Source organism: Podarcis filfolensis, assembly GCF_964270895.1.
Source record: "Podarcis filfolensis genome assembly, chromosome: 13".
In the NCBI taxonomy this organism is placed as follows: Eukaryota; Metazoa; Chordata; class Lepidosauria; order Squamata; family Lacertidae; genus Podarcis; species Podarcis filfolensis.
Window position 1 is genome coordinate 29,133,645 of NC_139615.1, and position 70,147 is coordinate 29,203,791.

A 70,147-nucleotide genomic window follows, 5' to 3' on the forward strand; every position below is an offset into this window, starting at 1 on the left:
ATGTTCCTAGGATATAGGTGATTTTAAGGTGATGTGGCATATTCGCAAGTGACATGACAAAATTATTTAGGGGACTCAAATCTCACTGGGGTAACCTCCCTGAACCCCTTTCAAAAAAATTGGATCGCATTGATACATGGACTAGATGATCCTCTGGGTCTCTTTCAACTCTACAATTCTCTGATTCTGTGTTTGGACACCTCCACCACAAGGCCACTCCAACATCCATCTTAGTTTACGGGGGGCAGCAGCAAGGAAGGTTTGTGGCAACTGCAGTCTTCAAGCATACATGGCCATGCCGACTGGTGCAAGGAAGCAAAGGGACCGCTGTGTGGAACGCTCATCACCTGCAACTTCATATAAGGACAACCCAGCAACGTGCTCCATCTCAAGTTTCTCCAGATATGCATGATGCCATTTTAATTTTGGGTGGGGCTATTGGCGGGGCTGCAAAAGAGATCAGGCTGCCAGTATCCATTGCACCATCAGAGGATTAAGCTACATGGCAATCACCAGCTTCATGACTCAGCAACTCCCACACTGCTTCACTCTAAAAAGGGGGGGGCAATGTTTCCTTGTTGCTGGTGGACCTTACAACTGGATCCTGGACACAATCCTTGGTCAATTAAAAAAGTATTGGAAAGGTTCGAAGGAATTATGTGCATGCTCTTCCTTTTGCTGCTGTGATGTAGGCAACCCTCCCCTATTCCTTAGGGCTAGTCTGTGCTCCTCACACATGACAATTATGGGTGGGGCCAGTGCCGGACTTAGGTATAAGCTAAACAAGCTATAGCTTAGGGCCCCACTCTCTTGGGGGCCCCAAAAAAATGTAAAGAAAAAAACTGGATGTACATTTCCAAAATATAAGATAAAAAACAAATAAAATAAAACCTATATACAGCAACAGTGTTTTGTGTTGTGTAGGCTCCTATGATGTAAGTAATGAACCCCACCTGCTAGCCTGCTCCCTAAAATATCACTGGTTTGCTCCTTTCTATATATATAGGGTGCCTACATTCTGCATGGACTGGATGCATGGCAACATGCGCAAATGGCTTTAGATACCTATTAGGTCCATAAATTACCATATCGCATATATTCAACACAAAAAACTGTGATAATTTGTTGTTGACAAAGGACAGCTGGACATATAAAGGGCCTCATTACCTTCAGTAGCTTAGGGCCTCATCAAACCTAAATCCGGCCCTGGGTGTGACATTTTTAAATGCTTCTGTAAGGGAGGCAGAATGCTCCTAAGCAGAGGACTAGCAGAGCAGGAAATGAGTACTGCTAAAATGGTTCTCCGTATTTTAGCACGAGAAGATATTCTGCCATCTGAAGATGCACAGCCTACAACTTCTTTCAAATCAAATCTAAATCCGGCCCAGGGTGGGGCCAAAGCTAGTGATGGGTGGGGCCAGAGCCCAAAGTGGGAGGAGTCACTCCTTTTCACTCTCTGCCACCCCCTCCCTCAAGCTCTCTCTTTCTGACAAGCCCTGCCAGTTCTGTCACCGTTCCTAAGGATATATCCACCTGATAGGTTTCTGCACCACTGATAGTGTCAGGGCCTGAGCGATCCCAGCTTCTGGTTGGTTGCCCAGGAGCCAAAGATCTGAAACCATTATTCTACCCCTCTACCCCTGTGTGCCTAGGCTTGTTTGTCACAAGGGGGGTGTGGGTGTGGGTGTGGGTGATATCAGCTTGGTGGCAACACCTCCACTCCCAGATGCTGCGAGACTTCGAGAAGGAGCACACTTCTGAAACTGCCTTTCCAACTCTGTACCTCATGGTTACAAAACAGCCAGGCAGCCAGAAGCAACATTTGTGAAACAGAATCACTTTGGAAACCCAGATTCCCGATTGCTTTATGCAGAAGTAAACTTTTATTAGAGGTGCAAGCACAGAGAAGATTGCAGAGAATGGGGAAAGCAGGTGTACATCAGAGGCAGGAAGGGAATCCATCATGTACACACCCTTTATGTCCTTGCCACCTACACAAGAGAGGTTAGACGATGCGGGACTCCAATTTGTTTATGAAAATCCAAATGTATATTCACCTAAATTTCCTGAACTTTCTTGATCACATATGCTGTGATGGCAGATATAGGTTGGGGCAAGTTAATCTACTTAAGGGTTTAGTTTCTTTCTTTTTAAGTGAAATTTCAAAAGTATAATAAATTTTTGAAATGTAAGAAGATTCTAATTCAAAACCTCTGCTTAATTCCGAAGGCGTGTGCCATTTCATTTCAGGTATGTTAAAGCGCACATTTTGTTATGCATATTGGCTTCCGTTGCAGCGCTATTTTGGACAATATTTGGACATAGCCTTGTATATGCCGATTTAACTGGTAGAACGTCCCTTTTCTTGCTTTGCAGCTCAGTCTAAAGATGGTACCCAACAAGGCTGCAGCAACTAAGTACATCTGGAAAATGTTATAGAATCATATAGTTTTGGAAGGGACGCCAAGGGTTGCAGGGGGAGGGGCATGCATTTGGGACCGGCCCCACTGACTTCATGCTATCAGCGGTATCAGTCAAATGGAAGAAGAATTGTTTCTTGCTCTTTGCTCTTGCTTCAATCCGTTCTTTTATTTGGAAGAGGGAGATGTCGTCATGCCTTAATACGTCGGTGAATAGTCTATTGAAAGAGAGAGGAACATGTTTCTGCATTTTAAAGGCTCAGTGGTCACCAATGAACCACTCAGGAACAAGACCGAGATAGAGTCAGAGAAACCATGCATAGCCCGAAACCTTAGCAGACTTTCTGGCCTTTCTGGCTTCTCCCATTTCTTCCATTGTTACTCCTCTTTCTAACATTCTGCCCCACTCAAGTAACTCTAGAAAACAAAGGATGGGAGATCAGGGCTCCCGAGGGTTGCGCAGAGCTTCCTGAAGCCTGGAGAGCGAGAGGGGTCGGTGAGCACCGACCCCTCTCGCTCTCCAGGCTTCAGCGAAAGCCTGTATTCGCCCCATAGGACGCACACACATTTCCCCTTCATTTTTGGATGGGAAAAAGTGCGTCCTATAGGGCGAAAAATACGGTATGTATACACACAGTTGTATACATCCTGTTACAGAAATGCATAGATTGAGAAAGGTTAAATCAATGTTTCCAAGACAAGAAAGACTGGTTACAGGAAGTTCAGAACCTTTAAACACCTATAAACAAAAACTTTTCTTTCTGCAAAGATTATGCAGGCATGAGATTTTTAGTTGATGGTGTCTGGTTTTTAATTTTTTTATTGTTTTTATTATATATAGTTACTATTGTAAACTGCTTTGATCATTTTTGGTTTTTTTTAATTTTTTTAATAAATAAACAATAAACATGGTATGGTTCTTCTTACCTTGCTCTTCGTAAGAGCCAGACTGGGATTGGGTGGATGAATGGCTGTGACATAATGAAGGCCTGCTTTGAGATGAGGGAGAAGATTGATAATGGCCACCACTTCCTCCTCCTCTTCCTCCAGAACTTCCTCCTTGTGAAATTCCACCAGGAGATTGCTGACCTCCACTTCCTCCTCCTCTAGAACTTCCTCCTTGTGAAATTCCACCAGGCGATTGTCCTCCTCCACTTCCTCCTCCTCTAGAACTTCCTCCTTGAGAAATTCCACCAGGAGATTGTCGTCCTCCACTAGAACTTCCTCCATATGACATTCCACCAGGAGATTGCTGGCCTCCACTTCCTCCTCCTCTAGAACTTCCTCCTTGAGAAATTCCACCAGGCGATTGTCCTCCTCCACTTCCTCCTCCTCTAGAACTTCCTCCTTGAGAAATTCCACCAGGAGATTGTCGTCCTCCACTAGAACTTCCTCCTTGAGAAATTCCACCAGGAGATTGCTGGCCTCCACTTCCTCCTCCTCTAGAACTTCCTCCTTGTGAAATTCCACCCGGTGATTGTCCTCCTCCACTTCCTCCTCCTCTAGAACTTCCTCCTTGAGAAATTCCACCAGGAGATTGCTGGCCTCCACTTCCTCCTCCTCTAGAACTTCCTCCTTGAGAAATTCCACCAGGCGATTGTCTTCCTCCACTAGAACTTCCTCCATATGACATTCCACCAGGAGATTGCTGGCCTCCACTTCCTCCTCCTCTAGAACTTCCTCCTTGAGAAATTCCACCAGGCGATTGTCTTCCTCCACTAGAGCTTCCTCCATATGACATTCCACCAGGAGATTGCTGGCCTCCACTTCCTCCTCCTCTAGAACTTCCTCCATATGACATTCCACCAGGAGATTGCTGGCCTCCACTTCCTCCTCCTCTAGAGCTTCCTCCATATGACATTCCCCCAGGAGATTGCTGGCCTCCACTTCCTCCTCCTCTAGAACTTCCTCCATATGACATTCCACCAGATGATCGTCCTCCTCCTGAACTTCCACCAGATGATCCACCTCCTCCTTGCCCTATATCAGCCCTTTGATAAATAAAAAGAGGTGTTATTTTAGATGGGGGAAGAGAGATATCAGCTGCATGATTTGACAGAAGCTACTCTTTTGTATTTATATCATTTTTTTTGCTCTATCATTGTGCCCCAGCCTGAATCAAATAACGTGGGTGATAAAGAGTACAGTGATATTTTGAGCAGATTGCCCAAGTTCATATTTGTTTGCCAAAATTTAAACACACTGGGATGGCTGCGACTAAGTAGGTCAACTTGCCTCTCCTTGATATCAATGTGAAAAGTTAGCCATGGCTTATTTTATTCAAAACTTAACTATGCTTCATCAGAAGATTCCAGGGTAGTCCACAAAAGTGGGGAAACAATTCACACAATATATATACAACTATAAACAAAACAGCAACAAACTTAAGCTTCATTGATTTCGGTGGGATCTAAGCAGAACAGTCTGGATCGAAATCAAATCTTCTAATTTAGAGTTCCCGCTACCCAACATCCCTCATTATGGATGCTGTTGAATGCAGAAGGTTTGTGGTGTGAGGGATGGGAAGTTTAAAAGTAAAATATTTGACAGGTTAATGATATTTAGCGCAGTTGCCTTCTATGACACCAAGAAAACGTACAATTTAACGTCTACCCCACAAAACAGAATCCCAAGGCTACCTGTAATTTATGGCATCAATTTATCTCACCAGGCACAAAAGTGCAGGAAAGTCTCTTATTTGAGGAAGAAGTGTATATTTAGATATTCAAAAGGATTTCAGGAAGCAGAAGAGCAAAAATTGTTCAAGTTTGCCAGCGACTAAAGATTCACTGGATCAAAATTTGGCATGGACCTGGGGTCAAAACTGGGATTGGGTAGAAATTATAGAGCAGGAGAAGTGCCCACCCTCCTCTCTGGCCCTGGAACCAGTAAAGGGCATGTCTACTGGAGCATGGCATTTTTAGCTGGATTTACCACTGAGTACCAACCAGTCTGGGATGCGGGTGGCGCTGTGGTCTAAACCACAGAGCCTAGGGCTTGCCGATCAGAAGGTCGGCGGTTCGAATCCCCGCAACAGGGTGAGCTCCCATTGTTCGGTCCCTGCTCCTACCAACCTAGCAGTTCAAAAGCACATCAAAGTGAAGTAGATAAATAGGTACTGCTCCGGCGGGAAGGTAAACGGTGTTTCTGTGCGCTGCTCTGGTTCACCAGAAGCGGCTTAGTCATGCTGGAAACATGACCCAGAAGCTGTACGCCGGCTCCCTCGGCCAATAAAGCGAGATGAGCGCTGCAACCCGAGAGTCGTCCATGACTGGACCTAACGATCAGGGGCCCCTTTACTTTTACCAACCAGTCTGGTCCAGTGAATAGGGTTGTAGAGTGGGGTCTGAAAATTTCAATTGTCAGTTGCTCTTCCTCAATCTATCATCCAGTTTCAAAGGTTTGTTGTGAAAGTGAATCAAGAGGTCATAAAGAGCCTTGCAGGAGAATAAGCGCTCAAGAGGTTTAATGCGTAAAAAATGCAAGTTTTGGGGAGAGATGTTCTCCAGGAGAAGCTTCTCAGGGGCCATTTCTCCCACAATCCTATAAATAGCAACGGGCGTATTATTTGACTCATTCCTGTGTGAATTCGACATACGCGAGGTGCTTTCCTTCCTCAAGCAGTTGACGGTACTGGTTGATCTCCCCCTCCAGATGGGTCTTGATGCCAAGGAGTGTCTGGTACTCCTGGCTTTGATTCTGGATCTCATACTTAATACTGGCCAGCTCATGTTCCAGGGGCTCAACAAGGCTCACGATCTGCTGCAGCTGCATGTTGTAGCGTCCTTCTGTGTCGTTCAGGTTGTTTTGCAGAGACTGGAGCTGCAAAGCAAATACAAAGCCTTCAAGAGCAGGGGCAAAACATAGGCCTAGCTTTGTTCATTCATTCCTGCATATCAGGTGTGGGGACCATTTGACCCTTCAGATGTTGCTGAACAACTTCCATCAGCCCTAGCAAGCATGGCCAATGGCCAGGGCTGATGGAAGATTTAGAACAGCAACATTGGGGGGGGGGCAAAGTGTCCCCACTCCTGTTCCACATTAGCTGTCAGGTCTAGTGTTATGTACTGAAGTTCTCACCCTGGGCCAGCAGGGGGATACTGTAGATATATTTTACTCAGGTCCACATATGCAAATAAGGCATCAAAAGTGACGTTCAGTGATTGGATAGTTACAGAAAGTTGTTACAGTTATGTTGTACTGGAGGTCTATATAAGCAGGCTGACTGAGCCCTTCAGTTCAGGTCTGTTCTGGCCTGTGAATAAACAAGAGCTGTTTGAAGAATCGCGGTGTCGTCTGATATGTTCACCCACGACTTAACATCTAGCATAGCCTTCTTTCTGGTATGGTGTGAAGCTGCATTGCACCAAAAAATCCCAACGGCTTCAAGCAACTGAGACTAGTTCTACAGAACGATGACACAGAATTGGAAGCTGTGACTCACTAAACTGATCTGCGACTGCAGCTCAATTTCCAGGGTTTGATATTGCTGACTGAGCTCCATCACTTCTTTGCTACCGGTCCCAATCTCCTGGTCGCTCGACTTTTCTTGCTGGCGAGATTCCTCCATCTGGAAAAAACAAACAGAGGGCCATGAATCTGGCCTTCCGAAAGTATATGCATTCCAAAACAAAGTGGGGGGAAATGAGGAGAATGTGTTGTGCAAAACAAAGGAATGGCAACTTTGGTCGATTTTCATAGTTGTTCCTATGCAGACACTTGAAATAATGGACAATTTGTTTATTTCCCCCTGCCCAAACTTAATAAATATCATTAATTTAAAAGATGGGAATATTTGTGTTTTTCACACTTCGGTGACAACAGTAATGATGTATTTTTTTTCAATAATATTTCTAAACATGCAATGCATATGTTACTAGCCTTGTCTCAAATCTTAATGCAGTGGTACCTTGAAAGTCGAACATAATCTGCTTCGGAAGTCCATTCGACTTCCAAAATGTTTGGAAACCAAGGTGCAGGGAAGTTTTTAACATTTGATGAATTATTGTATTTTAATCTTTGATTGGAAGCCACCCAGAGTGGCTGGGGAAACCCAGCTGGATGGGCGGGCTATAATCAATAAATTATTATTATTATTAGTAGTAGTAGTAGTAGTATTACGATTGACTTCAGGAAGCTCCTGCATCCAATTGGAAGCTGTGGAAGCCCCATCGGACATTCGGGTTCCAAAGAACGTTCGCAAACCAGAACACTCACTTCCAGATTTGCGGCATTCGGGAGCCAAAATGTTTGACTTGTAAGGCATTCAGGATTCAAGGTGTATAAGAAGCCTGCCAGGTCAGAACAGAGGCCCATCTAATTCAGGTTCCAATTTCCTACAGTGGCCAAACAGATCCCTATAGGAAGCCCACAAGTAAGCCATGTGCACAACGGCACTCTCCCCTCCTGTGGTTTCAGAGTCATATAGTATTCAGTGTCACATGACCTCCAACAGAGGAAATAGAACCTAGCCATCAGGGTTATTAGCATTCTCCTCTTGCTGATAGCCTCGTCCTCTGTGACTTTGTCAAATCCTCTTTCAAAGCCACCCAAACTGGTTTGGCATCCCTGCCTGCTGTGGGAGCCTGTTCCATAATTCAATTATGCACTGGGTTTTCAACGGGTGAAGTGAGGGCACTTGGGGAAAGCACTGGGAAGGTATTGTTTTATACTCTGAGTGCTAAAGGCATGTTTACACTCTAAAGCTACATTGATTTGATTCAGTTTTCTAAAGAACTTGGGAACTGTAGCTCAGCCAGGGCGCTGAACATCTTCTGATAATGATCCCTAGTGTCAGATGGCTGTTGCGGTTGCTCGAGAGTAACCAGGCAGGACTCCAACCTGTGTTTTACAGGCTTTATTTTGGTGCAAACTATTTACAGTGAAGAGCCCCACAGCTCATGTCTGGCTCAATCGCTAGCAGAATCTAGGAGTGGTCTTTTATTGGACCTCCCCCAACATAAGAGTTTCGTTACCCCCAACCTTCTCCTCCCCTCTTTGCGCCTTAGGCTACTGCGCAGGATGGGTGATGGCAAGGGCGTGTTTCCCTCCTGTCTGGCTTACTCAGGCGTGGTGTTAAGGCTCTTACTAGCATCCTCTGGTCCGTGCACCTCTTCCCCACTGGAGGTGGGGCTTTCCTCCTCCCCGGAAGAGGAACTGCTTCGCAAGATTTTCAGAGGCTCCCTGTAATGCAACTGTCCTTCTATTTCTCGTCTCTGAGCTGACGGCAGTTCCCTGTGACACCTAGCCTCCTGTGTACAATTTGATTTCTCAAGACTTCCAGGGCGGCAAGCTGGGAAATGACGATTGAATCAATTTATGACTGTGCTACAGATTCCAGTGTTTGCTCCCCACACAGCTACCTACAAGTAGGCAAGCAATTGGGTACCTTTTCCTTGTGTCAGACCCCTCATGATTTAAAATTCTTTCTTTCTTTTAGAGCTGGGGTAGGCTGCGAAGAAGCATCGTTTGACCCTGTTCCTTGCTCTCCCGGGGTTACTCACCTTAGCCTCATACCATTGTTCGACCTCTCTGCGGTTTTGCTGAATGATCTGTTCATATTCATGTCTCAGATCATCCAGTCTCTTTTTCAGATCCTCTCCAGGCTTGGAATCAACCTCAACAGTGACATCCCCACCGGACTGGTGTTGCATACTGTTCTTTACCTGCATGTCCAAAACAAATAAAACATTGAGACCCTCCCGGCACACACAGTGGGCGCACTTCCTTAGGCAAACTAATGTGTAAATGGCTTTTTGAGTCGCGGATGGCGGGTGCATTTGTACCCCACCCTTCAGCCAAAAAGACTTCCAGAGTGACTCACATACAGTCAGTTAAAGCAAGAGAGTCCCTGTCCACAGGCTTACAATAAATAAATAAAAGACACACGAGAAAATGGACAGGGAGGGAAGAGGGGGAAACAAAACTCAGGCACCAATTCTCAAACAGCTTTTCTTATAATGACCAGCTGGCACAGTTCTAAATATTAAAGAATATTTAGAAAACTATGGAATAAAAGGAAACAACTTGGCAGAATTAGACTGATTCCGGTATTGTATAAATATAAGTTCGTAGGGAGGTAAAAAGAAACTATATAAGAAATATGTAACTGTGCGGTATAAAGTAATGGATAGAGAAAGTACATTGAGATTAATTAGAAGTCAGTTTTAAATTTCTTCTCTATAAGTTTTATAATTGTGTTCAGTATCAGGAGTATATATGATGATAATTATATTAATTTTCTTATATCTTATAGTGTGGTGGTTTGTTTGATTTTTCTGTTATTTGATTGATTGATTGATTGATTGATTGATAGATTGATTGATTGTATGTTAGTTTACTTGTCTGTACATCTGTTTTCTCATAAATGTATTTATTTTAAATTAATAAAGATTAAAAAAAACAGTTCAGGGGCAAGAGGTATGTGATGCAGCTGGGCTGTTACAGCAGAGGTGATGGACTAAACTCTGCTTCCTATCTCTCCCACTGACATAGTCACATTCAAAGTGATGGAGCGTATCTCATTCAAAGCAATGGAGTGTGCTTAGACTGCATCCTTCTTTGAGCTCATGTTTGACTGGGCATTGAAATGTGCAGCAATTTCACGCCCACAATTCCCAATTCTGCCAAAGCTATGCACACACTATGTGCAAAATTGATGGGTTTCTGGGGAGCTGGGGGGGGATCCTTTGCGGGCAGGATCCTGAACCTTGCCTAGGAGTTAGCAGTTCTCTCCTCCATTTTAAAGTTCCCAAGAGTTACCACCAGGCCAGAGCCGCTGCGTCCTTTATTCCCATACCTAGTGGGAAATAAGCTGCTGGTATATTCTGGGATTTCACAAAAATATTGGAAGATCCCAGCACAGGGAGGAAGAAGATGTAAACTTCCTTTCTGAAATTTAACACATGTCTTCCAAAGGCCTTGGATTTCATTCCAGGCAAGAGGGGGGTGGCTGGCTCTTACTTCACTGTGGTTTTTCTTAAGATGGCTCAGTTCTTCCTGCAGGGATTCATACTCCATCTCCAGGTCTGACTTTTCCAAAGTCAGCTTATCCAAAAGCGGACGTAAACCTTGCAGATCAGCCTCTACGCTTTGGAGAAGACCAGCCTCTGTCTCATACCTAAGAAAGCCAAGGAAGTTAGTCTGTAAGGCAACAATGGCGCAATCTGCAGCGGTCCATTTTGTTTGCAACAAAACTATTTGGTTGCTGTTGTTTTAAACGTCTCTCAGGGACCAAACCTAAATTCCAGGGATGCCAACAGGATTTCCAGAGGCTGGTACACTGGATGTGGATTGAGCTACCTGCGTCTTCTTGCCCCCCCCCCAACCCCACTGCCATCAATTGACAGGAACTTCTGTTTCTGTACATGTAACCAGCTTAGCCTAGCCTACCTTACTGGGTTGTTGTAAAGAGGAAAAGGGAGAGGAAAAGCAAGGCAGGAATGCAAGATTCTTGTCTTAATTTACAAGGCCAGAAATGTTTAAGGTCCAGGATACCTCAAGGACTGCCTAATGCCTTACGTCTCTGCCCAATCACAGAGGTCTTTGGGAAAGTCACTTGAATGGCCGGGAGGGAAAGCAAGATAGAAATATATAACTGCATACAGCAAATACTCAAAGCAAAACACTCACACACATTTTGTCATCCTGATAAAGTATCATTGTGTTGAAGTATAGTCTATGGGAATTTTAATCTGCTGTAGCTGTAAAGATATTTAATGATTTTATGGTTTCATTTGCTGATATTGTTTATGGAACCAGAGCGGTTTAACCATCAATCCCTCTTCCCAGAGATTATACATACAGTGGTACCTCGGGTTAAGTACTTAATTCGTTCTGGAGGTCCATTCTTAACCTGAAACTGTTCTTAACCTGAAGCACCACTTTAGCTAATGGGGCCTCCCGCTGCCGCCGCGCCGCCGGAGCACGATTTCTGTTCTCATCCTGAAGCAAAGTTCTTAACCTGAAGCACTATTTCTGGGTTAGCGGAGTCTGTAACCTGAAGCATATGTAACCTGAAGCATATGTAACCTGAGGTACCACTATACATACATACAAACATACATACCCCGCCCATCTGGCTGTGTTTCCCCAGCCACCCTGGGCAGCTCCCAATAGAATATCAATATTATTAACAACAACAACAACAGTGATAAAAGATCAAACATTAAAAAATTCCCCGAACAGGGCTACCTTCAGATGTCTTCTAAAAGTCAGATAGCTGTTTATTTCCTTGACATCTGATGGGAGGGAATTCCACAGAGTGGGTGCCACTACTGAGAAGGCCCTCTGCCTGGTTCCCTGCAACCTCACTTCTCGTGGTGAGGGAACCGCCAGAAGGCCCTCGGAGCTGGACCTCAGTGTCCAGGGTGAACGATGGGGAGCTCTGGGAATAATAGCTTCATGCAGTGCTTTTTTTTCTATATATAAAAAACGTTTAGGGGTACTCTCATTTTCCTACTCATATGGAAATACTGCCCCTCAATGAGGCCAAACTTAGATTCACAAAATGTTAAGGGGTATGCATGCCTCTGTGTACCCCCAGGAAAAAAATCACTGGCTTTATGAGATGAATAGGGGTCTCCTAAGAGCTCACAGCACCCTTAATAAACTACAGTTCCCAGGATTCTTTGCAAGAAGCCACGGCTGTTTAAAGTGGTATAAGAGCATGGGTGTGGATGTGGCCTAATAGGAAGCATCTCTGTATGGTCTTACTTCATCTTGAAGTCATTAGCAGCCATCCTTGTGTTATCGATGTCCAGGAGCATCTTGTTACTCTCGGCCACCGCATCGACCAGCTGCAAGAAGGGGAAAGGGCACATTTGGTTGCTAAGGATTCGGGACTACCATATTTCCCACAGTGATACAAAAGGGAAGAAATACCTGACGCAAAACATCACTTAAAAAAAAAAAAATCATGTATGGAAAGCTGACATTCTGATTGACATTCTGATTATTGCAGTTAGTGCTTAACTAGATGTTATTTAAAACTTGTGGCTGCCATCGAGCCACAGCTCTTCCCCACATTCCCCACATTTAATTGAAGCAGTCGTGCTTTCCTCTAGGATACTACAAGCTGGTGGGACCTCAAGCAAGCCAATTCATTCTCCTTCTCATTCTGTAGGGTGGCATCCAACAAAGTAGATCTGCAGGCGTAAGAATTTCCACTTTTGCTATGGAGCTTCCCCTCCCTCTCCTCTCCCACGCGCCCCGCACCCTCCCCAAATCTGCTCCAGAGGAAAACTCCAGAACAGATTTAAGGATATACAGGGAGGGGAGAGGTAGAGGAAGTGCTTAGACAGCAGAGGCAATTTTTATCTCTTTTAGTATTTAAACTTTTGTATGTTTCAAAGTAGGGTTGTTATTTTTTCTTAATGTTTTATCTTTTGTAAACCACTCAGAGGTGTGTTCCCCCCAATCAAGCGGTGCATAAATTTTATGGAAAAATACATACAATAAAGTAAAATACTAGTTGCTGGAAACTGCAGAATGGGAGAATGTCATTGCACTCGTTGTTTTTCCACTGGCATCTATGAGAACAGGATGCTGCATGAGGTGAGCCTTTTGCCTCTTCCAGCAAGGCCTTTATTATATTCTTATGTCCCTCCCCATTGTGATCTGAACAAAACAGACATGTCACTAGGGGTGGATCTACACACAGGGGAAAAACCTCTATAAAAAGTAAGAAATTAAATCGTTATAACAAAAGAAAAAAACGCTATGGAAAAGCGCTTAGATTTTTTTTTTTTTTTTGCTCTCCAGCACCATCTGGTGTTGCATGTTTATAACGCATCCAAAACTCTGTTTCTTGACTAATGTAGCTGAGTCCTAGGTTCCTTAAGGAAAAAGTATTCACTGGCACCAGTGAGGGTTGGTATGTGACAATAACCTTCCCAGTGAGGGTTGGTATGTGACAATAACCTTCTTAAAAAAGAACCAATGGAAACTTTTCCCCAAGGCTCTATTCTAGTCATAGATCTGTTCCCTGATTTTTTTCTTTTTGTGAATTGTTTCTAAACACACACACAACTCACATCAAAATTGTGCACATTTTATATGCATTCTACCCCTAAAGTAACACAAGTAAAAAAACACTTTCCCTAAAATACACATTTCTCCATATGTATAAATCTGGAATAAGTTAATCTGGTTTGGTTCTCTTTAAAATATAGACCATCTGGAGTCCTCCTCCATCCTCGCTGTTGAGCAGTTCTCACAATCCATTCATCATAATCCCCATTCTACTGGATTTGAGAAGATGTTGCCTGCTTTTTGCAGCGTTCCACAAACGGCCTTCTTAGTCGGAGCCCAAAGAGAAGCCCCTCTCCAAGATTCAAAACAGATGGGGAAGGGCGAATGAAACTTTATTTGCGTCGGCCATCGGCCATAGCAACCAAAGAACATTGGGATGTACGCAGAACAAAATTAAAAGTCGATTATATAAAACACTTTTAGGGTCCTGAATCAGCAATCAAATAGTGGACCTTACTCGGATTGCCCCAGCTAGAAACTCTGACAGGAAAGGGCGATTACGCTACCTCGTGGGAGAGCTTGTCAATCTCATTGTAGTAAGAGCTGTAGTCTTTCGGTGCGCCGCTCTGCCCATGCTTCCGATGCCACTCTTCAATCAGGTGCTCCAGCTGGTTGTTCTCTGCTTCCAGGTTCCGCACCTGGTCCAGGTAAGAGGCCAGGCGGTCGTTGAGGTTCTGCATGGTGCTCTTCTCGTTGTTGGAGAGGAACCCAGCATCGTCGCCGCCACCAAACCCAAACCCCCCAGAGCTGCCTCCAAAGCCGCCGCCACTAAAGCCACCGCCACCAAAGCCACCGCCACCAAAGCCACTCCCACCACTGAAGCCACTCCCACCCCCATAGCTATGCCCACCACCAAACCCACCACCAAACCCTCCAGGCATGCTATGGCATATCCCCCCTCCAGAACCAGATCTTCCTCCACTATAACTTCCACCAGAAAACCCTTGACTGTTTCTCATGGAGGAAGCGTTTCTCCTAGAGGAGACTGAGGAAGACCCTCCTCCTCCACTGCCACCACCACCACCACCACCACCACCACCACCACCGGTAGAAGTCTGCTTGAAGCTAGAGATGCAGCTCATCATGACGGCTATGTGAGTATTCTGTCCAAAGCGATCTTTATTTATACCTTCTACTCCAGGTGTTTCTCCATCCTATGTGGGTTTGTCTGGCTTTATTTGCTGATCCCCGGCATGATTTGCCAAAGGAGACTGTCATTATTTCGAACAATCCCAGTCTGTGTGAGTTTGTTTGTTTGTTTAAAATTCCAACGGTGTAATTTTCACCTGGGTGGCTCCGTGTTTCGTTCTGATCACTTCCACGATTTTACACCCCAAGTGTCTTCTGCAAGTTTGGGCTTAGCCTCCTTCAGCCCTGCAATAACATGAAAATTGCAGCAAGGATTATTTGAGATCTATGGGTAGAATTGCAATTGCATACAGCCTGCTTGGCCCACATAAGTGACCTCCTAGAGAGGGACTTGAAAGTTGAAACGGAAGAGTCATAGAATTGTACAGGTCAGCCTTCGCCTACCTGTGTTCTTCAGATGCTGTTGGACTCCAACTCCCATCAGCACCAGGTAATCTGGCAACTGTCAGGCATGGTGGTAGTTTTAGTCCAACGACATCCAGAGAAAGAGAGAGAGCTTAATATATTTAATATTTTATTGTTTAATATATTTATGTCCCACCTTTTTCCAAAGCTGGGATTCGGGGTGGCTTACAATATTTTAAAACATCATTATGAAATACAAAGTAATAAACACAAACTAGTTAAAAACAGTAAGTAAACCATACATTCAGAATTTCCTGGACATAGCTGGGACTCATCCATCGAAAATGGCATCTGGGTGGAATTTTTGAAAATGGCAGCCCATAGGATGTGTTTCTCAACAACTTTTGAGTCCAGATTTTCACTTTTCGAAATATGGCAATCCTGAAGGAAGGTAAAGGTAAAGGTAAAAGGTAAAGGGACCCCTGACCATTAGGTCCAGTCGTGACCGACTCTGGGGTTGCGGCGCTCATCTCGCTTTATTGGCCGAGGGAGCCGGCGTACAGCTTCCGGGTCATGTGGCCAGCATGACTAAGCTGCTTCTGGCGAACCAGAGCAGCACACAGAAACGCCGTTTACCTTCCCGCCGGAGCGGTACCTATTTATCTACTTGTACTTTGATGTGCTTTCAAACTGCTAGGTTGGCAGGAGCAGGGACCGAGCAACGAGAGATCACCCCATCGCGAGGATTCGAACCGCCGACCTTCTGATCGACAAGTCCTAGGCTCTGTGGTTTAACCCACAGTAGGAAGCTAAATCAAAGCTTATTTAAAGTGAGCAATTAAAAACAGTTTGCCCTGATAGTGGCCCAGTTGTCAGCATCACCTGCACCTTAATTTTCAAAGGCCTGTTTGAAAAGAAAAGTCTTAGCCGGCTGATGGAAGGACAGCAAAGAGGAGCCATTCTGACTTCTCTTGGGAGGGAGTTCCACAATATGGGAGCAGCCACTGAAAAGACCCTTTCTCTCTCTCTCAAGCAGAGGCGCTGAGTTCCGCCCAACATTGGGTGGGGCTTGTCGCATACGCATGATGCCACACATGTGAGACACACGTATGATGTCACACACAGTGGGAGGAGGCCATGAGACCTGCTGAGGCCCATTACCACCATGAGGAGGTCTGACCCCACCGCCACTGTGGGGTGTCCGCCAAGGCCCGCCACCACCATAGGGAGGCCAGTAGGGCCCGGTTTCCACAGGAAGGCCTGCCAATACCTAGCCCCTCAAGATGGGGGGGAGCTCAGCCCCGCCCCCCAAACTTTGGGGGGTCAGCATGTCCTCAGCCCCAGGGTTGGTACCTATGCTCTCATGCCACCACCAACCATGCCACTAATGTTGATGGGACGGAGAGAAGGTGCTCACTTGAGGATGTTAGTACCAGGGCAGGGTCATATAAGGAGATATGATTTTTCAGGTAGCCTGGGCCCAAGCTATTACAGTGGTACCTTGGTTCTGAAATGCCTTGATATTCTCAAACGCCTTGGTTCTCAAACGCCGAAAACCCAGAAGTAAGTGTTCTGGTTTTTGAATGTTTTTCGGAAGCCGAACATCCGATGTGGCTGTTGGCTATTGTCTGCGGGGCGCCTGCACCAATCAGAAGCTGCACCTTGGTTTTTGAACATTTCAGAAGTCAAACGGACTTCTGGAACAAATTAAGTTTGGCATTTTTGTTTTTGCTATTTATTTTGCATTTTTTGTTTTTAAGGCTTTTTCGGTGAATTTGTTTTTGTGACTGTGTGGAACTCTGTTCAGCTACTGATTGATTGATTGATTGATTGATTGTATGACTGTGGAAATGGATAACCCCCCCCATCCAAACAATGACTATCATCAGTGCAGGTAAGGGGGGGAAATAATTTTAATTTTTATCATCTACAATACTGTCTTATTTATTTCATAGTACAGTACATTGATTATTGATTTCATTTTATGGATCAATGGTCTGGTTAGATAGTAAAATTCATGTTAAATTGCTGTTTTAGGGTTTGTTTTTAAAAGTCTAGAACGGATTAATTTGTTTTGCATTACTTTCTATGGGATAGTGCGCCGTGGTTTTGGAAAGCTTTGGTCTTGGAACGGACTTCCGGAACGGATTAAGTTTGAGAACCAAGGTACCACCGTATACCCAGCTTTTCAGATAAGATTGGCTCCCTGAGTGAGTTACAACTAAAAGTCCCCATGAGATACAATGTAAATAAACAAGTGTGGTTTTGCAAGTGGTGGAGAAAAGAGGAGGGGAGCTGAGGTTTAGATGTTCTCCAAGCCTATTATGCATTGCTGATTGACAGAATGATTGCTAGCTTGGATACTCTTTGGGTGGCCTGTTCCGTAAGGCTGGGGCCATGACAGCAAAACGGAAGCCCTGCTCTAAAGCAACTTCCTTGGCTAATGTGATGCTGAAACTGAGCACCCACATGAAATTCTTGAGGAGGAGGATTCTGGATTCCTGATCATTTCTCCTGTCAGGATTCGTTTCCGAGAGAGCCACGTGGGTGCCTAGTTTCTGCTTGCATAGGAATCACTCCAAAAGCATTCATAGGCAAATTGCATCTTTTGTGAGAAAGAACCCCCCAGCCTCAGTTTCCCCATTTGGAAAATGTGCTTAAAAGTATTTATCTTCTCCTCAGAGCTACTGTGGGTGTGAATGAGCTGAAGCGTGCTCAACATTATATATGAATATAAGAATGGTGTTGTCAAATACAAGGCATGATGGAAAGCCCAAAAAGGGCAATGGGAAAGTTTCATGTTACAGTAGTACCTCAGGTTAAGAACTTAATTTGTTCCGGAGGTCCGTTCTTAAGCTGAAACTGTTCTTAACCTGAAGCACCACTTTAGCTAATGGGGCCTCCTGCTGCCGCTGCGCCACCGGAGCACAATTTCTGTTCTCATCCTGAAGCAAAGTTCTTAACCCAAGGTACTATTTCTGGGTTGGCGGAGTCTGTAACCTGAAGCGTATGTAACCTGAAGCGCCTGTAACCTGAGGTATCACTGTACCGCGCACATGTGAAGCTTTTCCAGTTAAGTGGGCGACATGTGCTTCCTGGAAGTGGCCCACTTTTTCTGCTAGATGAAGACTGGGGGAGAGTGGGAGACTCAGCCTTCCTTAACTTGCTGCCTTTCCAGTGCTGCTGGACTACGACTCCCATCATCCCTGGCCATTGGCCATGTTGACTGTGACTGATAGGAGTTGGGGTCCAATACAACTGAGTCCTCTGCAATGGAGGGATTCTTATTTTGTCTGGGGCTCTCGGGAAGATCAGTGCTCTCCCTCAGGAAGTAGTGATGACTACTAACTTGGATGGCTTTGGATGGAAAATTCATGGAGAAGACTATCAATCGCTAGTTGCCATGACAGCAATCCTCTGCTTCCAAGGTCTGAGGCTGTAATGCTTCTAAAAGCTGGTTGGTGGAAGCTGCAGTAGGGCAGAGTGTTTTGTGATCAAGTCCTGACTGCTGATTTTCTGTGGGTATCTGGTTGGCCACTGGATGCTGGACCAGATGGGCCATTGGCTGATCCACCAGGGGCCTTCTTGTGTTCTTCTGTGGTTCTTCTAACCTTCCCAAGAACAGAGGAATCTATGGAGCAGAGGTGAAACTGAAGGCTGGAGTTGCTGTTGTAGTTGATGATGATCATCTTGCTGTCATTGTAGGTGTTACAGTGGTACCTCGGGTTACATACGCTTCAGGTTACATATGCTTCAGGTTACATACACTTCAGGTTACAGACTCCGCTAACCCAGAAATAGTACCTCGGGTTAAGAACTTTGCTTCAGGATGAGAACAGAAATCGTGCTCCGGCAGCAGGAGGCCCCATTAGCTAAAGTGGTGCTTCAGGTTAAGAACAGTTTCAAGTTAAGAACGGACCTCCGGAACGAATTAAGTACTTAACCCGAGGTACCACTGTACTTGCCTTTCTTCACTGCTCATCAATTTTAGGGATAGGGCAGTCACACTTTTTCTCAATAGCCCTCAAAATCATGGAACTGTCCAGTGATCATAAGGAGAGTCATGATCAGAAGAGTCTTTGAGCTGGTTAGTTGACATGAAATGGTCATTATGGCTTTAAATGACACACAGCAGCCACTGTTTGTCCTCAAGTGGCTGGACACCTACCATCGCTGTGGCTTTCACCTTCAGTTTGTGTATATTTTTAACCTTTGGAATGACAAAAGTAAATCTGCAAATCTGTATATGCTCCACTTGAGATCTTGATCACATTCCTGCAGGACTGCCCCCCTGTTCCCCCATGGGGACACTCAACAACCTGCATTAAGTTTTAGCATTTGGACAGATACCGTATTTTTCACTCTATAAGATGCACCAGACCACAAGACGCACCTTGGTTTTTGGAGGAGGAAAACAAGAAAAAAAAAATTCTGAATCTCAGAAGCCAGGACAGCAAGAGGGATCGCTAAGCAGTGAAAGCAGCAATCCCTCTTGCTGTTCTGGCTTCTAGGATAGCTGCGCAGCCTGCATTCACTCCATAAGACGCACACACATTTCCCCTTACTTTTTAGGAGGGAAAAAGTGAGTCTTATAGAGCAAAAAATACGGTAATAGCCAGGGAATAACAATCGGGCTCTTTTAAAGACTTGTGTTTTGTATACTCCTGTACAGTGCCTCACCTGAAGCAGCTGGTTTTAAATCAATAGATGACTTCAGCAGTGCCTTCACCTGCCTAGGCAGTGTGTTTAGAAAAGCTGTCATAATTATATTTTGGAAGCGTGCTGCAGATGATTTGTGGTCATGCTTCGTTGTCATTGGGTGTCTGCCTGACACTGAGCGGCAAGATTTACCTGTTGCTACTACAGGAAACTTCCTGGCTGCACAAGACTTGGTTTGTGTTTCCAGGCTGTGGTTAGACTAAAATAGTTTGAGAAGTCTTGGTGAGCACATACTTGAAAAGTGCACTCCAGCTAATTGGTCAAAGAAAACCCAGGCAAGTGCTGCAACCTTTCACATCCATGTTTCAAAACGCAAGGGAACGCGGAGATGTTTCCTACTCTAAAGTAAGGTCGCCTCTAGACTGTCAATGCTTTGAAAGAGGGATTCAAGAGGATGCCAGGGTTTTAGGTTTGTGCAATTAAAGTGGATTAAAGAGTCCTTGGTGCAACAAATCAACTTCTCAGGTGTTTTGTTTGCAGTTAGGAAACTGATGAGGACATGTACTGAAATATGTGGGATGAGCGAACAATTAACAAGAAGATGTGCAAACACTTTGCAGGCAAACCAGGAGGGATGTGTGATGGATGTTCATTGCGGTACAACCTCATTGCAAACAGATTGGAACAAATGCTCAGTAAAGACTGGAGAGAGAGAGAGAGAGAGAGAGAGAGAGAGAGAGAGAGAGAGAGAGAGAGGTGGAATAATAGAATCCTTGAGCTGGAAGGAACCCTGAGGATCATTTAGTCCAGTGTTTCCCAAACTTGGGTCTCCAGCTGCTTTTGGACTACAATTCCCATCCCAATGACTTTAAAAAGAATTGGAAACCTTTTAAGATATATATACAGAGGCAATACATTGAAATGAACTCACTTGCAGGATTTGAGTAATACACTTACAATGAACAAATACAAACAGTAAATACAAATAGGGACTAAGAGGTTAAGAACTGATTAGGAAATGAATTTATTTTAGAATAGAAGGTACGCAAAATTATATGCAGAACGGAAATAATATACTCTAAACCAGAAAGGGAAGTTGGGGGGAGTTATGGGGGGGGTTAAACTGAAAATGTAAAATGTAATCTATTTTTTCTGAATATGTTAAAATAGGGGGAGGTGTGAGGAGGTCAAGGAAACAAGCATATGAACTTAAAGATATAAAAAAATGGACTTGTTTTTTAATTTTTTCCTAACTATTTGTTTTTTGTATTTTGTATTTTTTTTCTTGTTTGTTTTTCTATGAATTTTTGTATTTTTCTTTGTTTTCTTTTTTCATTTTTTATCTTTTTCTGTGGTTTTTTCATTCTGTAAATCTCTGTTTTTTGTAAAATCCCAATAAATATTTAAAAAAATATATATACAGTAAAAAAATAAAATAAAATTTGGCGAAAAACCTCAATAAAAAATATTTACACACACACACAAAAAAAACCACAATTCCCACCATCCCTGACTGCTGGTCTTGTCAGCTAGAGATGGTGGGAGTTATAGCCCAAAACCAGCTGGCGACCCGAGTTTGGGAAACACTGATCTACCGTATTTTTCGCTCTATAAGACGCACCAGACCATAAGACACATCTAGTTTTTGGAGGAGGAAAACAAGAAAAAAAATATTCTGAATCCCAGAAGCCAGAACAGCAAGAGGGATCACTGCGCAGCGAAAGCAGCAATCCCTCTTGCTGTTCTGGCTCCTGGGATAGCTGCACAGCCTGCATTCGCTCCACAAGACGCACACACATTTACCCTTACTTTTTAGGAGGGAAAAAGTGAGTCTTATAGAGCAAAAAATACGGTACCTGATTTCCTTCTGTTTGTAAACACAAATGTTCTGTATCTGAGGGGTTGTGTAGGGCTGCTTCTGCCTGTTGTTCCAGGCCATATGGCGTGATTGGCTTTATATGTTTTGGGTATTTCCTTCCATTCTTCTTCTTCTTGTTGTTTTCTTTTCCTAGCGCCGCTTTCATAGCGCTTACTCGTTTTAATTTTTGCAAAAAGTCAAAATTAAGTATTACTGCGATTCACAGCGACATGTCAATGAGTCCTCACTTGCTCTCAGAATGTGTGCTGTAATGATAGGCAGCGATCGGAGCCCTTGTATTGCTTCATAGCTGACTTTACCATTTGATTCTGAGGAGCTTTAAAGCTTCCACGAACTTTACTAAACAGTAAGCTAGCACTTGTGTGACTGTTACACAGTCATAGACATATATGTCACGGGCATCACATTACTGCACAACTGGGCTCTGACAGAAAACTCTGCCTGTTTTCTTAAGAAAAGAAAATGGCAAGAAGCCAAGCCCCGCCCCCGCCAACACATACCTCATTTATGCTCAGCCCATATGTAAATCTGCTGCTGCTGCCAGCCTTAGTATAATAGGGTCTTAAAAGCAGAACCAGCCCCTCACCCAGGAAGTAAGATGAAACGATTGCCGCCTCTATGACCCCACAGCTGCTGTGGCCTGAGCCCCTGAAGCTTTTCCTCCAGCTGTGTTTCCCCTGCCTCGGGGTGGAGAGAGATGAGCAAGCAAAGTCTTGCATGCACTTCCCTTTTACTAAGAATCCCAGCAAAAGGCAGGGCTTCCTCTCCAGCCTTGCTTCCTGGTTTCCCCTCCCCGACTCCACTCCTTACGGCAAGGAGAAACCAGCAAGCAAAGTCTTCCATTCCCACGTGTGTTTAAACGGTGGGGCTAACTTACAAGTAAGTCTCCTGCTTCCCTCTACTCTCCTGCTCTTGACTCCTTCCACCCTTCGTATATAAACCTCCTGCGTTTCAGTTGATCTGCTTTTAAGTGCAACGTGTGCTTCTCTCCCAGATGTTGAGCGTTCACAGCTCCCTGGGTCTGCTGCTGATGTTGGCTGCTTTCCCTCCCCTGCAAAAACAAAAAACAAAAACCCTTAGTTTTCTGGGGGTTTTTTTGGGGGGTTGTTTGTTTGTTTTTGCTGCCACTGCTGTGCAAAATACAGAAAACTAAGTTGGAGGGCAGCCAATACTCCCTCCTGTCCCCTTCCTGAACTGTATTTTGTTTTAAATTGTATATTGAGTGAGAGAAGTCCCATATGCAACAGCAATGCAGTTTATGCAAGTCCGCTCACCCCTCTTGGTGCGGCGGCGTTGCGGGACGGCAGAAGCTTCCCTAGGGCCCCGATGTTAGAATTGGAACTGCCATGCCCTTCCTGATAGGCAGTGGGCAGCAGAAGCCCTCACCGCCTATCAGGAATCAGATTCTAGCCTGCACCCTGCTTTGGCCAATGGGGGTGCAGGCTGGGACTTGGGCTGTGACAGGGCGAAGCTGACAGAGCTGATGTTGGGCTTCCCTCGGATCCGCCCCTTGCCCAATTAAGCAGCCCACACCTGGGGCACTACCTGCTCCTTCCCTTGCCAGTTTTTCCCACCCACCTACCCTTGGTTTAAGCTGATAGTCAACGACGTTGTTGTGGCTACGGTGGTTGCTGTCCTTTAAGGGGCCGGGTAGGAATTTGCCCACGGGGCTAATTGGCACTGACCTGGTGGTTTTGCCTGCCTCATAGAAATTGTCACAACTGGTTGGCCATTGGGGCAATCCTTTGTTTTGGATGGAGGGGAGGTTGTATGCTGGGGTATCCCATTAAAGATATCTGGGGGGAGTGGCCATGTCCGCATGCCCAGGTAGAGCCAGGGCTGAAAGCACTCCCGCAGATGGCGGTCCCTGCGGGGGTCACCCTATTGGATGGTCACCTTAGGAACCCCCACCTGGATTGACCACGTGTCACTTTCAGCCAGCGGGCTGGAAGTATTTACTGTATTTCCCTGTGTATAAGATGATGTTTTTTTATTTTAAAAAATGTTAAAAATTGTGGGTCGTCTTATACACACATAGTGCAGAGGAGGGACGGGTGATTGGTGGCAGCCATGAGCAGGAGATTGTCAGCGGCAATTAGGCAGTTGATTGGTGGCTGAGTCAAGGCCTGCTGATGATTAGCTGCTGCTGTGGCAACTGGGCAGGCGATTGGTGGCTATGGCGAAGCATGTGATTGGCAGTGGTGGTCAGGTAGGTGAGCGATTGGCGGCAACCCCCCCCCCCAAAAAAAGCTTAACAACTCTGAGCAATCACTACCCATTTCCTTAATTTGGGGTCTTATACACGGGGGTGGTGTTATACATGGAAAAATGCGGTAGATTGCCCCATGTCCAAGCCAAACCTCTTTCATCTGTATTTGATAAAGTTGTGGCTTGTTTTGACCCCAAACCAGTCTTATTGGTCTCTTATTTATATGGGTTGGGATATGGGGAGCCTGTTGCCTGGTCCCACAGTAGTAGGCCCTGTAACTCTCCAATGCTAACCTCCAAAGATGCACTCCTTCACTGTCTCCCAAGACAGGCAGATGCCATCAACAGTTGTTTGCTATAAGAAATAAGCTTGACTCTGACGTCTGTGTGTAGGACGCTTAACAAACTACAATCCTTGGAGCACAATTTTCAAATTCACTTCAGGTGCCACAATGACCTAAACACACCCACACACCCTTGCTTACAAGGACTGACCAAGCTCAGCATTTGAGAATGCTTTCAGTTTGAATCAGGAAGAGTTGTATTCAAATCCTCTGTCGGTCATGAAGTTCACTGTGCTTCGAATTCACAGGACAGAGGTGAGGATAAAGTGGTTGAAAACTACCCAGTTTGGCATGGAAAGCTTAGAGGACCCACCAGTCAGGAAGTGAGACAATAATTTTTATCTTGAGAACAGAATAACCACAGGAAACCCCCGACTCCAGCCAGATGAAACCAAGCCTAGTGATTAAACGTCATAATGAAACAATCTACACAGAATTTACGTTGCCCTGAGCTCTTCATGGAGAATCCTGGGAACTGTAGCTCAGTGAGGTGAGCACCTCTGACAAACTACAGTTCTCAGGATGACTGTTAAAATGGTATAAGAGTGATTTAAAAGTATGGTGTGGATGTAAACAGACTGGAAATTCCTGCAATGTGTTTTTGACGCATTAGGTTAGAGCTCACTCTGTCCTGGTGAAGCGAGGTCAAACCACATGCGGTGGTGGAGATTAGTGATCTGATCCGCATCTCCTTTTAATGTTAAGCAGATGAAAGGAACACCAAACTTGATCTGGAGAGAGGGGTGTTTCGCTTTTCACCATGCTGTTTTCCTGATTTATTTATTTATTTTTAAACCATGCAGTTAATCAAGATGACAGTGATAGGATGAGGGAATTGTGCAAGCCTACATTTCCCTGCCATGGGGCAACCAGGAGGCAGGTGTGATGGGATGGTGAGCTGCTTGTGCGTGAAATCCTGATCCCTCAGAGCTTGGCTAAGTTCCCAAACCTCTGTCTGTGATGGAGCTCCTTAAGCATGGCTCCATCAATCGCTCGTTGAATCGGACAGTGGGCTTTTACGGAATTTCTTCCAGCATAAAAGCTCCTTGACGGAAACGCGTCTTCTGGACTCTCGGCGTGACAGTTTCCGCCGAGGAGTGGGTGTGCCTACGGGAGGTCCTGAAACCTCTCCACTGTTCCCGCTTGAAGTATCTCTGAGCTCTCCCTCCGACTCACTTTCCCTTGTAACTCCACTTCTCCCCCTGCTGGTCCCCTCCTCCGCTGAGTGGTCTCTCTCTCACCCTCCATGAGCCCTTTCACCTCCTTCGTCTCAGATGACAGTTCCCTGACATCCACCTCCCCTCTAGGGCCCCCTTCACCCACTTCCCTCCCCTCCTCTGCGGGAGGCGAGGGAGCAAAACCCCTGAAGGAACCTCCCTCATCTTCCGAAGTTTCGAACACTTCCCTCCACCTTTTGCTGTTCCCGGTTTCCAAGTACTCCTCCTCCTCGGAGTCTGTACCCTCTTCCAACTCCGATTCCCTGAATCCCTCCAGTTCCTCCTCATCGTCGGTGGTGCCAAAGTACTCCCTCCGGAACCTCGCTACTGGTTGAGGTTTCCTGGGGAACCTTTGGTGGAACGTTTCGATCAAGACCTCGTCATGGACCTCCTCTGCCTTCACCCAGGTGTTTTCCGACTCCGGTTCCCCTTCCCACGCGACCAAATACTCCACCTGATTACCCTTCCACCTGGAGTCGATGATTTCTGCCACATAGTTGCGGCTTTCCCTTTCTTCTATGGCTGGCCCCCGTGTGGATACCCCTTCACCTTCCCCCCTGTATGGTGACAGTAATGACCTGTGGAATACTGGGTGCAGTTTCATGTGGTTCGGTAACCGGAGTCTGAAAGCCACTGGGTTGACCTGTTGGATGACCTCAAATGGTCCCAATCTTTTGGGTCTCAATTTCTTGCAACTACCCTTGAACGGCAACCCTTGGGTTGATAGCCAGACCCGACTCCCCACCCTAATTGTTTCACCTTCCCTTCTGCTCTTGTCGGCCTGCCTCTTATATTCTTCTTTGGCCCTTTCTAAGTTGTGTTGGAGTTGACGATGGATCGCTTCCATTTCTTCTACAAAAAGTTCAGCGGCCGGAACACTCCATCTCTCTCCTCCTTCCCCTGGAAACGCCCTGGGGTGGCACCCATAATTAGCCATAAAGGGGCTCATCCCGGTGGACACATTCTCTGCATTATTGTAAGCAAATTCCGCTAGTGCCAACTTTTCGACCCAATCGTTTTCTCTGTCATTGACATAACACCTCAGGTATTGTTGAAGGATACCGTTCGCCCTCTCCGCCTGCCCATTGGTCTCAGGGTGCCTGGCAGTCGAAAAGTTGACCTCTACGTGCAACAAGCTCATAAGCTTCCTCCAGAATCTGGACGTGAACTGTTTCCCTCTGTCGGAAACCAGCCTCAAGGGGGCGCCATGCAGCCTAAAAATATGTTCTACAAACAATTTTGCTGTCTCTTCCGCCGTGACTGCATGTGAGCAAGCTACAAAGTGACCCATCTTAGTTAACTGGTCTACTACGACTAGTATGGCGGTTTTCCCCTGGGATTTGGGCAGATCAGTCATAAAATCTATCGACACCGCCTCCCACGGTCGTTCTGGTGTGGGTAACGGTTCTAAATACCCCGCTGGCGCCCGCCTTTCTCCTTTGGCTCTCTGGCATTGGTCACACCTTCTCACATACTCCCGTACATCCTCCCTCACCTTGGGCCACCAAAACTCCCTGGTCACCAACCACATGGTCTTGTGTTGCCCAAAATGCCCCGCTGTGGGATTGTCGTGCAGCTGTTTGAGTACTCTCCCCCTCAATTCCCCTTCAGGTATATATAGCGCCCCTTTGTAATACAATGCCCCGTTTCTTTCTTCAAAACCTCCGGGGTCTTCTCCCTCTCCCCTTAAACCTCTGAGCTTATCCTGGGCGTACTCATCATTTACCGTTCCCTCTACCAGTTCTCTTTGCCCCACCCAGGCCGCACCACACACCCAGTGGTCCTCTGGGATAATATGTCTCTCTTCTGGCGCTCCCTCCCCCTCCAAATATTCAGGTTTGCGAGAGAGAGCGTCCGCTCTGATGTTTTCTGGACCTGGCACATAGCAGATTTCAAAATGGAATTTGGAGAACTCCTGGGCCCATCTCACTTGTCGTTGGTTGAGCACTCGTGCCGTTCTCCAATACTCCAAATTCTTGTGGTCCGTACATACTTGTACCTTATGCTGTGCACCAATTAGTAAGTGTCTCCATCTCCGGAACGCTTCGTGAATGGCGAGTAGTTCTCGGTCATATACCGTGTAGTTCCTCTCGGATTTGTTCAGCTTACGCGAAAAGAAGGCACACGGTCTCCATTCCGACTTATTGCTCCCTGGCTGAAGCAACACCGCCCCCACCGCGCGGTCTGAGGCATCAGTTTCCACTCTCATGGGTTTTTGTAAATCCACATGCAGGAGCTGTTCTTCCGAAGCGAATGCCTTTTTCAATTCCTCAAAAGCGTGCTCCGCCTCCGCCGTCCAAACGAATTTCTTCTTGCTGCTCAGACAGTCCGTGATGGGAGCCGTTAAGTCGGCAAAGTTCTTGATGAATTTACGGTAAAAGTTCCCAAACCCTAAGAACCTTTGCACATCTTTTTTCGTTTTTGGTGTCTTCCATTCCAGCACCGCCTGTACCTTGCTTGGATCCATGGCTAATCCCTTGTCTGATAGGCGGTACCCCAGGAATTCCACCTCCTTGGCGTGGAACTGACACTTCTCCAATTTCACCCACAACTGGTTTGCTTGCAGCTGGCTCAGCACTTCCCTGACATCCTTTACATGCTGCTCCTCATTCTCTGAATATATCAGCACGTCATCGAGAAAGGCCACGCAATTCTTGTAGAGCAAAGGTCCCAGTACATGGTTCATGAACGATTGAAAACAGGCGGAGCCTGCTTGTAATCCAAAGGGCATAACGAGATATTCGAAAGCCCCTAGGGGGGTGAACATCGTTGTCTTCCATTCATCCCCCTTCTTTATTCGTATCAGGTTGTACGCTCCTCTCAGGTCCAGTTTCGTGAATATCTTTCCCTTCCTCACCCTGGTCAAAATGTCATCAATTCTGGGCATGGGGAAAGTCACTGGTTCTGACACGGCATTCAGCCGCCGGTAGTCCACGATCAATCTCGGTTTATCCGTGTTTTTTTTGTCCACAAAAAACACTGGGCTGCCCCCCACCGCTCTGGACTCTCTGATGAAACCTCTCTTCAGGTTTTTGTCAATAAACTCCCTCAACTCCTGCATTTCCCTGTCTGACATGGCGTACAGCTTGCCCACGGGGAGCTGGGCCCCAGGGACCAGGTTAATTTGGCAGTCAAAGTCTCTATGCGGTGGTAGTTTATCTGCTTCCCTTTCGCTGAAGACCTTGCTCAGGTCAGCGTATTGTTTGGGCACCCTCCCTTTGTCCGCCACTTCCATCCCTGCTAGAGAGGCTTTTGCCCCTTCTGGCACCTTTCCCTCTTTGCAGTGTTCCAGGCAATGTGCTGACCCAAAGGAGACCACTCTCTGATGCCAGCCCACTAGCGGGTCATGCAACGCTAGCCAGCTCATTCCCAAAATGACTGGCGCCCCTCCCAGGGTGGCTACATTGAATGCTATCCTTTCAGTGTGCCTTGCCACCCTCATAAGCATTGGGACGGTCTGTAGGCTAACTTCTCCCCCCAACAGCTCCCTCCCATCGATCGTGGTGACCTGCAGGGGGTTGCTTAAAGGGAGTGTCTGTATCTGGTGTTCAGCTGCAAACTCCTTGCTCATAAAATTACAGGAGCTGCCTGAGTCCAACAGCGCCTTGGTCTTTAGTGGGTATCCGTTTGCCAGCTCTAGCAGCACCTCTATTACTAGAGCTGGTCTTGGAGGTTCCGGAGTGGGCACTTTTACTGCTCCTTGGCCTGTCTGCAGTGCCCTGACAGCGGCAGACAGGCGCTGGCTTTTACTGGCTCCTGGACTTCCTCCTCCTTCCCCCCAACAGCTCCCGCCATCCCTTGCCATTCCTTTCTTTGTGGGCAGACTCTGGCAAAGTGACCTGGCTGCTGGCAGAGGTAACATTTCTTGGCGCTCTTTCCCTCCTTCTTCCTCCCTTCACTGGGATTTGAAACTGCGCGCGCGCGCGCTGTTCCAACTTCCATCGGCTCTCCGGGCGGGAAACTGGGTTCTGGAATCTCTGGAATGCGGAAATCCCTCCAACGCTCTCCTTTCCCCTCCCGCTTCTCCAAGGCTCTTGCCTCCTGGCGCGCTCCAATGGTCAACGCTGATTTGGTCAGCTGGTCCATAGACTCCGCCCTGGGCGCCCGGGAAAGTTCGTCTTTCACCGCCGAAGAAAGCCCCTCTTCAAAGAGCATTTGAATGGGTTCCGCCGATAGGTCCCACCCCAATTTATGTATCAACATTGTAAACTCAGTCCAGTACTCACGAACCGATCGGCTCCCCTGTTTGCAAGCCATCAATTGTCTGCGCACCAGTCCCTGTTCAATCTCGCTGGAAAACATCAAATCCATGGCGCGAAAAAACTTCCTCGCGTCCTTCAGCATGTCACTATTCCCTGCCATCAGGGGCCGGACCCAGTCTCTCGCCCCTCCTTCGAGATGGCCAATCACAAACGCCACTCGCGATGCCTCATCGGGAAAGTCGTTAAACTGCAGTTCAAGAGCATACTGCATCTCTGTCCTAAAGGCTTGGTAGTTCCTGGGGTCCCCCCCAAACTTCTGCACCATTCCTGGCATCTTTCTTGCTAGTGTAGCGCCTTTTGCCTTTTCTGCATCCTGCGCCCTCCTTTCTTCTAGCCTCGCCGTTTGCATTGCTAGCTGGAGTTCCAAAACTCTGCACCTTTCTTCCAGAGTTGGACCTTCTCCAGCTCCTGCTGCTCCTCCGGCTCCAGCTGGGTTGCTCATGATGCCTCTCTGCACAAGCTGCTTTCAGGGTCTGTCCGATTGCTGTGATGGGATGGTGAGCTGCTTGTGCGTGAAATCCTGATCCCTCAGAGCTTGGCTAAGTTCCCAAACCTCTGTCTGTGATGGAGCTCCTTAAGCATGGCTCCATCAATCGCTCGTTGAATCGGACAGTGGGCTTTTACGGAATTTCTTCCAGCATAAAAGCTCCTTGACGGAAACGCGTCTTCTGGACTCTCGGCGTGACAGTTTCCGCCGAGGAGTGGGTGTGCCTACGGGAGGTCCTGAAACCTCTCCACTGTTCCCGCTTGAAGTATCTCTGAGCTCTCCCTCCGACTCACTTTCCCTTGTAACTCCACTTCTCCCCCTGCTGGTCCCCTCCTCCGCTGAGTGGTCTCTCTCACCCTCCATGAGCCCTTTCACCTCCTTCGTCTCAGATGACAGTTCCCTGACAGCAGGCTATTTTCAAATCAGGGAAATGGCAAGGGGGGGAGAGTTAAAGCACATATTCTCCCAGGGCTGCAGCTGTGCATACGTGCAGAGGTGTTTTAAAGTAAAAAGTAAACAAATGGGGAGATCTTATCACTGTTCTCCAGCAACATGTGCAGTTTGTCTCATAAGATATGTAAAAATGTGTTGCTGAGGGTGGTATGCAAAAACACAGCATCAATCAGCTGCTGTCTGTCACCCAATACCTGCTCAAACAGAAAGGTTTCTTGACGCTTTGTACTTCCGTCAGAGGAGAACTGTGGACCTGTTATAGGTAATACAGTGGTACCTTGGGTTACAGATGCTTCAGGTTACAGACGCTTCAGGTTACAGACTCTGCTAACCCAGAAATAGTACCTCGGGTTAAAAACTTTCCTTCAGGATGAGAACAGAAATTGTGCGGTGACAGCGAGAGGCCCCATTAGCTAAAGTGGTACCTCAAGTTAAGAACAGTTTCAGGTTAAGAATGGACCTCCAGGGTCAGGAAAGAGGGATATAGAACCTTGAAATTTAAAAGTGGATTCTTTTTCTTTTTCTTTTTCTTTATTAAGTGTGTATTTTTTGTTTTTTGTGTTGATATGTATTTGTTTGATTTTTATCTGTTGTAAAATCCTAATAAACATTTATTAAAAAAAAAAAGAATGGACCTCCAGAAAGAATTAAATTCTTCACCCGAGGTACCACTGTATTCCTTGATATTTGAGCTTAGTGTCCTTTCTCCTTTTGATATTCTGCCATTATTAAAAAGATGCTCTTCAATAGTCTTAAGAATTTCAATGTGCATACAGGGATAGAATCTTTCTCTAGAGCAGAGGTGGGCAAATCAGGATCTACTCTTTGTACACACATTTTATTTTTATTTTTATTCTAGAACCAATGGAGACTGAGCACTTGTCTCCCCCCACACACAGACATAGTCCACACGCTGTCTAGATCTATTGCATATTTTTTGCCCGCGAAAAGTGTGTCTTCAGAAGCTCATTGCATTCTGGAAGTACAAGCTGATTGCAGATTGATTCTGTATTAGCCCACAGCCTGTCCATTTAAAAACAGGTGAATGTATCCACAACTGCTCAATGATGTGGGCATATATCAATATCACATCCTCCACATCCTTCTTCTGGGGCATTTGCAGGGAGGAAAAGGGTTTTTTCAAAAGCACACACACACCCCTGTGGGCAGCAGGATCTAGTATCACTCTTGACTGAAAGCAGCATACTGGATGGAGAAAAACTACATTTTTTTGTGCTACATACAAGTTGGTGTGTATCAATCAAAGAGATACTGGAAGATGCCTTATTGGTATTGCAGAAAACCAGTAAGGTTTCTGTCTCTCAATTGCTGAACCACTGCAATGACAAAATTACTTGTTCTTAGGCTGCCAAAATGGGGGGCTTGTAACCAGGAGTGGACTTCTGTGTCGGAAAGGACTGTGAACTTAGTTCAATTCTGGAAGTGAAAGCAAATTCCTAGGCTCAGGATATGATCAAAGGCATCCTGTTCTATAATTCCAGCTGCCTGTATTTTGCATTTGGTTGGTTGGTATAGCTGGCATTTTAGCAAAAGATGGAGTAGATCTGGCAAGCCTGAAATTTGTGCATCCATGTTACATTTTATAATGTGTGTGTGTTTAACATTTGCATCTGCTATATAACGTGTACGAGAATCCTTGGGCTCCTCCAGACATCCTTTTTGTTGCACACTCATGCTGATTTGTGTTCATGACGCTATTGGAGCTGTCATATGCGATCCCACTTTTAATACTGTTTGCACCTGTAAAAGTGTTGTGGGTGGTCACACAGCTTCATTTCTAGTAGTACATAGCATGTAGTTTCTTGCTAACACCCCGTAACCCTTTAAACCACAAATATTCTGGTTTACTTTTGTCCTGCTCTTGTTGCGCTACAGCTCCACCAGACCCTAATAATGTGTTAACATTGGAGACACAATGCAGAATGAATCCCCCACTAATGGGCTATTATTGTGTCAATAACATCTTACAGAATACACTCACAATAAAACACCAGTCTGGAGGGCCACCTTATGTGGCAGTATCAGCAGACAGGCCCAGCTATTGGACAGAAGGGATATTTGTCCAAATTGTTGAGTTTGCAAGAGGCACACCTGATATCTCAAATGTATTCGTTTTTCCCAGCCTAGAACATCTTGAGTTTTGCCTGCTGATTCTCTATTGGACTACACCATATCAACAGCTCCTCATGTCTGTCAATAAACCCAGCAGCACCCATTGGCCTCGTTTGTTGTGGCGTGTTAAATATCTCTCATGCACTACCTTCCCAATATGCCTCCCTTCGTGATTTTGACTGATGCTCATTTAGATGGCTGCGTTATTGCAGCAAGATTTAGCAACTTTCACAGAGGTTTTGTCCCCTTCCGCCTCATTGCTCAACACAAACCATGACGTCAGTCTCTCACCCACGCAGCCAGCCAACACCCAAAGTGCCATCTCCCGTCACTGCAGTTGAAAGCTGGGATAAGTGAAGCCAAGTACGTATAATGTATGGTTTGATTCAGCTGAAGTCACTTCCAAGGAAATGGCTTTGAAAGTAATGGCTTCCATCAAACTGTTATATATGATTTCTCATATATATATATATATATATATATATATATATATATGTAAAAAAAATTATTAGTTTTTTTAACATATCATTTTCAACAGTAATTAAACATACTTTTACATCTTATTCAAATGTTTGACTTCCATCAATCCTGTATGAAAATTTTCCAATCTAATCTCTCAGTATGCATTTCTTATCTTCCCTATTACATTTCAAACTCATAACCAATATCTCTATCTTTTTCTACTTTGTAACACTTCGTATATTTCTCCTTACAAAACTTCTTGTAGTCCTGCTAGCGTAATTTGTTGATTACAGTTGCTCTTCAAATAATTCATATACTTCTTCCAATCTTCCGTAAATCTCTGGTCCCGCAGGTTTCGAATCCTTCCTGTCATTTTGTCCAATTCTGCATAGTCCATTAATTTCATCTGCCATTCTTCTTTCGTCGGAATTTCTTATTGTTTCCATTTCTGGGCTAACAATACACTTACCGCAGTTGTTGCATATAAAAACAATTTAACATCTTGCCTATTAATGTCCGGACCTATAATACCAAGTAAAAATGCTTCTGGTTTTTTTAAAAATGTATATTTCAACAAATATACATTGTTATATATAATTTCCTGTCTTCCCTGTCTGTGTCTCTCAGGTGAGCAAACCGCAGCTGACGTGTCAATCAACGGAAGCCCTGCCAGCACTCCTTCCTATGAAAGCCAGCCCTCGGTCAAGATCAGGAGATGAGATGGGGCAGGGAAACTTCAGGGGGACACTGGTGCTGTTGTTTGTCACCCTCATTGGGGCTGTCAGAGGAGCCACGCCGACTCTTCCTCGCCCATCAAACGTGAGTTATACCCTCAATGAAACACGCTGCCAGTTGGATGTGGTGTGGACTCCTGTAAGAATGGAAGGGGCCTGCGATGTAAAGTATCGGAGTGCTATAAGGAGCGGTGGAGTTTGGGTCGTGGAGCGTATTCATAGAAACCACTCCCGGACAGTGCAGGTACCTCTGGGTAAAGAAGTTGTTTTCAGAGTCAGAACGGAATGTCAGCAAGAACAGAGCCAGAAAGGAGAGTGGCTTAATATCTCTGTTCCACAAAACGGTGTTCCAGGTACAGGAGCGGTTAATGTCAGCTGTGTCTGGCATATGGAGAGATCCCTGGAGTGCTCATGGCTTCGTGGAGAGAATGCAAGTCGCGACGCAAACTACAGCTTGACTTTGTGGATCCCAGAACTCAGAAGAGAGCAGCCATGCACCAATTACACAAAGCAAGGTGGTGCCTTCCGATGTGCATTTAACTTGAAATATGAATGGATAGAACTTAGCATTTCATTACAAGGCAATTCCAAGGACATTCAACCTGTGTGTATCCTTAGCAAAATGCTGGGAGAAGTTGGATTTCCAGTCAGACTGAAGACTCCATCGATTGTAAACATCACAAAGAACAATGGAGGTGTTTTTTTGAACTGGACTAAACCATCCCTATGGAGCGGCATGAACTATGAAGTAGAAATTAATAATTCTGAATCAGAGATACAGCAAACTCACAATACTAATATATCAATCAGTCTCAAGCATAAGGCACGCCACACTTTTCGAGTGAGAGCAAAGTTCTACAATAGTGGGGAAATCTGGACCAGTGATTGGAGCGAGGTGGTGCACTGGGATGAGAGAGACCACACATTATATATCCCATACATTCTTGCTCCGTTATGTGTGGCCGTCCTGACTGTCGTTTTTCTCATTTACCGGAAACGGATTAAAGAGATGATTCTTCCTACAATTCCTGAGCCTAGAAACTTTCTGGAACAAATGTTTGACGGGGAAAGCGAAGACTATTCAAAAGTAAAATCTGTCCCAGAAGACCCCAAATTAAGCTGAGCAAATCCATTTGATGGTATTCATGCAGCCTTCTTAGGGGAGCCAACTTGAATAAAATATTGTGGGGGCTCAGGTAAGCCCCACCCTGCATAATCGATCACATGACATGGCGAGTGCACACCATTTGAATGGCAATGCCCATCAACTTTGGGGGGGGGAGCCCCCTCAAATATTTTATTGGGGCACTGAAGTGACCTTGGTCTCTAAAGAGTTGGCTCCTATGCTTCACATTATGGGATCTGAGGAGAGCAGATGACTCTCCTTGCCTGAAATGTTTTCTGATCTTTAGGGACAGTGACTGATGCTCCTAGCTGATGAACCATCTCAATCAGCTGGTGGACAATTTTGCTGCCCTGGGTTCCTTCAGGAGAAAAGGCGGGATATAAGTTCAATGAACAAAATAGTCTCCTAAATCGTTAGCCTGAGGGCGAGGGCATGTCCTCTGGTAAGGGAAGGGAACAACTTGAAAGAAGGAGAGAAAGAATAGAGAGGAGAGCACTCCACCAGCCATCCCTATCCTGATGCCCTTCTGATCTTGCTGGACTACAATTCCCATTATCCCCGCCCAACAGCCACACACTAGTTGGGGCTGATGGGGGTTGTAGTCCGAAATACCTGGATGGCACCAGGTTGGGGAAAGACGCACCATAGTTATGTACATCTTGTTGTGTGCATTAAAAGAAATTGAGGAGTGCTCCTTGGTGGCTAGGCAGGGTGTTCATGGGATGTCTCCAGCCCTCCAGGTGTCAGGAGAACAAAGTGCACCTGTCTTGTTGCGTGGGTGGCAAGCAAGTGTTGCAGGTCAGCGTGGGCGATGTGATTCATGTCCACAAATGTGTCAATTAGCAAACTTGGGCAACTAATCTTTGCCTCCTCCAAGTGGTTGGAGTGGGTAGCTGCAGTTCTTCATCTTGTTTCTACCAGCCTCATCTTGAGGTTGTTAGAATGGGTTGGTCTTTTAAATGAAAGGACTGGTGTTCTGCTGTCCCTCAAGGCAGATGGTTTAAATACGCCTTCACCCTGGTATGACTCTCCTTCATCACATACACAGCTCAACAAGACAATGACAATAATCCACCAACAGCATACAAATCAATATGGCTAACCTGACTCAAAACACCCACCCACCACACTCACACACGAAAACAAAGATCACCACAGCCAATCACAAATGAACAACCACACCCTAGGCCAACCCCAACCTCTCTCAACACCAAAGGAACACAAGTGAATAGCAAAGAACCGGCAAGAGTAACGCTGACACAAAACCCTACATATATTAAGTAAAATAGAAACATCGCCACCCGACCCCACCCCCACCCATCTTTCCCCCCTCCCCCCTTCCCCCTCTTCTTCCTAATGTCTCAACAAACAAAACTGATCTGTAAAAAAATGTTACTTGAAAGAGAGAGAGAGAGAGAGAGAGAGAGAGAGAGAGAGACAAAGCACATACTTTTGTAAACCAAGAAAATCTTTAATAAAAATACATTTTTTTAAAAAAATGAACTCTATATGCAATAGGTTTGTGTGGACACCACCTAGTGGGCAAATGGGAAAAGTGATTCTTTAGAAAAGTTGGAAATGAGCATGCTCTATGCCTGTGATTACGGGAATAAAATCAAAATGGAAACCAGACTGAGAACTCTGTCAAAACAAACCAAGAAATAAAATCAGCTATTTTTCCATCTTCCTGGTGCGGTCTATGTACATTACACGCTCAGCTATGCTCTGTAGATCAGGGCCTAGTTTATAAACTAGGATGAGACTGTCTAGCAAAAAAAATCCCCGAACACATAAGAGTTTAAAAGAAAATGCCTGGGATGAAATTTGTACAGTATTCGCTACAATTAGTGTTTATGCATATGTGGAAGGTGGGTGAGATTCTCAGGCCAGTTCTCATTTAAAATTCCATGCTGAGTTGGACACTCATGAGGCTGTTACCTTCAGGTATTTTTGAATCAATTGTTTGGCGTAGTTCACTCAGTTTTATTGTACAGAACTCCTTTACGAATTTTCAAAGTAGAATTTCTAATTCTGTTTCCCCTCTAATCACTGCCTCTATATTCAGCTGATAGCACCTTCTGCAGATCATAATCTGTATGACAAAGCCCTGATACCAAAGGCATGTTCTAGGCAGGGCCGTAGCTAGGCGGTGGCGAGGTGGGCCCCTGCCATGGGCGCAAAATGGGCTAAAAAATATGTCTATAAATAAAAATATTGATTATTGCTTCATAAGAAAAGGTTTTTAATAGAGAGTGAATTGAATGGGGGGAGGGTTGGAGGAGAGGCGGAAAGAAGAGCTAATTTGTCAGTGGTTAAGGGGCACAATCTGGACAGTTCTGCCAGGGGCGCAAGATCACCTAGCTATGGTTCTGGTTCTAGGGCATTTTTTGCAGCAGGAAACTGGCTGGAACTAGACACTAAGGGAAGTCTGCAAGATAGCACTGCGGCGATCCTTCTGTCAGCACAATAATTTCAGCTTGCCCATTGGAACAATCCTGCCTCTCCATCCTTGCATGCTGTTCCGGGGTTCTCCCCAGCGCAAGCCAATTTTGGGGGGCATGGGGGTTCACGGGGGGTAGATGGGGTGAAAAACCCCCATTGCACTAGTGGAACTCCTTGCACTAGCTTCCACTAGCAGAACTCATTAGCTGAATTCAGCCCTATGAATCTTACCACTAACTGCTTCTTCTCTTTTATGTGTCTCATTAAGGAACAAAAATGTTCTCAGGATCTTGATCTGGCAATCTTGGGTGGATATTAACCAAAAGCCTAAATCAGGGACGTCTCACTCCCAATCTGAGGGCCTGATCTTTACCCCGAAGTAATTTTTTGTGGACCCCCAAGACCTTGGAGGAGGCAGCACAGAGGCAGGGAGAAATAAAGTGCACATGGTGCTGTGGTTGTTGGAGGCACTTAAATACCTTTTCCCAGAACAGTGCCCTGACAGGGATGCGAATTCTGCACTTCCTGCTCATCAGATCTGCACAGATCAGCTGTGGGGGGCTCTGTCTGTGCGAGTGGGTGCACATGGGAGAGTGTTGGGTGATCAATAGCGTTGAGGGAGAAGTTCAGATTAGTTCACACTTAAAGCTGAACCTGCTTCATTTGCACTTTCTGAAACAATACATGATCCAAAACACAGCCACCTTTCAAAACTCAAACTTCCCTGAATTTTGCAATACAGTTGTCTGAGCTAAAAAAATTGCTTTAAATAAGTCAGAAATTAAATCATTTTAACAAATGGAGAAAACCACCATTGAAAAATCACAAAGAACTTTTTTTTTTGCTCTCCAGCACCATCTGGTGTTGCATGTTTAAAAAGCATTCAAAACAACGTTTTTTTGACTAATGTAGTTGAGTCCCAAATAATGTTTACGAAATTTCATGTGCCTTGCTGAACTTGCATATAAAGTAAATATGAGTGAAAATAGCATACTAAAATGCATTATATCAGAGGAAGATGCTTTGGGGGAAAAAATTACTGTATTTATTCAGATCTAATGTGCACCTTTTTCGGCCAAATCACGTTGTGAAAATTAAGGTGCTATTAAGATCTGATGGCACATTTACATTCACGAGCCAATCCTCTTTTTGTTTCAAGGTTCTGAAAATCGGGGTGTGCATTAGATTCGATGGCACATTAGACTTGAGTAAATACAATATATTAGGCCAGATTGCATGTCCAAATGTGAAAACTGGGAGAAATTCACACTAAAATGTGTTTATATATTGTGATTTTATGTTGTAACCTCCCTGAGACCTGTGGGTATAGGACTATATACTGAATTAATAATTAATACTCATTGGATTTTTCTTCTTCTTAATTGCAAACTGATTTGGAAATGTGGAGAATGGAACTGGAAAAAATGAGAAAGTGATAGAAAATGTATTTGATGGGTTCACTCATCCCTTGTGGCCACACCCACTTTTGGCCACACCCACCACTGGCATCCCAGAGGACTGGGCAAGGGTGGACCAGGTGAAAGAAAGCTTAGCCACTTCTCTCCTATATAAATAACAAAAACAACACAAGCAGCAGCAGCAGCAATGGAAAGGGTTGCGCATGTCTTTACAGCAGCTGATGACCAAGGTTACAACCACCTCTTTATAGAAATAACCATTTAAGTGGAAAGGTTAAAAGGGATGCCCTCCTGCAGTGCTGTAATACTGAACTGGATTCCCTCCCCACAAACACGAAAAGAAAAGAAAAATAAAGAATGCAAATAATATGCTAAACCCACATTCAGGCATATTTATAATTGAGCACATTTTTGCCAGGCAGCCAAAGATTACTTAATCCCCTAATTAGCAAAGCAAAACACACTAAAAAGCAAGCGCATGTTTTGGAACACGGCTTGAAGGCTCTAGAAAAATGAAATAAGAGACACCCTTGTCGAGGCTGGCAGCAGAGCGCCCTCTAAAGGGGAAACGGAGAATGGCCAGTCAGTGCCAGCGTGTGAACCTTGTGTCATCAAAATAACTTCCTGGAAGATTACATCTTCCACCCTTGTTGCGCATGAAGCCTTCGAGTATAAATGAAGGTGGAAGAAACATCACAAAGTCAGAGGCAGGAAAGAAATGGATCCACTTCTGTGAGGTCTGGCGTATCTGTAAAATGGGGGAACCGTACCTGCATACTTTAAATTATAACTGCAAAGATTGCTGAGATAATACACGTGTGGTACCTTAAATGGCTTAGAGAGAGAGAAAAACATAATTAGGAAACCTTATTAAAAACTAGGAATTTGGCCTGGGGTGGAAATAGAAACTATATTTTGCAGGGACCCATGAGAAAAGAGCTACACAGTATAATATTCAGGGAGAGGCACAATGGTGTTGCCTAGTGCAATATTTGAAGTATTCTGCAGAGCCTCTGCAGAACTTTCTGTAGAAAAGTATTCAGTTATACAGAAGGAAAGGCGTGCACCCAGGGCCATTGCTCACCAGCAGTCTTATCCAAGCAATGTGGGTTTCAGATGCCTTCATTCATTGGGCTTGCCCATACATCTTTATAAGCAAGAACGCAGTGAGGCTTTAAAGAACAACAGCGGAACAATTAGAACTGACATATTCTATGTACAATATTCCAATTACAGTGGTACCTCGGGTTACATACACTTCAGTTTACATACACTTCAGGTTACAGACTCTGCTAACCCAGAAATATTACCTCAGGTTAAGAACTTTGCTTCAGGATGAGAACAGAAATCGTGCTCCGGCGGCGCGGCAGCAGCAGGAGGCCCCATTAGCTAAAGTGGTGCTTCAGGTTAAGAACAGTTTCAGGTAAAGTACGGACCTCCGGAACGAATTAAGTACTTAACCTGAGGTACCACTGTAATGTTCACAGAAATTTAAGGGTGAAATTTGCTTGTTAAGCACCCCCTAATTTGATATGGAATATGGAAAATGAGTCACTGGGCTGACTTATGGTTCAGACTGAGACTCGGGGAATTTATTGTCATGGCATTTGCTGTTTTGGGGGGGATGTGGAATGAGTTATCTTTAAGTAGAGCAGGGATGGGGAACCCGGCCCTCTAAATCCAGAATGCGGCAGCTGGACTAGTGACTGGGAGTGGCCGCCCAGGCCACATAACACCGGACTTGAAAGACCTACATTGGCTCCCAGTACGTTTCTAAGCACAATTCAAAGTGTTGGCACTGACCTTTAAAGCCCTAAACGGCCTCAGCCCAGTATACCTGAAGGAGCGTCTCCACCCCCATCGTCCAGCCTGGACACTGAGGTCCAGCTCTGAGGGCCTTCTGGCAGTTCCCTCACTGCGAGAAGTGAAGCTATGGGGAACCAGGCAGAAGTCCTTCTCAGTAGTGGCGCCCTCCCTGTGGAACGCCTTCCCATCAGATGTTAAGGAAATAAAACAACTACAGTCATACCTCGGGTTACAGATGCTTCAGGTTGTGTTTTTTCGGGTTACGGACCCGTCGAAACCTGGAAGTACCAGAACGGGTTACTTCTGGGTTTCGGTGGTCGCACATGCACAGAAGGGCCAAACTGCAACCCTCACATGCGGATCACGTTCGCAACCCAAGCGTCCACTGAATCTGACTTTTAGAAGACATCTGAAAACAGCCCTGATTAGGGAAGTTTTTAATGACTGAACTTTTATTGTTCTTTTAATATTCTGTTGGTAGCCACCCAGAGTGGCTGGGGAAACCCAGCCAGATGGGCAGGGTATAAATAAATTGCTGTTGTTGTTGTTGTCGGGCTCCAACTCCCATCAGCCGCAGCCAGCATGGCTAATGGTCAGTGGTGATAGGAGCTGGAATTCAACATAATCTGAAGGGCTGCAGGTTCCCCACCTCTGAACTAGAGCTCTGAATGCTGCAGCTACACTTCCTTTCTGGAATCATGTCACGGGCAGCAACCATTTTGTGCTGGGGCTCCATTCCTGCCCCCTTGTGCGTCGGGGCAGCGCACCGACCCCATTCTGCCCCATTCCGCCACCATTCCACCCCCGTCCCTGTCCTCTTCTGCCCTCTTCTGGGTCCCACAGGACCTGCACGCTGGCAGTCACATGTCACTTCAATGTGCTCAAATTGGTTGCTGCCTGTATTCAGTCAGGTCAGCAAAGTTCCTCTCCTCCTACAGAATGCTGGGCCAGCCCACATAAGTATTTCTGAAGCCATATAAATATATTAGAATTCCATGTCTCGAATTTATCAGATGGTTGGCAGTTCAAATCCCCGTGACAGGGTGAGCTGCCGTTGCTCGGTCCCTGCTTCTGCCAACCTAGCAGTTTGAAAGCACGTCAAAGTGCAAGTAGATAAATAGGTACCACTCCGACGGGAAGGTAAACGGCATTTCTGTGCGCTGCTCTGGTTCGCCAGAAGCAGCTTAGTCATGCTGGCCACATGCTGGCCAATAAAGCGAGATGAGCGCCACAACCCAGAGTCAGTCACGACTGGACCTAATGGTCAGGGGTCCCTTTACCTTTACCTATTAACTTTATTATATTCTTTTCTTCCTTCAGCTCCTTTGTAACACCAAGTTCATCACCTCTCCATCGTTCTTTGTTCTCATTCATAAAGGCCACCACAAGAAAGAAGGGTATTGGCTAGAAATGATGCCATGTAGTCCTTCAAAGGGTTTTGAAGTTTTTGGAGTCAGAGAGGATTGGACTTACTGTACTTTTGTTCTGCTTCCATCCTGCCTTTGTTCCTTGAACTTGCTCCTCCTTTTCTAGTGCCTTTGCCTTATTTTGAGTGGTCTCTCTGACCAAGGAGAGAACCTGTCAGTCCGTACCAAAGGCTGCATCGTGAAGCTCGAGATCAAAAGCCAGCCAATTCTGGCTGATATTTCTCAACTTTGGAAACCTGTCCTCTGAAACCAGCATTGTGTTAAGTGTGCTGCTTTGGCAAGCCTTATCAACATTCACCAGCATTTCTTGCTAAGCCAGTTTGCATATCATTCTTTTAACCACAAAATTCCTAATGATTTAATTCTGTGTTTGCAGTTCTGCTTTCTCTATTAAACTAAATAATCTGCTAAAAGTGGAGTGTGTGTGCATTGCACCTTCTAAACTAGGGGTCAGCAAACTCTTTGAGCAGGGGGCCGATCCACTGTCCCTCAGACCTTGTGGGGGGCCGGACTATATTTTGAAGGGGGGGGGGAATGAATGAATTTCTATGCCCCACAAATAACCCAGAGATGCATTTTAAATAAAAGAACACATTCTACTCATGTAAAAACACGCTGATTCCCGGACCGTCCGCGGGCCGGATTTAGAAGGCGATTGGGCCAGATCCGGCCTCTGGGCCTTAGTTTGCCTACCCATGTTGTAAACCATATCATATAATAGATTTTTTAAAAAAGAAATCTATACCATTTAAGTGGCTTGGGGTGTTGTCTTATATCAGGGGCTTATGCTTCCAAACAGATTTGGCTCCAGGCTTGAGGGGCTCCTTGTCAAATTGTCCCCTGGTGAATTTGTTCCTTTGTCAGTAGACCACCTTACCTGGCAGCAGAAGTGGGTGATGGTGGGTCGCCATTTTAAACGCCCCCAATGTAGCATCACTCTGGAGCATTGTGGGAAATTTTAAAAAGTGACTCATCAGCCCAACCATCCAGTACAGGCAAGGTGTCAGTGCCATCACAGTCAGTAGATCCTGGCACTTACTCAAAGTTCCTGGGTGCTACTGGGCCGGTAACTATTTGGGATGCATGAATCTGTCAAATCCAGGTTCTCTATGCTTCTCATTTTCTTAATCTTAAATTCAGTTCACCACATTGCCACAACAATTTGCAAAAATAGCAATTATAATAAATCTTCGAGAAAATTCCTCATCATTTCAGAGTTAATTTCTCCTAATAAACAGGTTTTTGTATGCAGATTTGATTAACATACACATTTTTGAGAAGCAATTGCCCCAAATATGACAGACATAGTCTGCCATTTTCATCAATATATGCATTTATATGCACGCTTTACACTAGTTAATGCATTCTGGAATCGAATGTCGAACCAAATTTCTCCAGCCCTGCTTTAATGCCACCTCTGCTGTCCTTTCAGCAGGAATAAAACAGATAACTAGTGGCAGTTCTTTCAATGTCTAAGGAGCTCAGGTAATGCTTAAATTTTACACATTTCAGTGGGTTTTTTGGATGCCTATCATTACGGGGTCTGCATCTAAAGGAACAACAGAGATAACTCCAAATGATGACACAGAGACACAAAGTTTTTGTTTGCATCAGGCAGAAGCATAGTTTTATTGAAGTCCCACAATGCCCAAGACCAACCCCACAATGCTGGTTAACATTTAGCCATGGTTAATAATATCCCGAAGCTTATAGAAGTGAGTAATATAATGAGCTTGCTGGTCAGCCCACTGGTGGATGGTTGGTATTTATAGTGTTCAGTAGCTAGCGGGGGAAAGATTCCTCTTGCTTGTCAGTATGAGCTTAGAAAGTTTACAGGATAGAATTGCAATAGCTGCATCTACAGAAGATGCTCTTCTCTTTCCAGCTCTTATCTGCTGTACCCTGGAGAGTGGGGGGAAAAGAGAAAAACTTCAGCTATGAGCAAAGAAAGAATATTTCAAGCTAATGCATGCAGCCTCACTGAAGATGGTGATGATAGCTTGGCAGAAAGGAAGGAGTCTTCCCAATGCTCCAGAGGACATACATTTACTAGGGGATTCATATGGTTTTCATATGGCTTTTAAATTAGACTGGAAGTTACAGATTAATACCTGTAAAGTTTATATATATAAATTTTATTAAATTTTCTGTTTTACAATTTAGAATACTCATTTAAACAAACTTAAAATATCAGTGACTTCCCTTCTTCTATTTCCATGGTTCGTTTTGCATAGCATAAATTCCTGCATATTTTATATAAACTAAACCATTCGGTATTCCATTATTACTTCCATCAAAATTTATTTGCACTGTTGAATTTATCTTAATGCTGCCAACGTTTTCAGGTGCACACAATCCCCCCCCCATATATTGAATAAACATTTTCCAATCTTCTCTAAACCTGTGTTCTTCTTGTTCTCTTATTCTATATGGTAAGTCTGCAAGCTGAGCATATTCCATCAGTTTAAGTTGCCATTCTTCTTTGGTTGGGACCTTGCTCATTTTCCATTTTGGGGCTAACAACAGTAGTGGCATACGTAAATAACCTTTTTTGACACCTGGGAATTTCCATCTGAATTTTCCCCAACAAAAGGACTCTGGGGTTTTTTGTGGGGAAAGTGCTTTTAAACATTTTTTTCGATTCATTATAAATTATTTCCCAATACTCCTTTACCCTTTTACAGGGCCACCACATATGAAAGAAAGTCCATTCATTCTTGACTACTGTAAAGTTTCAATACTTGGTGAATGTAGGAGACGCCATCGTTCCCCGCTTACCTTTGACATCAGGCTGGCAAGGCTGGCACTGGGAAGAGGAGGCCGTGTACGTGTGGGAAGTTCTAGTCACACCTCCTCCTGACTGCCTGCAGGCTCCGCCTCCTGAACCACCACTGCTCGAACCCCTGGTGCAGAGAGGGGAAGAGGGTTGTTGGATGAGATCAAAAGTAGGTGAACAGCATTGGAAGCTAACGATACTTGCGCTTTTATGTCATACACCCAGGGCTGGAGTGAGGGGATGAGGGGATGTTTTGAGGAGACAACTACAGTGGTGCCTTGGAAGTCGAACAGAACCCAAAACTTCCAAAATGTTCAAAAACCAAAGTGTGGTTTCCGATTGGCTGCAGGAAGCTCCTGCAGCCAATCAGAAGCCGCGGAAGCCCCATTAGACGTTCGTCTTCCAAAAAAAGTGTTGGAAAACCAGAACAGTCACTTTCGGTTTTCGATTGTTCAGGAGCCAGAGCGTTCGACTCCCAAGGCGTTTGGGAGCCGAGGTATGACTGTATATCAAATCCATGCATGCTTCACCTCCACTATAAAATCATCTAAAGTGTTATTTGAACAGATTTTGATGCGTTCCAAGTCAGGATGGAAAGGTCTGTCCATTTCATTTTTCACAGTTTTCACATTTTTCCAATTTCACATCCCGTTCTCTGCACTTTTTTTTAACCGCCATGAAAGTTCTTCAGCTGTTTAGTGTATATTTCTCCCAATAAACTCATTTTTGTCTGCAGTTTTAACTATTGTACACTTTTTTTTACCAGCAGTTTCTTCTCTTGTGTGTGTTTTTCAGGAATATATTCATTGTTACCTAATCTATGCATTTTTGTAAACATTGGTTGGTCGGAAAAGTACGTCATAAGATTCAGAGAAGGGCGGATTTTGAGGGGTGGCTGCGCTTCAGTTCTTGTATCACTTCAGAAAGTACAGATTTGATAGATTTGCCTTTTAACATGAACTGAATCATATTGGTATGGTATGTTTTGTGCTTCCCCAAGCCAAAATGGTTTTTTTTGTAAGTTATGGATTAGAGGACATAGTCATCCGAGTCTGGACTACTTCTTCTAAGCAGACTATTTTTTTCTGTCGTCTATGCCAATATAAACAGCATATTTGGCAGTGGGGAAGGAGGGAAACAGCAACTGAGGACAGGGCTGGCAGGATACTGGTGCTGGACCCTGATTTGGATTGGATGCACACTCCAGATCAGGACTTGGGAGACCCGAGTTCAAATCCCCGCTGAGGTTCACTAGATGACCTTGGGCCAGTCACCTTCTCTTAGCCTAATCTACCTCATAGGGTTGTTGTGAGGATAGAATGGGAACTATGGACACTAGCTTGTGCTTCCTGAGGGAAGGCAGGATATAAATATAATAAATATATATATGAAGACTAGGGATCAAGAGGCCTCTCATGCAAAGTAGGGTCATCAATACATCAGCCCCACTGCAGGTGGTTAAGCCACACATTGCTCTGGCCATAATTTCTGGAAATCAATAGTGAGGAGAGTGCTTTTGCACTGAGGTCCTGCTTGTGAGCTTTCCAGTAAACATCTGGTTGGCCACTGTGAGAACAGGATGCTGGTCTGAACAGGCTTTGGTTTCATCCAGCAGGGCTTTTCTTAAGAATTAAAAATTTGCCAGTATTCATTTCAGTTCTAAGCAAATCTGTTCCACGGAGTGTCTCCCTAGTCACTCATGAACGATAGGGGAAGCACAGGGGAAACCCGAGAACTTGACGGTCTACCTACACAAGGTCATTCTGCCCTCCCTCTAGCAGGCAGCGGTAGGTCTGGATCTCCTGTTCCAGGCGGCATTTGACGTCCAGGAGGTCCCTGTATTCTCGGTTCTGGCATTCCATCTCTGTCCTCAACTCTGCCAGCTGCTGCTCCACGCAAGAGATCTGGTTCTGTATTTCGCACAAGTGGCTGTTATATCGACACTCGGTCTCGGCCAAGGATCCTTGCAGCGTGTCTCTCTGAAGAATTAAAAAATGCAAAGGCAAAACCTTTAGCACAAATAAGTTTGGGGGAGACGAGAGAGAGAGAGTGAGAGAGTGAGAGAGAGAGAGAGAGAGAGAGAGAGAGAGAGAGAGAGAGAGAGCCCAAAATATCCTACGAGCTATTGTGGAAAGAAGAGAACTTGTTGGGTGTATGGAGAATATCATTTACCTGGGATTAAACTTTGCCAGTTGCTCATAATGCATGCACATTTTGGTGTGAGGAAGCACTCTCTAAAATAGTTTGTGGTACTTTAGCAATAATTACAGGCAATTCCACAGATTATGTCTCCTTTTCCTTTTCCTTCCTGCTTTCGCCACAACTCCTGCCTCACTGTGGATTCTTTTTGGCTCAGCCTCTTTTCTTCCTACAGGTCCCCACTTTCTCTTTTAACGCTGTCAGCAGTCGCCTGCTGGTTACAGTTGTCCCATGCAAGAGGGACCTGAATGTGGAATTGTCCAGACAGCTGAAAGTATATGGAACCCCCTGTGCTCACTAAGCTGGTGTATGTGTGTGCATGTGCACATCTGCCTCAAAGCTACAAACCCTCCAGATTCCCATAGCTGTTGAGCAGCTACTGATACTATTACTTTAGGACAGTAATATATACCTATTGCACAGGCAGTATTGTTAGCGGGACTAATTCAGACAGTTTTGGGAAGCAGATACAAAGGTAAGGTTTATTGGGTCCAAGGTGGAGGACTGCCTGCATATACACTTACCAGGCTAAGCTGAGCCTGCAGATCAATTTCCAAGGTTTGCAGCTGGCGCTTCAGGTCAACAACTTGGTTGTTGCAGTCTTCCACCTCTTTGCTGCTGTTACAGACTTCCTGATTCACTTCCTCCATCTGAAAAGGCAGCAAACACAAAATTGGGGTGGTGGGGTTTAGGGCTTATTGGAGGAATTGTTGAGTTATTTTCATGATGAGTTTCAGCCAAGCAAAAGGATATAATAATGATAACCGCAAACGATGAAGGTAAGGATGGTGGGGGTGTCAAAAGACCCACTAAAAAGATTAATCAAAGACCAATTGGTTGGATGTAGAAAATTTGGGTATAGGTTAAAGATATGCCATGAAGATAAAAAAACTCATGAGGATGATTCCAAAGTTTGTCTGCAAATTATTATTATTATTATTATTATTATTATTATTATTATTATTATTTGCACCCCACCCATCTGGCTGGGTTGTCCCCACCACTCTGGGAGGCTTAACTCTAAGGGTTAACTGCCTTCTTCTGCTTTTCAATCACACTTCCTTGAAGGATCACTTGTGGCCATTGGTTCATGATATTCACTAAACCAAATACTTCTCTTTAAACTGAGCTACTTCTATTTGTACAGCCCTTTCTGAGCATTCTTCTTTCCTAACCTGGTGAAGCCAAGATCTTTTAATCTTGCCCAAAAGGCAAGATCGCTATATTTGTTCTTCAGTTCACCACTTCCACCTTGAATTCATCCTTCCTAAACACGATGGATACTGTCTTGTAGATGGGCCTTCACTAGTGCTTCCTACTTGGGTACCAAAACCCAGTGTGGGACCAGATGAGGGTGTTGGGACAGACCAGTGGCTGAGGAGAATCTCAGGAGAAGAGAAGGTGTGTCTTTCCTTGCTTATTCTCCTACCACCAGCCCCTTAGCTTCTGAGTAACTTCGCATAACATAGAAGGGAGAGAGGTTCGAAACCAGCCTAAAGGGTGAGATCTGGCTCAGAGCTGCCTGCTACTACCCCCTACCAAATATGCATGGATGATTTCAAGCTTCTTTTCTTTCAATACCTGGCTGCATACAGTATATTAACCTACCTTACATTCATACCACTGTTCAACTTCTCTGCGGTTGTTCTCAATCATAGTTTCATACTGGCATCTCATTTCTTCCAAGACCTTCTTCAGGTCTGGGCCTGGGCAGGAGTTGACTTCCACACTCACGTCCCCAGTTGCTTGGTTCCTCAGACCCTTGATTTCCTGAAAAGGAAATTCTAGTTAATTGGAATGTGGTTTTTGTTGTTGTTGTGTGTTGTTAAATGTGCTTCCCAGTGCCAGAAGCTGACTGTGAGAGGGGGATACCCTTCCTTTGTAGGCCCTCCATCTCTTTGTAAGGGGCCAGGGTTTACCTCTTCATGGTTTTTCTTGAGGCAACACAGCTCTTCTCGGAGGGCTTCCAGCTGAGCCTCCAAGTCAGACCTGCAAAGGGTCAGTTGATCCAGGACTTGGCGTAAGCCATTGATGTCAGCTTCCACATTTTGGCAGAGGGCCAGCTCAGTCTCATACCTACAGAACCAAAAAAGAGGGGAAAGGATGAATTGTTGGTCCCTACAGGGGCCAATAAAAGGGACGCGGGTGGCGCTGTGGGTTAAACCACAGAGCCTAGGACTTGCTGATCAGAAGGTCGGCAGTTCGAATCCCCACGACGGGGTGAGCTCCCGTTGCTCGGTCCCTGCTCCTGCCAACCTAGCAGTTCGAAATCACATCAAAGTGCAAGTAGATAAATAGGTACCGCTCCGGCAGGAAGATAAACGGCGTTTCCGTGTGCTGCTCTGGTTCGCCAGAAGCGGCTTAGTCATGCTGGCCACATGACCCGGAAGCTGTACGCCGGCTCCCTCGGCCAATAAAGCAAGTTGAGCACCGCAACCCCAGAGTCGGTCACGACTGGACCTAATGGTCAGGGGTCTCTTTACCCTTTACGTTTTACAGGGGCCAATAGAGAAAGTGTGTGTGGACTTGAGTGCTAACTCATTATGGGCACTTTGGGAACCACATATTTAGGATTTAAGGGAAACAAAATAAAGGGTTCACCCCACCCACCCAGAGCCCCTCGTACAACTCAAGAGGGACTCACTTCAGTCTGAAGTCATCTGCAGTCATCCGGTTATTATCAATATCCAGAACAAGCTTGCTGTTGTCCACAGTGGCACAGATAATCTGTGGGTTGGGGAATAAAACAGTTTGAGCTTGTCCATCTGTTTCTTCTTGATGCCCACAGCATCATGCATCAAACTGCAGTTTTTGATTTTTCATTCTACTGTCTCAAAGCCTATGATTCATTTACAGGGTCATCCCGAAACCAGAAGGATTGTATTGGACCAACTGACCTTTGGGCTTCTTCCATCCTGTAACTCTCTGCATCCATGAACAGCCCCATCTGCACTATTACATTTAAGGCGTTATCACACTTCCCCCAAACAATCTTGGGAAATGTAGCTTGTTAAGGGTGCAGAGATTTGTAAGGAGGCCCTTATTTCCCTCACACATCTACAGTTCCCTGAGTTCTCTGGGAAGGAGTATTGACTTTTAAACCACTCTGAAAACTATAACTCTGTGAGTAGAATAGAGGTCTCCTAACAGCTCTGAGCCCCCTTAACAAACTACAGTTCCCAGGATTCTTTGGGGGGAGCCATGGCTGTGTGAAGTGCTATGATGCTGCTTTGAATGTGTCACACAGATGGGGTCAATGTCTGGCTAATTCTGGACAACCTATTGCCCCACATCTCTGTGTCAGGACATCCCTAAGTCTCATTCCGTCCTCACATCCTTTTTTTTCCTATCAGTTTACCACTACAGCAGCAGAAGCACCATTGAAGGCCATGATACCACTCTTGATTTGTTTTATTGATGTGTTTGTGATCTATACATTTGTAGATATAGCCATTCTTACAGCAAATAAGTTGCTGCCGTTTCTTTTCTTCTCCTTTCATTTACAGTGGTACCTTGGGTTACAGACGCTTCAGGTTACAGACTCCACTAACCCAGAAGTAGTACCTCAGGTTAAGAACTTTGCTTCAGGATGAGAACAGAAATGGTGCTCCGGCGGCACGGCAGCAGGAGGAGGCCTGAGGTGGTACCTCAGGTCAAGAACAGTTTCAGGTTAAGAACGGACCTCCAGAACGAATTAAGTTCTTAACCAGAGGTACCACTGTAATTGTTTTAGACAATAGAGTTTTCAAAAAAATGCATTAATCTAATGATACAGCCTCTAATCATTATGGGGTGCTATCTAAAGCATGGTTTTTAAAGCCCAACCAGGAACACCATCATTCATTCAACAATATGAAGTTCTGAACATAAAGGGATTTGACAAGAGTCCTTGGAGAATGAATTTTTCTGGACGTTCTTTGTAAGCCAGATTGGAAAGATCTGCTGCCGTAAATAATAACGAATGAGTGCTCTGCTGTCAGAGCAAGGAGCCTTGCTCTCTATCTCACTTAGCTTCATGCTACATCTGGTTCTAAGCTGCAGAGGAAACATAGTCCTACCTGGTTTTTAAGGTCTTCAATTTGTTGGTAGTAACAGCTGTAGTCCTTGGGGTCACAGAGGGCACCTTGGCGGTCATACCACTCCCTGATTTTGCAGTCGAGCTGAGCGTTCTCCTCCTCCAGGCACCGCACTTTGTCCAAGTAAGAGGCCAAGCGGTCGTTGAGGTTCTGCATGGTCATCTTCTCATCGCAGGAGATCAAGGGCACATCATTGCAAATGCCAAAGCCACCAAAGCGGGCGGCGCCGCCACCAGGAGCACACACGTACCCACCACCAAAGCCACCATCGATGCAGCTGCCTCCACTCAGGCCCCCTCCGAAACTCACTCCACTGCAGTAGCTCCTCCCAGACATATCACATCTAACGCTACCTACGGCAGGGGCAGCACACCTCCCAGAGACTCCCGAAGAAACCCGGATTCCACCGCAGCTCCCACTGCTGCTTCTGCCTCTCGTGTACATGGTGGATGCCTGTTTGGTGCTGCAGCTCATCGCGAAAGACCTTCAGAAAGAAGCCCAAAGACTAAGCAGAAGCCCCAGAGACACAAAAGCTCGATACGGAAGACAAGACTGCAGATTCTGGCATCCACACAGGTCTCTATTTATACCTTCCACGGCGTGGGTGTAGCCGTGAGGGTGTTGCTTTTTCTTCCTGCTCTTCTTCTTCCACGGGGCTGGCTCACCTGGCTGCCTCTGCCAAGAAAAAATTGTCCCTGGGGCAAACTTGCTTGTGGAAATCTGAGTTGCAAGAGGGAGGCATTTCATGGCGTCAGCACCTTGCTTCCAAAAATATCATCCGCAGCAATGTCCTGTGAATCATCAGGCTTTGCCCCATACTGAACACTTCACCGGAGAGCATCATCAAATAAAACAGCCCTAAAATATGAGTGGAGAACAAATAATTACAGCCCATTGCAACAAAGCAACCTTCTGCTGTCATTAGAGATATTTTATTTTGATTTCATTTTAATTTTATTTTGACTTAATGAGCATTGGGCTTTTCTTTAACTAGCAACAAAGACACAAAACTGAATGTGGGGGCTTCCCTCGTCACAGAACCATAGAATTGTAGAGTTGGAAAGGACTCTTAAGGGTTATCTAGTCTGACCCCCTGCAATGCACAAATCAAAGCTAAAGAATCCCTGACAGATTCTTTTAAACCTCTATTTAAAAACCTCCAAAGAAGGAGAGTCCACCATCTTCTGTTCCACTGTCAAACAGCTCTTACTGCAAAGAAGTTTTTCCTAATGTTTCGTTGGAATCGCCTTCCTTGTACAGCCGTACCTTGGTTGTCTAACGGAATCTGTTCCGGAAGTCCTTTCAACTTCCGAAAACAATCGAAAACCAAGGCGCTGCTTCTGATTGGCTGCAGGAGCTCCCTGCAGCCAATCGGAAGCCGTATAAGCCATGTTGGGCGTTTACATTCCAAAAGAACGTTCTCAAACCAGAACACTCACTTCTGGGTTTGCGACATTCAGGAGCCAAAACGGACGAGTACCAAGGCGTTCAACAACCAAGATACGACTGTAATTTGGATCTGTTGGTTTTGGTCCTATTCTCTGGAGCAGCAGAAAGCAAGCTTGCATCATCTTCCATGTGACAGCCCTTGGGATATAGGAAGATGGCTGCCATAACACCTCTCAGTCAACCCCACTTTGCTTCACCTTGGAACAAGCAGAAAAGCAAATCAAACCACGGATACAAGGCCAAAATCTTTCAGGTACTTGTCCCTAGAAGGATGGCCAAATCCCAAGCATCCCATGGAAAGGAAGCAGGAAGAGGTTCCTCGCTGGGTGGGGAAGAGTTTCATAATGGAGCATATTATTGGACGTCACAAAGAAACCTTTCCCCTAACTTCTTTTTCTTCTTTGGCAATCACTCGTAGCTGAGTAAGATTGTCTTCCATAAACACAATTTTAACAATGAGTCTGTAAGTGACTATGGAGGCCAATTCTGGATCCACACATCCTTCCACAGTGGGAACAGTGGGGAGATGATCACGGTGTGGATTTGCCAAGCGTGCCTTCCTCTTAGCATGTTTCTCCCTTGCGTCCTGAGTTTGAGCATCTCCAAAAACCATGACACCTTTGGTAAAGGCTGTTCTCCAACTAGAGCACTCACAGGCCAGTGTTTCCCAGTTGTCGGTGTTTATACTACATTTTTAAAGATTTGCCTTGAGACAGTCTTTGAACCTCTTTTGTTGACCACCAGCATTACGCTTTCCATTTTGAAGTTCGGAATAGAGTAGTTGCTTTGGAAGATGATCATCAGGCCACCTTTCAAATATTACTGGACTACAGTTCCCAGCATTCCTGATCAGCTGTAATGCTGGCTGGATCTGATGGGATCTGGCGCCTGACAACATCTGGAGGACTGCAGATTCTGCACTTCTACATTAGACTATTGCCCTTGCTATGTCCCAGAGTTCATTTTGCCTACCTGCTTGCCAGCTGCCTTGGTGTTTCCTGGACCTAAGCCAGATCTGACCCTGCAAAGACTCCCCATAGCCAAGGCTTACTTTGACAAAAGAATGGGGTGTTCAGAGGCAGCTAGTCATAGCATACCTGCCTTCACATTTATATCCTAGTAGCTGTCGACTTGCACAATCCTAAGACTCTATCCTCCCACAGTGTTTAAAACAGATCTCTTGTCCTCATATTTGCAGAGAAAAAGCTGGAAAACAAGTCATTGGTATTTTTGCTGAATGCTTCTGCACTAGAGACACTTTTGGTGGGGCTTTTTACAAGTCAGGGAGTGGAAGTTATTCATGCAGTGAAGATCTCTGCCATGCTAACTCTCTGAATGCCTACATTTCTTTTACAGTCTGAAGGGAAATGACAGCACGAAACAGAAAATCTGCCTCTTCCTTCCCAAGACTCAAAGATATTGTACAAAAATTATCAATCTTTTAAAATTATTCAAAATTATTATTCAAAATTGGGACATGGGTGGCACTGTGGGTTACACCACAGAACCTAGGACTTGCCGATCAGAAGGTGGGCGGTTTGAATCCCCGTGATGGGATGAGCTCCCGTTGTTCGGTCCCTGCTCCTGCCAACCAGGCAGTTCGAAAGCATGTCAAAGTGCAAGTAGATAAATAGGTACCACTCCGGCGGGAAGGTAAACGGCGTTTCCGTGCGCTGCTCTGGTTCGCCAGAAGTGGCTTAGTCATGCTGGCCACATGACCCGGAAGCTGCACGCTGGCTCCCTCGGCCAATAAAGCGAGATGAGCGCCGCAACCCCAGAGTCGGTCACGACTGGACCTAATGGTCAGGGGTCCCTTTACCTTTATTATTCAAAATTAGAAGTGGAGAGAGAGAGAGAGAGATTCCAAGAAATTGAAACCAAAGTCTATAAGAAATTGAAACAGAAACAATGCATAACTACGGTAACTGTGTTTTCCCCCTTGTAATACGAGTTACTCTCTATAAGCATTATGTGTCCTACATATGTGCAGGAAGGTGAAGTTATGGGTATAAAGTTGATACTGGTCAAATCTGTGTAACTGGTTTTTCCCAAATAATGTTGGATTTTTGGTAAAAGATTCTCATTTACTTAAATATTTTCAGTTTCCCTTAATATTAATATAGCCCTGAGGAAAATACTACCCCTTCCATTTTCTGTTAACATTGCTGATTTTTTCCCCTCTGTTTGTCCTGCCTTCTCACTTGACCACCTTTCTCTTTCTGTATCTCATAAGTACTTGCTAAATCACAACATCTCTCGAATCCATTATTCTATTTTCTTTAGAAGCCTCTACTTAAAGGTGTTAGCAAAGTCACTGAAATAGTGCAGATGGAATCCAGCAAGGAAATTAATCCTACTAATGCTTTACTGAGGAAACTTAACAAAAACAATGTATAATTTGATGAGAAAGGACCGGAGAGATTTTTGTCTGTCTTAGCTCAGGTTTTATACATATCAGGAAAACATACAATCAAACTCACAGGGGAAAACTCCCTCAGAACTACACAACCAATCAGAGCACAGACTACCTCAGCAAACATCGTGCCACTCTGCATGGTTGCTAAGCAACACCTCCACCCATCCCCTCTTGGCTAGTTGACTTTAACACTAACAAGATTAACCCTTAAGTTGCACATGAGACGATCTCTGCTGTTGCAATTCCAGCAACAAGCACTCATAAACATTCTTCTTTCTCCTTCTCTTTCTATCTATCCTTCTGCCTGTGTCTGCAGCCTCCACTTTTAAAAAATAAATAAATCTGACAATCCATAACATATCTTGGATATGTCCCATTCTCTCTGCTCCAGGAGGCTGTATTACATAACCAAGCAATGACAGTATGAAAACATCTGGAACTTCTTGAAAGACACATTAATGTGATGCCGTGGGGCGAAATTCTCATTCATATTCAGTTCTTCAGATGTTCAGATAAAGGAAGCTGAAGTTCAGAATCTACATTTCAATTCGCATTTGAAGCTTTCGGGTTTGGTGCCAGCCAGCGTTCAGTATGAGCGATACTCCAGTTTGTCTCGATGTTCCAGTCTGGCTTGGAAGATGTGAACTTCAGCCTTTTTAAAAGCTCTGATTATGAAATGCTAAATTTAGGAAGCCCTGTGGGTTTCGCAGGAATCCGTGCAAAAAGGCCATTTCAGCCTCAGTTCTCCCCTGTCTCCAACCCACAAAAACAAGCATCCACCATCAAGCATTATGTTTATGTTGTTGCTTCAGTGGCAAAAATGAGCCAAGAAGATATATTCCACTGCTAACTTCTAGAGCAGGGGTAGGCAACCTAAGGCCCATGGGCCGGATGCGGCCCAATCGCCTTCTCAATCCATACTGCGGACGGTCCGGGAATCAGCATGTTTTCATATGAGTAGAATGTGTCCTTTTATTGAAAATGCATCTCTGGGTTATTTGTGGGGCATAGGAATTCGTTCATTTTTTTTCCACAATATAGTCCGGCTCACCACATGGTCTGAGGGACGGTGGACTGGCCCACGGCTGAAAAAGCTTGCTGACCCCTGTTCTAGATGCTTAGTTTCCTTTGCGATGATGATTATCTGTGCTCATGGTGGTATCGGGGCAGTTATATACAACCCCACTTCCAATGCTGTTTCTGCCTGCAAAAGTTTCAGAGCAGACATACTGCTTCATTTCCATTCTGTGAACATCCTGTAATGTCCTGCTGGAATCCTGTCACTTTTTATACCACAAATGCTACAGTTTCTTATTCTGTGGCACCACAGTGCAAGAGTCTATATCCCCAAGCAACAATAATGCAATAACAATGGGGAAACACTGCTGAATATCCAATAAAGTGGAATGATGTGTGGACAGTCCAGTATAAATCTACCGCTATTGCACTATGATTGCATCAAGGACGTCTTGCAGAAAATACTCAAAAACTCTCCCATCCAATCCCCACCAAAGTTATTCTGGCTTCCCATGATTGTATAAAAGAAAGTACTTCTCCACTCAGCACATAGTTAAACTATGAAACTCGCTCCCACAGCTCCCAATAGCTATGATGGCTATGCTCTACCTCCACAGCTGGAGACAGAAACTGTGCTGGAAACCACAGAAGGGGACAATGCTCAAATTAAGCTTGTGGGTTTCCCATAGTCATCTGGTTGGCCACTGTGAGAACACGATGCTGGACAAGATGGGCCATTAGCCTGGTCCAGCAGGCTCTGTTTGTGTTTCTGCAACAACAAAAACTTATACAGCGGATTCTCGGGTTGCAGGAGGCACATTCGCAATCCGCAGCGTTCACAACCTGCAGCGCCGCGTCTGCCCATGCGTGGGTCGCGATTTGATGCTTCTGCGCATGCGCAAAGCGTTAATTAGTACTTCTGTGCAATTTAGTACTTTTAGTATTGCAAATGCCGAAACCCGGAAGTAACCCATTCCAGTACTTCTGGTTTCAGCGCGGTGCGCAACCTGAAAATGCGCAATCTGAAGCATCTGTAACCCAAGGTATGACTGTACGTAGATTGCATTCAATCAATTAGCATGACATCGACTCCTCTCCCCCATTCACACATATTTAGGTATGCACTTAAAACTTAATAGGCGTCAATCCAGAAAACATAATGTGTAAAGCGGGTGTAAGGTTCAGTTGAAAGAAGGAGAATCTGCCTATCCCCATCTCAACTGGACAGCAATCACCTGAAACATTCATGGAATCTCAGAGATCTGCACCTGCACTCCAGTGACGGCCCAAGGAGGTTTCCAGCACTGAAGGCACGCCCAAAGTGGTGTGAGCTTTGGCTCAAATGTACCCCTTAAAGCATATCTCAGAGCACTTTTTTTCTCCTCCCCAGCATGCAGAAAGGGCACTCTTCCTTTTCCAGTAAGGGCAGAAAGCAGCTATTAACAGTAATTGGCTTTTGAGTTGGGCCTAATGCGCCTACTGAGCCCTTTAGGGGACCTTCTGTTGTACCTCCTTATTACAAACGTGGCATCACATGTGGCATCAGGGAAAGGCAAGGGAAAAGCTGTGTTGGCGAAAGAAAACAGGCTGCTGCGAGGCGCTTCTTTCTCATGATGAAGCACCAGCAACTGATCCAGCGAAGGACAAATCCGCAATGCCAGGCAAGAGAACTTAGCGGTTGTCAAGGTGGTGTGGGGTCTCCCATAGGAAGAATGTCCATGGTTGGCAGGAGAAAAGCTTGCCTATCTAGCCAAACTGATAGTCGTTCTTGGTTTTGTCATGCGGTAGCCAGTTAATGCCCTCTTTAGATTCAGTGGGGTTTGTTTGAACACTTGAGATATCTGAGAAACCACATTCTCCTGTGTCAACTTGCCCATTCATTCAAGACAGCAGGTGACGGTCTCCTCTGAATAAGGTCACAATGCAAGGCTCCATGGAAGATCCTTTTTGGTGGTGGCTCCACAGTTGTGGCTTTGCCTCTACAGCAGAGGCGAGGAACCTAATCACCAGATCCTCCCATCTCCTACTCTTGTAGGCCAAATGTGATAAGTGGGAAATCTGCATGCTGTTTTCAGGAGTGCATTTTTTTTAACGCACACTTTCTGCTAATCACCCTTATTGCTCATCTCTATAACCTGGAAAACCATCAAATCAAAGATTGTGTTTTGAGCCATGATTTGCAATCCTGTATAAAAACCAAGCTGAGGCTATGGGCAGCCTCTCTAAGACTCAACACCTCATTCAAAGCAAGACTGGGATAACTCTCAAGGCGAGAAGTGCAGGAGTAGAGAGAGGCAGTGAGGGGAAGATGGGGGACTCTGAACAGAGAGCTCAACCCTCAGTTCGGGAAAGTGTAGTCAGGAGGCATGGCCTCCAGTTGGGTCTGTAACCCAGCACCAGCAAGGCCAGCCTGAGACATTTTGGCACCTGAGGCAAACCACAAAATGATTCCCACCCCAGCAGGGAAGAAGAGATGAGTGAAGTTCTACATCAGGGGGGAGGGGGGAGAGAAGAAGAAGAATTTGGATTTGATATCCCGCTTTATCACTACCCGAAGGAGCCTCAAAGCGGCTAACATTTTCCTTTCCCTTCCTCCCCCACAACAAACACTCTGTGAGGTGAGCGGGGCTGAGAGACTTCAAAAAAGGGTGACTAGCCCAAGGTCACCCAGCAGCTGCATGTGGAGGAGCGGGGAATCGAACCCGGTTCACCAGATTACGAGTCTGCCGCTCTTAACCACTACACCACACTGGCTACACCACTGCAAAGGGAGAAAGGAAGATCTACACTTAGTACAAGGGGGTGGAATCAAAGCAAACTTAGCCGATGGTTGACTTGAAAATCAAAGGTCATTGCAGGGGGGAAGAGTCTACTCTGAAACATGCTGGGCAGGTGCAGAACCCAGGAGACCCCACCATTTCCTTCCTAGGGATGGGAGGAGACCAGCAGCTCATCCTATTCACCAAGAGACCACTGTAGAGACAGCATTGTTGAGGGCTGCCAAGAAAACTGCAGATCCAGCCTCCAAGCAGTGTGTCACAGCCATTGCTGCCACTATGGCAGCGGCGGTAGCAGTGAGCGATGCTTTCCTTGGAGGCCAGATCAGCTGCCCCTGTGAATTCTGCCACCCAAGGCTGTTACCCCACCTTGCCTCATGGGTGGGCCGGCCCTACTCAACAGGGACAAGTGGTGCAACACAAACCACGTCTGAGCTTGTGGATTTGCTGCCACAAATCCAGCAAAAGGATTAGGTTTCCTCGATTCCTCTTTGACATCTTAAGAGAATACTTAATCCCCATTTAAGTCTTAAGGTTCTTCAATCCCTGTTTTACAAGCTTGGTTGGCAACAGCACCATAAATGATTTGGTGGTTTGAGAGCAGTCCGCCCCGGGGTGTACTGCTGGTCCCTATAGAAACTCAGCTCTGCAGACAGTTCCTCATCCTTCCCCTCAGGACAGCACTCAAGTCGGTCCCCAAGTACAAGCTCAGCAAATATCTCCAAAATTGAAATCATGGATGAAAAGGTCCTCTGGGCAAGGAGGGGAGACTCAGGGAATCCTAATTGGTTTAGGGGAGTGGCTGTGCAAGAGGACAGGTGTTAGCATAATGTTTTGTTTTGTTTTGATTGCACTGTGTTGCATCCGTGATGGAATTGCGTAACAAACTGCCTGCAACAAACCACTTCACCTGCACAACGCAACCTCTGGGTCCATTTCTGCTCAAGCATCTTCAGTGGTATGAAATGCCTTCCATGAGCGTCAGCTGGTGACCCAGTTATGCCCCAATCAGGACAGGGATTGCCCATCTTCTGCTTCTGTGCTCTGGTGACCTCTAGGCAAGACTACTGCAATTTGTTATACATGGGGCTGCCTTTGAAGACAGTTTTGAAGCTGTAACTGGTGCAGAATTCAGTGGCTAGGCTGCTCACCAGGGCAAAACAGCCAGGGCACATAGCCCCAATCCTGGCCCAACTGCACTGGCAATGGTGACCAGGCAATCGTTTAATAACACAAGGCTGCTGTAAGAGTTTAGTTTTCTGCATCCATGAACATATTTGTCTACTTAAGTTGTCAATCCTCTTTAGTTGGGACCTTGCTCACTTTCCATTTTGGGGCTAACAAAATATGGGCCGCAGCTGTTGCATACATAAATAACCTTTTCTGACACCTGGGAATCCGTGGCTTTGCATTCTCTGCCATGGACTCACTAACTGTTTTCAGGACTAATTTCATTCTCAGTGTTCTCTAGCTGCGAAATGGGTTAATGTGTTCTAGAATCTACTATAGGCTTAATTCCTTAATAATACGCTACACATATACTTATGCCTTGACATGTAATTGCAGCTATGCTCGTCTTGCCTGACTTGTGTTCTGTGTGCACTTTTGATTCCTGCTTTGTGCTTTGACTCTGCTGGTAATTTGTATAGGGTATGGATTCTGCCTAACCAAAAAAAACACACACCCCACAATCCATGCACAAGAGGGAGATAGCAGCAGGTTTGGATGAATCCCAAGGTTTGTGGAAATTAGAAAAAAGTGGGAAAAGAAACAAGAAGAGGACAAAAGCAGCCTCTGAGAGCTAAGCATGCTCCGTGGCCACAGAAGGCTGGCTAATTGTTGGAGAAAACCAAGGGGGTGTCAAATGGAGTGCAGTCATACCTTGGAAGTCAAACAGAATCCGTTCCGGAAGTCTGTTCAACTTCCAAAATGTTCGAAAACCAAAGCGCGGCTTCTGATTGGCTGCAGGAAGCTCCTGCAGCCAATCAGAAGCCACAGAAGCCCCATCAGACATTTGGCTTCCAAAAGAATGTCCGAAAACCGGAACACTCACTTCCGGGTTTCGATTGTTCGGGAGCCAAAACATTCAAGAACTAGGCTGTTTAAAAGCCAAGGTGCAACTGTATCCTAGAAATGGGCATGCCTGGCTAAACCCCCAGTCCCACCAGGAGAACAGAATATCCAAGAAGTTCTTCCATTCCCTGAGAAATGCTTTGCTTCTACCAGCAACTATGCAAAGCTTTTTTAAAAAAATCTTGTTGCCTGTCATAATGAGCTTGCTCGATTTACATAATGCCTAGCAGGCACCATCTGATGAAGACTTTTTCCGTGTCTTTGATGTGCTAGGGAAGTAATGTTGAGGAAGAAATTAACATAGGAAAAATAATGAATGTGGGCTTTTAATTTGTGTTTGCGTGTTAGACACACACAGAGAGGCATTAAATTTTAATTCTATATTACATGTTTACTTAATTCATGTATTCATTACATTTCAGGAGGCGCAGCTACAACCTGGAAAATGTTAGTGCTGCATTTTTTTTCTCTTTTTAATGATGGGGTTGCCTTTAATATATATTTGACTGTATTATGTTGGCTGACAGGGTGTCCCTTATTCTAATTCATCCCCTTTTCTTGGTGTCACAGCGGATTTATTTTTTAAAAATAAAAAAGGCCAGTATCCAAAGGAGACTATCACATGATTAAATTAGTGCTGGATAGACCCAGAACATCTTCATCATCTGAATTATATCCTGACCTTCCTCCTCAAGTAGCAAATGGATACCCAATTTCGAAACAAAAAATCACCGAGAAAACACTCCAAAAGTTTTAAAGCTTTCTAAAAACAGTTACAATGAAAAAATCTAAAAGCAGTTTCAGTTTATATATATATTAGCAATTACACCTAAAAGCATTCTTTCATCGGGTTTGTCAGGAATGGTGTTCTTCAGCCACAGAATGTCTGGGTAAATAGGAATGTTTTCACATTCTTCCTGAATGTTAAAGGGGAAAAGTTCCAGAAGAATTTCAAAGGTCTCCTCTCCAGCTGAGAGGCACATTCTGTTATCTCAAAGCATTTGTCTTGGCATTCAAGGCCTCACTCTGCCTGTTCCGCAGAGTCCCAGCCCTTCCCCACCCCCTTGGACATTCCACATTCTTCAGTGGACTTTTAAAGGTTAGAATTTTGCAAGTGAAAGAAAGGTAGGTGAGGAGGATAGAAGTCAATATTTCAATCTGTGTGCCTCACTCAATCTGTGACATTTAAATGTGAGTGAAGGGGGTTCGAAATTTAGAGGACCCTGCCCATCCCAGGGAGTGTTTCTGCTTCTTCTCTTTGCTTCCGATTCTCTGTGAGTGAAGCAATATACCCTACCATCTAAAAAGTGTGTGTGTGTGTAAGGGCTCCTTCCAATGTCCTTTTGAATTGTGTATCAATTATTTGTGGTGATTATGGTAGGTAGACAGTTCTATTTTTCTAGAAAAAGAGGTGCCAGAACTCACCCTTGCTCTCTTATAAAGGTAAAAAGGTAAAGGACCCCTGGACAGTTAAGTGCAGTCAAATGTGACTATCGGGTTGCAGCGCTCATCTCACTTTCAGGCCAAGGGAGCCGGCATTTGTCCACAGCCAGCTTTCCGGGTCATGCAGCCAGCATGACTAAACCACTTCAGGGACAGCAGAACATCGTGACGGAAACCAGAACGCCATTTACCTTCCTGCCACAGCGGTACTTATTTATCTACTTGCACAGGAGTGCTTTTGAACTGCTAGGTTGGCAGGAGCTGGTACAGAGCAGTGGGAGCTCACCCTGTTGCATGGATTTGAACCTCTGACCTTCCGATCAGCAAGCCCAAGAGGCTCAGTCATTTAGACCCCAGTGCCACCTGTGTCCCTTGCTCTCTTATAAGGACAATGGCGCCCACCTGAGAGGTGCCAGAATGGAGTTCCTGTGAGTTCTGGCTGAAAAATAGCACTGGGGGTAGTTATAAAACAATTCCTAGTTCAATACTTTTTGCATCTGCAGAATAAAGGAAAACACCAGCCTCAGGCAGACGTAAGACCATTAAGTCCAGAGTCTTAAAACTATCTAAGTGTACTTCTGACCCTTTAAGCTATTGACAATATTGTGGGCTGCCTTGTTACTTAATACTTAAAACAAGGAACAGAAATCATGTGTGTGTGCATGTCTAGTGTGTTGCTGTCAAATAACTAAGATTCCCTTAGACTCACAAGCCTTACCAAACCAAGCTCACATTTACCCCAGCCATAAATGCTGAGTGTATATTACAGAAAAACACTCTTGCTCTCCACCCCTGGAGTGGAAAGTCAAACATCTCCAGAATTGTGACTGTTCTACACTGCTGTGTAGACTTAGCTCAGAGGTGGGGTTGAATGTGGTTGCTGGGGTCTCAAGGCCATCAGCTGCCTGTTAGGTAGTGAAGGGGACTTGGAAGCCATGCCTGCAGGTGGGTCTACCTGGTGCACAGCAGGTCTGTTTGGAAGTACCATGGCATAGAAAGAAGCTGGGATGGTTATGCGTTTAGTGTTGACTTGGTAGTTGATGGAAACTCGCCAAGAACCTGCCTGGCAGATGACAGCAGAGAAGTGAGGCCTAACTCACCTGTTGTCCTTCTCAAAGACCATCTGTAGTATTATCATTAACCGTAATGGTTTGTTATTCATGAGAATGACACGTTGGAACTAGTCTTGTCTAAGGCAGTTTTATGGGGACATCCAAAGTGTAGGGTGAACGCAACCTGTCATTTTGTGATGCCTCTTAAATGTGGTTTCTCATATGACTGTCACCATCACACAGTCAGAATTGACGAAGCCGCTGTTCAGGTTCAGTTGCAACCGGCAAAGCCTTTATTAGCCTTTATTAGAAACAGGTGGGTTGATTCAACAGCAAAATGAGCAAGTTGTGTGGATTAGCAGAATAGGTGCCAGAAGCAAAAAAAATGCAGAAAGATGATCACTTCAACAGAAGGCTGACACAGAGCAATGCTTTCTGAACACTTTCTCCCCCTTTCACTGCAGTCCCCTGCAGGTTACCAAAAGGAGTTTTTCCATGTTTGCAAAAATCTCCCCCTCTTTCAGCTCAGCCTTATTCAGAAGTAGAAATGACCAGAAGCCATTAAAAACTGAAACCAAGAATTAAGATGCAGGTATTGCAACATAGTTGGCCTTTGCTGGAAATTAACCTTAGTCCCAATCTAGTCATATAACGGAAATGGTAGGGAATAAGAAATTAGGCCGTTCTTTCATGGTGTGGCATGTACTTCGCCTGGCACATTTTCTAGCAGGCTGTGGTATGTCTGGATCTCTTGCTCCAACTGGTTCTTAACATCCAGGAGCTTTTTGTATTCCCGGTCCTGGCCCTCCATTTCCAAGCGCTGCTCTGCCAGCTGCTGCTCCATGCAGGAGATGCGATCCTGTATTTCGGCTAGTTGAGCATTGTAGCGATGTTCTCCTTCAGCCAAGGACACTTGCAGTGTGTCTCTCTAAAGGGGTGAGGAGGGAACAAGAGGTAGCATCCTAAGTGCCTTAAATATGTGGGCATGATCGAAAAGCTTTTGGAACCAGAAGCTATGCAGAAACCAGAGAGAAAGTACATAGGTGAACATAAATCAAATCAGCCTGCCAATGGCTACTAACCATGATGTCTGTATACTACCCCCAGGATCAAGGTGCTGTTCCTCTGAATGCCAGTTGCTGAGGAACAGACTGCCAATGATACTCAACGTGGCCTACAACATGTGGGGGGTGGCGGCGCTGTGGTCAGAAGGTCGGCGGTTCGAACCCCTGCAACGGGGTGAGCTCCTGTTGCTCTGTCCAAGCTCCTGCCAACCTAGCAGTTCAAAAACACATCAGTGCAACTAGATAAATAGATACCGTTGTGGCAGAAAACTAAATGGTGTTTCTGTGCGCTCTGGTTTCCATCACGGTGCTCCATTGCACCAGAAGTGGTTTAGTCATGCTGGCCACACGACCTGGAAAGCTGTCTGTGGACAAACACCGGTTCCTTCAGCCTGAAAGCGAGATGAGCAGCACAACCCCATAGTCGCCTTTGACTGGACTTAACTGTCCAGGGGTCCTTTACCTTTACCCTTTTTCCCCCTCATGTGACACCTTTGCTGAAGCCTCATCTAGTATCAAGCCAGGTTCAAAGTCTCTTCCATTAATCTACAAAGCCCTGAACAACCTAGGGTAGCTTAGGGACTGTCTGAAACCTTATATCCCAGCTCGATCACTGAGATAATTATTTTATGTATTAATGATTGCAACAGTGTTCCAATGCCACTCTGCTTCATCCTGCCCCACCAACCACTACTGGACCTAAGTTAACTGAGCGCTCTCATCTTGTGCACCCAAGCATCTGTCCCCACTGAATATCTGGAGAGGACCCCATGGCATGGCATGATTGAAACTAAGGGATTTGTGGACCTGATTAGTCCCAGGATGGAAGACCCACTGTGACTCCACCATGTGAGTTGCTCTCAGCTGCAAAAAGGATAGAGCAATAAGATGCATCCCACACTCGCTCTCCTTACCAGATTGCGCTGGGCTTGGAGATCAATCTCTAAGGCCTGCAGCTGATGTTTCAGCTCAATGGCCTTATGGTTGCCATCCTCAGCTTCCTTGCTAGTGGTGCAGATTTCCTGGTTCACTTCCTCCAGCTGAAACACAGATTGACTGAAACATCAGCATTTTCAGAGGTTTTATGTACTATTCGGTATGCGGGGCGGGGGAGCGGAACATTGGCTTTGGCAGAACAAAAGAAAAGAGCACGTTCTTTTCTATTTTAGAGATGCTGAGCCAGGATAGTATATGCTTTGACACCCCCCCCCTCTTTTTTTAGAGGCTCTAGTTATTGCAACCTGAATAACATTGCACTTTTGGATATACTGCTGCACGGTTCTTTGATTAGCCAAAGGGAAGAGCAGTGGCGAGACCTGGGTTCCAATCTCCATGCAAAGTCATGAAGCTTGCTGGCTTACCTTGAATCAGTCACCATCTCCCAGCCTAACCTACCTTACAGGCTTGTTGTGAGGATGAGATGGAGGAGGTGGGAGGAACCACACTCGGTCTTTGGGGGAAGGTGTGGGTGTAAAAGTAGTGAATAACAAAACAACGCAGAGCATCGTACCACCAGCATCACCCTGGAGAATCCTGCAGCCCCTGCCCTTTTCCCATCAGGCTTCTTCTTCTTCTTTTAAAGTTTTGCTTCCTTACAGGGGCCGGATTCATTTACCTTGCCTTCATACCACTCTGCAACCTCCTTGCGGTTTGAGTCGATCGTCGCTTCGTACTTGCATCTTATCTCCTCCAGGATTTTCTTCAGATCTGGACCGGGGCAGGCACTGATTTCCAGGTTGACATCACTTGAACAAAGTTTTTGCAAAGAGATTAATTCCTGCAAAGAGAACTTTGATGAGAACCATGCCTTTGCTGTCGTATTATAAAAGGGCTGGCTGCACACAGCATCAACTGTTCAACCTTTCCTGTGGAACGACATAAGAAGAGCCTGATGTTGGTCCATCTAGTCCAGCATCCTGTTCTCACAGTGGCCAATCAGATGACTGGACCAGAGCACAAGAGAATTCTCCTCTCCTGCAGTTTCCAGCAACTGGTATTCAGAAGCATAACTTACTACATGGAGAAAGAGAATAGACCTTATGGCTAGTAACCATTGATAGCCCTCTCCTCTATGAATTTGACCAATCCTCTTTGAATATGTGTGTGTGTTTGAAATCATGAATGTAATCTGTTTGGGGGCACTTTGTGTCAAAAAGTGGCTTGTGCCAATTTTTTGTATAAAGTATGCAATTCATGCATGTGTTGTTTTTATGAAAATGAGGGGCTCATATTTTGGTGAGCCAACCATGTACCTCTTCGTGGTTCTTTTTGAGACCAGACAGTTCTTCTTGCAGTGACTCCAGTTCAGCTTCCATGTCAGTCTTACAGCTGGCCAGTTGATCCAAAATAGGGTATAAGCCATTAATGTCAGCCTCCACATTCTCACAAAGGCCACACTCAGTATCAAGCCTATATTGACAAAAAAAGGGAAAGGGCTCTGAGACTTAGCTGCACTCTATTTATTTAGTAACCATGCTTATTTCTGCAGGGCCAGTGCAGCCGCTAAAAATTAAACTCAAGAGATTTTCCCCATTTTAACACTACTGAGTATGAGCATGCTCAGATGCAACAACTGAATCAAAGGCTAGACATCAGGTAAAGGTACCCCTGACCATTAGGTCCAGTCGCGGACAACTCTGGGATTGCGGCGCTCATCCTGTTCTATAGGTGGCGTTTCTCCACAGACAGCTTCCGGGTCATGTGGCCAGCATGACTATGCCGCTTCTGGCAAACCAGAGCAGCGCACGGAAACGCCATTTACCTTCCCACCAGAGCGGTACCTATTTATCTACTTGCACTTTGACGTGCTTTCAAACTGCTAGGTTGGCAGGAGCTGGGACCAAAAAACAGGCTCTCACCCCGTCGCTAGGCTTTGTGGTTTAGAGCACAGCACCATCCATGTCCCAACTAGACATCAGGGGGGAACAGTATTTTTTTTTTTTAATGTGTTGGTTTCTTATTTCTTATTTGTATCTTGCATTTCCACCAAACGATGCTCAAGGGGGCTAACAACAATAACAACACAGATGATAAAATATTATGAAAACACAATAAAACACCAAAATAAGGCCAATAAAATGACAATTCGACACAAGACAAGGCTGAATAAAAACTCATACGTCTTCTGGTGGAAAATTATGAGAGATGGGGTTAGCTGGGCCTTCTTAGCAAGCTGGGGTTGCTGTTGTTTTTACAGGCCTTCAAAATCTGTGCACCTGACAGAAGTACTTCAGGTAAACTCACAGAAACGCTCCACTGCTTTCTGCTGGAGCTATATGTTTATTGAGACACAATAAGAACATAGGAGCTCTTGCTGGATCAGGCCAGTGGCCCATCTAAGTCCAGCATCCTGTTCTCACAGTGGCCCACCAGTTGCCCATGAGAAGCAGAGCATGGGAGAAACTAAATTCTGAGCACAATTGAAAGTGTTCGTGCTGACCTTTAACTCCCTAAACAGCCTCAACCCTGTATACCTGAAAGAGCATCTCCACCCCCATCACTCAGCCCGGACACTAAGGGCCTTCTGGTGGTTCCCTCACTGCAAGAAGTGAGGTTACAGGGAACCAGGCAGAGGGCCTTCTTGGTAGTGGCGCCCACCCTGTGGAACGCTCTCCCATCAGATGTCAAGAAGTAACTATACAGGCTTTAGAAGACATCTGAATGCAGCCCTGTATAGGAAGGTTTTTAATGTTTGATGTTTTATTATGTTTCTGTATATGCTGGAAGCTGCCCAGAGTGGCTGGGGCAACACAGTCAGATGGGCAGGGTACAAATAAAATTATTATTATTATTATTCTTGGGAAAAGATTCCCATCCTAGAATGAACAAATGAGCTTTATGCATTTCATGATAAGCGCATACCTGATTCATTTGTGGCATGCTAAAATTGGTAGGTGTTTGCCATAAACGGAAATGACTAAAGGCTGGCTTTAGTATGATTTGAGCGATAAAAGCAATTTGGGATCCTTATGTTCTGTCCCAGCTAGTGCTCCTCCTCTGAGTTTCTTAACATGAAATTAAATTAAATGAGACACTGCAAAAGAACCGTGGCTACTGACAAAGTTAGCAGGCCTGGGTCTCTTCTTTAGTAAGGGCCAAACTAGATGCAACTCTAATTGCATTAATTGAATTTACATGCATTTCTTATTAAATAAATAACAGTGTGGTGGTGGGTGAACCCGAGCAGCCTCAGAACGGGGGGGGGGTGGAAGAGGAGAGGGAGTTCGCATCTTTCTGCCGCTGCCCCAATCCCAATAAAAACCCCTCTCCAGAGCATGGATGGGAGAGAAGATTAACTCGTTGCTCATTTAAAGCGAGCTTCCACCATCGGCACTTTCTAAAACAAGACAGGGATTCCATTGAGCACATGGATTGATAATATGGACAGATTAGCTACATACTAACAAATTGCATGTCGACGCAAAATAAGAATGGATAAATATGAAGAAATCTGGAACAAATATTTAAGCGGTAAGGCGGATAGTGGTGAGAAGTAGGGGAAGGAGAGAGAGGTGGGAAAATTTTGTTTAAAAAGGTGTAGTCATAGGTATATCAGTATATTCAAATCTGAATTGTCAAATTGTGTTGTGTTATTATTGTTATTATGGTTTTTGTTGTATGTGTTTTTTTGCAGTTGTTTGTATCAAAAATGATTAAATAAATTAAAAAAAAAAAACAAGACAGGGACTGGAACACAGTGGCCCTTCAAAATTTGCACATTCAGAAGCAATACATGAACCAAAACACAGCCATCCTTCAAAAGTCACACTTCTCTTAATTTTGCAGCACAGTTCTCCAACCAAGGAGGTTGTACAAAAATGCATGTGACAGGGTAAAGTGTGCACAGAAGTACATAAATTAGTGTGATGTCTATAGTCTTAGAGACATCTGCACACCTCCCTTGTTTATGTACCCATTCCAGCCGTCTTCCCAAACCTAATCCAAGTTTTCTGCAAATATGAATTTAACAGTGACACAAAGATTTCAGGCTCAAAAGGCAAGAGACGTTCAGAGCGATGCGTAACTCACTTGTGCTTCATGTCTTCAACGTTCAGGTGATTGTTGTCAATCTTGATAATTATGCTGTTGTTCTCCACCGTTGTACATACAATCTGGGGTGGGATGGGAGAAAGAAATGGAATCTGTTAATTTCTCCTGACCTATACAAAGACCAAAGAATGAAGCCCAGAGCTGAATGATGAAAAAGCTGGTTTGGCTTTCTTTGCCTACAACACAAAAACTACAATGCACACACTGGCCTGGTTCACACAACGGGGTAAGCCAAACAATGGCTCACCAGGACAGCAAGAAGGGGTGGGCTCCCCCAGAGCAGCTAACAACCATTTTGTTCCTCCCCAGTCCTTTTTGCTCTCATGCCATACTGGGCTAAGCCATGGTTTGGCTTAGCCTTCAATCCGGACCAGTATTCATGGTTAAGAACTGTCCTCACCAACCACAAGCTGTAGCCAAGAATAAATCTTTGGGGCAGCAAGTTGATTAGGTTGCCTTTTTAAGCCAAGGCTACCTCATTTCCGCTTTCTGAAACAACACAAGAACCAAAGCACAGCCGTCCTTCAAAATTCGCAGCTCTCTGAACTTTGCAGTGCAGTTTTCCAGCCAAGTGATGGGTCTTAAAATGCATACACTGGGGTGAAGTGTCCACAGAAATGCATATATTGCTAGAAACAACATACTGAAAAGCCTTATTTTCAGAGAAATTGCTTTACAAAAATGTGTGTATTTGACAGAATAACACACACAAACGTGTATATTGGGAGAAATTCAGGTTAAAATGCTGCTCGGT

The 70,147-nt window shown here is 45.1% G+C and overlaps 4 protein-coding genes across 14 annotated transcripts in view; 1 reads left to right on the forward strand and 3 right to left on the reverse strand.

The window, feature by feature from the left end:
• Window positions 1-1,853: 1,853 nt before the first annotated feature.
• On the reverse strand, window positions 1,854-14,588 carry LOC310747747 (keratin, type I cytoskeletal 17-like). Of its 10 annotated transcripts, none has more exons than XM_083582760.1 (9): window positions 13,958-14,588; window positions 12,135-12,217; window positions 10,383-10,539; window positions 8,924-9,085; window positions 6,865-6,990; window positions 6,019-6,242; window positions 3,985-4,411; window positions 3,348-3,456; window positions 1,854-2,638 (listed from the first exon to the last, which is right to left on the reverse strand). In XM_083582760.1, the coding sequence occupies exons 1-9, from the start codon at window positions 14,534-14,536 to the stop codon at window positions 2,619-2,621; spliced, it is 1,887 nt and encodes a 628-aa protein (XP_083438886.1). In that variant the 5' UTR covers window positions 14,537-14,588; the 3' UTR covers window positions 1,854-2,618. The 10 variants fall into 10 exon arrangements, with proteins under 10 accessions (XP_083438886.1, XP_083438889.1, XP_083438891.1 ...); XM_083582763.1 differs by having other exon boundaries at window positions 3,529-4,411; XM_083582765.1 differs by having other exon boundaries at window positions 3,589-4,411; window positions 13,958-14,586.
• A 7,430-nt stretch (window positions 14,589-22,018) lies between these two features.
• On the forward strand, window positions 22,019-36,593 carry LOC310747857 (interleukin-13 receptor subunit alpha-1-like). The gene is made up of 2 exons (XM_083583173.1): window positions 22,019-22,362; window positions 33,677-36,593. Exons 1-2 carry the CDS (start codon window positions 22,102-22,104, stop codon window positions 34,904-34,906), a joined length of 1,491 nt encoding a protein of 496 aa, XP_083439299.1. The 5' UTR covers window positions 22,019-22,101; the 3' UTR covers window positions 34,907-36,593.
• Window positions 36,594-43,600: 7,007 nt separating this feature from the next.
• Window positions 43,601-57,226, reverse strand: LOC310747883 (keratin, type I cytoskeletal 19-like). Of its 2 annotated transcripts, XM_083583242.1 has the most exons (9): window positions 57,204-57,226; window positions 51,036-51,911; window positions 49,622-49,704; window positions 48,897-49,053; window positions 48,586-48,747; window positions 47,502-47,627; window positions 46,531-46,757; window positions 44,781-44,905; window positions 43,601-43,904 (listed from the first exon to the last, which is right to left on the reverse strand). In XM_083583242.1, the coding sequence occupies exons 2-9, from the start codon at window positions 51,525-51,527 to the stop codon at window positions 43,891-43,893; spliced, it is 1,386 nt and encodes a 461-aa protein (XP_083439368.1). In that variant the 5' UTR covers window positions 51,528-51,911; window positions 57,204-57,226; the 3' UTR covers window positions 43,601-43,890. The 2 variants fall into 2 exon arrangements, with proteins under 2 accessions (XP_083439368.1, XP_083439367.1); XM_083583241.1 differs by lacking the exon at window positions 57,204-57,226 and having other exon boundaries at window positions 51,036-52,076.
• A 6,324-nt stretch (window positions 57,227-63,550) lies between these two features.
• LOC310748665 (keratin, type I cytoskeletal 17-like) overlaps window positions 63,551-70,147 on the reverse strand; it is a gene marked incomplete at its 5' end in the record, with an annotated part of 7,265 nt that continues 668 nt past the window's right edge. The window contains 4 exons of the mRNA XM_083584513.1: window positions 63,551-64,208; window positions 65,259-65,384; window positions 65,960-66,089; window positions 69,373-69,455. Of these exons, the coding sequence (XP_083440639.1) occupies window positions 63,969-64,208; window positions 65,259-65,384; window positions 65,960-66,089; window positions 69,373-69,455 (579 nt within the window). The 3' untranslated portion in view covers window positions 63,551-63,968. The remainder of the gene's footprint in view (window positions 64,209-65,258; window positions 65,385-65,959; window positions 66,090-69,372; window positions 69,456-70,147) is intronic.

Excerpts from the sequence above, each read along its gene's own strand:
- LOC310747747 (XM_083582759.1), bottom strand. The coding sequence starts at position 14,536 with ATGATGAGCTGCATCTCTAGCTTCAAGCAGACTTCTACCGGTGGTGGT. Across the intron at positions 12,218-13,957 it reads TTGACAAGCTCTCCCACGAG|CTGGTCGATGCGGTGGCCGA; the intron begins GTAGCGTAATCG and ends CCCTTCTTGCAG. Across the intron at positions 4,412-6,018 it reads GAGGAAGGAAAGCACCTCGC|GGCTGATATAGGGCAAGGAG; the intron begins GTATGTCGAATT and ends TATTTATCAAAG.
- LOC310747857 (XM_083583173.1), top strand. The coding sequence starts at position 22,102 with ATGACCCCACAGCTGCTGTGGCCTGAGCCCCTGAAGCTTTTCCTCCAG. Across the intron at positions 22,363-33,676 it reads ACGGTGGGGCTAACTTACAA|GTGAGCAAACCGCAGCTGAC; the intron begins GTAAGTCTCCTG and ends TGTGTCTCTCAG.
- LOC310747883 (XM_083583242.1), bottom strand. The coding sequence starts at position 51,527 with ATGAGCTGCAGCACCAAACAGGCATCCACCATGTACACGAGAGGCAGA. Across the intron at positions 49,054-49,621 it reads GCAGATGACTTCAGACTGAA|GTATGAGACTGAGCTGGCCC; the intron begins GTGAGTCCCTCT and ends TTGGTTCTGTAG. Across the intron at positions 46,758-47,501 it reads TGCAGGCTCAGCTTAGCCTG|AGAGACACGCTGCAAGGATC; the intron begins GTAAGTGTATAT and ends TTAATTCTTCAG.